We start from the raw sequence: 71,096 nt of genomic DNA, 5'->3' as shown, positions 1-71,096 counted from the left end.
CGGCAAAACAATAAGCATACATATATAGTCACATACAATAATATGAAAAGAAAACAATCAAGTAAAACAAACATTAAAGAGCATAAAACAAAACAACCCAATAAGCATAAGGGTGTAGAGATAAAAAAAACCAAAGTAATATGACTCAATCAGCTTCAGTCCAGGTCCAGATGACGATATGGGTGCAACAGTGAAGTCTGGAGGTGTTAATTGCAGGTCATCTGGAAGAAGAAACAGCCCACCAGCCGGGCGCAATTACAGTCCAACTCTTCTTTTTTTATTTTTTTTTAATTTTATTGTTTCGCATAGGCTTCAGCCCAAATGAAATGGGTGTGAGATTTAGCAGCTATCATATGGATTTCAGCCCAAAATGAAAAGGGGTGCGAATGGGATTGCACATGTGACAACAGAATAAAAGGGGCAGCCCATACTGGGCCCAAGTTCTCTTAACAGAAACCCATTAGGGGTTCAAAGGTATTCTCTCATTTTCGTCCAATACTTACATCTCCTCTTCCACTTCCAGACGGAGCTGAACTGGGATTCTAGAGAGATACCGGTCTCCTTCTCAGGCACGTCGCCGCCTCCGTCCGCCACACACGCCGACGCTTACAGCTGGACCAGAGACATCACTGGCGGCAAGCGCTAATGTCGGAAGCGCCTTCGCTGCTCATGGGTCTCCCTTTCATGCCGGGGGCGGAAACGCCGCCACCGGCGCTACTCCTAGCCACCGTCGCCGACGTGGGAAGATGATTGTCCAATTTTTTTGTGTTTGGGTTTTCTTCTTTTGATGATTTGAATCTATTTTGGTATTTGTTTCGGTATAGATATTTTTCGGTGTGTCTTTGTTGCTCCTGGCTGTCTGGGACGCTTGCTATTCTTCAATTGTTGTTGTTCGTACTCGTCAAAGGAGGGGGAGGTACCTGCAAAGATACTCCGCTCAAGTCAGATGTGAGTTATGGAGCCTCAGTTCTCAAGAGAGTGATTACTGCTCTGAAATATTATTTAGGGTCTCTAGACATAAAGAGAACGTACCTGGACTTTGGTCCTGTCACTGTATTTATAAAAATAAAAATAACCACCTTACCTAAAAATGTGGTCAGTGGCTTGATAAATATCTTAACCGTTTAAGATATTTAAGATATTTTAATGGATATCTTACTACATAACAGTATTCTTTGTTGCCAGAGCAATGAGTGAAGAAAGATTTTGATTCAGTTTTTTTTTTAATGGTGTAGTCAAAGATGGTTGATGGGTGAAGATTGAATCAGGATGTTGATTTGGCCACGGGTGTTGGAGACGAGAACGAGGGTTGGAGATCAGTGATGATTGGGGTGGGAGTCATGTGCTGACCGTGATATAAGGATGAAGATGATGATGGGCGTTGGCCGTGAAAACGAAGAAGAAATGGTGTTGGCCGTGAGGAAAGGTGAAGATGATGATGTTGGAAATAGTATATGGATGAAGATGAGGTGAGTTCACGGGTGTTAGGGCTGAAGTATTGGAGGTTTCCTTTCCTTGGTTGAATGATGGATATTGGAGGTGATTACGGGTATAAGGATGGAGATGAGTGGTGAGGTCCGGTTCAGAGATGAATGATGATGATGTTGGAGATGGTGTATGGATGAAGATGATGGTCGTGAGAGGCAAAGGCCCTGGTCAGAGGTGAATCATGGGTGGTGAAGTGGGTGATGGACTGGAGCAATGAAGCGTGGCGAGCGAAATGGTTTCTGTTAAGTCCAATGGGGTGGATTATGTTTGGTGCGGGTCAAGAAGAGATTCTCGTTCCTCCTTAGGCCGTGATCGTACTCTATGTGATGGTTGTGAGAAAACGTTGATGATGGATGAAGATAGGTAGTGGCCGTGAGGTGTTAGTGTTGGAACAATCGGTACCGTTATAGAGTCGCGCAGCGGAATAAAATATTTTGAAAGCGTGTTACGGTCACAAATCAAGTTTCGATGGTCCGTTTTAGAAAAACAATTTTCTTAGAGAAAATTCATCAAACAGTTGATGTGCATAAAACAATAAAAAGAGTAGGGAGTAGAATAATTGATACACTGGATTTTTATCCTGGTTCGATTCAAAAGAATCTACGTCCAATTGTTAATCACTATAAAAAGTGATTAACGTTTTCACTAAAATCAGTTTCACCAATTACAATAAGAGTGAATAAAAAAAAACAGAGAGATAAAACCTTCCTTCGACGAACGAACCGGAAGATGACCACCTTACCAACTCGAAGAGAACCGCTCCGACTATCGACACACGAAACGCGAGCTTCTCCTATTCACGAGACCAGGCAAAGCACTTGAACTAGCTTTTTAGAACTTCCTCAGACAAACTGTATTCTCAAAAAGCTCAGGGTTCTTCTTAGAGTTTTGGAAGAACCTTATATAGCTCACTATTCTGAATTCGCAAAGATGAATTATAACTGCCACAGATAATCGATTATCAAAAGTGATAATCGATTATTAAAGTCCGTTACAGGGTTTTCAAAATGTAATAATCGATTATATGATGTGATAATCAATTATTCCTGTATGACTCTGTGATAATCGATTATTGTCATTCCATAATAGATTATTGCAGTTAAAAATGCAAGTTTACAAAGTTTACAAGAATTTCCTACTACATTTAATTTCTACAAATTGCTTTTAACTAATTCTAATATCTTCTTCAACTAAAACTTCTTGCAGCATCATCAAAACAAATTTCTTCAAGATTTACCAATACTCCTTATTGGTAACAATCTCCCCCTTTTTGATGATGATCAAAAATTCAATTTGTTAAAAGCATTTCTAATTTCCTGCACAGATTCCATACTTACAAACATGTTAGTAATAATTGCACTACTAAAATTAGAAGTTTTCTCCCCCTTTTTGATCATAAGCAAAAAGTAAAAAAGTGGAAAAACTCCCCCTCAAATTTTTCTCCCCCTCAACAAAAGAATTGATGCATTTCAAAACAGAAATAAAATTGAAATTTCATAACATGAAAGAACAGAATTCCTCATGGAATATAAGAAAAACAGAAATTCAACTCTAATTAAGAAGTACAAACAATATTAATTAATCCATAATAGAGATAAAAACAAGATATCTAACAAACTCATATATCTTCCCTTGAATGTAATAATCCCCTTTTAAAAACAGACTCAAAAAAGTTTTTTTTTTTTTTTTTTTTTTTTTACGCTGTGACTTAAGATAATCGATTATTACTTTAAATAATCGATTATTTGCGAGCCAAATTGCCAAAATCCAAATTTTGAGGACGAGATAATCGATTATTACCTTTGGTAATCGATTATTTACGTTAATTTTCGAAAAACACAAATTTGGGCCAAATTTTCAACTTAAGACACATCTAACATTCATAAATTATTTCAAAGCTCTTTAAAAAATACCAGGATACCAAAGAGTCTTCTTTTCCTTTTGAAAAATTAACCTGCAAAACAAAACAATAGAGTTTTGGTCCCCATAATCTCATTTGGGTCCTTTGAGGTTAGAGACAATTTACTTTATAACAGGAATCCAAGCATATTTTCCATTTGGAACATCAAAATGTTTAATTCTACATTTGTTAGAAGTGTGCCCCTTTTTCATACAATAAAAGCATGTGACAACATTTGGGTTTCTATAAGACATAGTTCCTTTTTCAACCCATACCCTACGGGTTCTTTTAATTTGGTTCTTACTTTTAAAAACACTTTTGTTTTTATAAACCTTTTTAACAGTTATAGGCATTTCAACATTATTATTTCCAGTTGCAACTTCAAGAAGATTTTCAAGAATATCAATATCAAGCATATGACTCTTACATGAAAGACATTCAACAGGATGTTCAACATTTGAAGACTCTTTCATTTCCAAGTTGCAAATTTTATTTCTCAAACTTACTTCCTCATCTAATGCCTTCTCATATTTAATTCGCAATTCTTTAAATTCCTTTTTCAAATTTTTATGAGCAGCATTCAATTTTTCAGATTCATCAAGCAATTCAAGAAAAGCCTTTTGTACATCAAATTCACTAGATTCAGAATTAGAACAACTTACTTGGCTTGCAGTGTCATCAACATTAGCTGTCAAACATAAGTTTGTTTCTTCAACAGAATCACTTGAACTACTTGAGTCATTATCAACCCAAGCAATGTGAACCTTCTTCTTTTTGTGAAATTTCTTGATAATTGGACAAACGACTTTTATATGGCCTCTTTCACCACATCCATAACATTTAAAGCTTGATGAGGAGCCTTGATTGTCCTTCTTTTTCTTCAAGAGTTGGCTTTTAGATGATTCATTTCTGGCCATTAAGCATAGATTTTCTTGTTCATTTGAATTGTTTGAGCTTGAGGAGCTTGAATCAGACAACGTCAACTTAACAACATCTATGACTTTATCATGAGTGACACTTAAAAATTCCCACATTTCCTGAGCACTTTCATAAACAGAAACTTTGAAAAAATCATCAAGGGTTAGTGCAGATAAAATTATGTTCCTAGCCCTAACATCATATTGTGCCATTCTATTTTCATCCATAGTCCACTCTAAAAATGGTTTTTCTACCTGCATATCATTTACAAAAATAGTGGGAACAATTGGTCCATTCATAACAACTTCCCAAATACCCCTGTCAATAGACTCCAAAAATATTTGCATTCTTATTTTCCAAAACGCATAATTTTCCCCCGTAAACAAAGGAGGTCTATCAATAGAAGCACCCTCAGCATAAACTTGGTTATGACCGCCCATTTTCGAAAAATTTGAAAAACTATCAAAGCAAGCTCTGATACCAATTGTTGGAACAATCGGTACCGTTATAGAGTCGCGCAGCGGAATAAAATATTTTGAAAGCGTGTTACGGTCACAAATCAAGTTTCGATGGTCCGTTTTAGAAAAACAATTTTCTTAGAGAAAATTCATCAAACAGTTGATGTGCATAAAACAATAAAAAGAGTAGGGAGTAGAATAATTGATACACTGGATTTTTATCCTGGTTCGATTCAAAAGAATCTACGTCCAGTTGTTAATCACTATAAAAAGTGATTAACGTTTTCACTAAAATCAGTTTCACCAATTACAATAAGAGTGAATAAAAAAAAACAGAGAGATAAAACCTTCCTTCGACGAACGAACCGGAAGATGACCACCTTGCCAACTCGAAGAGAACCGCTCCGACTATCGACACACGAAACGCGAGCTTCTCCTATTCACGAGACCAGGCAAAGCACTTGAACTAGCTTTTTAGAACTTTCTCAGACAAACTGTATTCTCAAAAAGCTCAGTGTTCTTCTTAGAGTTTTGGAAGAACCTTATATAGCTCACTATTCTGAATTCGCAAAGATGAATTATAACTGCCACAGATAATCGATTATCAAAAGTGATAATCGATTATTAAAGTCCGTTACAGGGTTTTCAAAATGTAATAATCGATTATATGATGTGATAATCAATTATTCCTGTATGACTCTGTGATAATCGATTATTGTCATTCCATAATAGATTATTGCAGTTAAAAATGCAAGTTTACAAAGTTTACAAGAATTTCCTACTACATTTAATTTCTACAAATTGCTTTTAACTAATTCTAATATCTTCTTCAACTAAAACTTCTTGCAGCATCATCAAAACAAATTTCTTCAAGATTTACCAATACTCCTTATTGGTAACAGTTAGCAGTGGCCGTGGGTGTCAAGATGGTTGGGTGGGATGATCGTTCGGTAACAACAAACACGTACAAGTATTCACAACAGCATCTATTTAAAAGCAACACATGCAAACTTAACACATGCAAACTTAGCAACCACATAACAGAGACATGCTCAAGGGCAACGTAACAGAGACATGTTTAAGGGCAACGTAACAGAGACATGTTCAAGCGCAGGTAACCAATTCACTAAAAACATGGAGTGCAAGGCATCACTTACCTCTTGAAGATCCGTTTGCTATTGCCAACCTTGTGTCTCCAATGAGTCTCAGCTGATTCTTTTTTCCAGTAAGGTCCCCTCTCCCTTGGTTGGTGAGAATCCAGAGTCTTGTAGTGGTGTAAAAAAACTTTACAGAGTTGCAAGATGGGCAGCCGTGCAAGAGGGGTACCACCGTTTGTGGTTTACAACCCAAAAGCCAAGGTCAAGCCAAAAATAATTAAATCCCTTTAGAGAAATAGGAAAATGATACTCGAACAACCAAATTTGACAACATTTGAACACGGCACACGTGTCGGCACACGTGTCAGCGTTTGAGCGGTCCACGTTTTAAAGGGAAAAAGCTGCTGCATTCTGAGAAAACCTGCTTCAACTGTGACGTGGCGAGGGACGAGCACGGGCAGTTTAGGGTGTGCGTTTCAAATTTGAAATGATATTCGAACTTCGTAGAGAGAGAAGCGGCGCGAACATTGGGGACGGATGGTGTGACCTAGACAGAGAGACGAGAGAGTTGGAGAAAGGGTTCACGAGCGAGAGAGAGAGACCGAGTCCTTGCCGGAGTGCCGCCGTTCACTGTTGAAGGCCGTGTCGGAGAGATCGAACGCCTCCAGCCCGTTCCGTTTGAGTTAATACAGTTGAGTTAACACTGAGGATGCTATGAAGCTGATGGAGAATGGTGAATACAGTTGAGTTAATCCCTCCGGGCTTTGTAGATATTATGCATTGTGTAGACATGTAATCATTTAGATAGGATGATGAGACTCTATGTCATGCGACTTGTTTTGATTCATTGTTTCTTTAGTTGGTATGCCTACATTATGCTTAACTTTGGCTCCTTGACCTTTTTCGCAGATGTTTATCATGAAAAGCGAGAGGTTTTTGATCGTGAAGCGGGTTAGTGTTATACACTATGCTTTATTCTACTTATATTATGTTTTGTTGTTTCATTATGTTTACATTGTTAACAACATGATGTAATATGCTGTTTGATTTTATAATTTATTTGATTTAACTACTTGGTTTTACTATTATTATATTGTTCAACTTATGTTGTTATTATAGATGACGAACGCTTGATCATAGATGACGAATAGTCGTAGGCTTGAACAGTTAGAGCCAAGAATGACCGAACGGTATATCCGCGAGGCCGAACGGTCGTTAAGCGGAACGCTGGTGTGGACGAGCGGCAGGAGAGAAAGACGAGCGGTAGATGAGGGAGGACGATAGGACGAACGGTTGGAAGCTTGCCGATGACCGAACGCTTAAGGCTGCGAAATGCCGAACGTGCTGAAGGCTCACGTTTTAGGACGAACGGTCACAGGAACAGTGGGAAGAACCGAACGCGCTCAATGGAGGACGAACGCTTCATCTCTTTTTTTTTATATTTATATTTATATTTTTATTATTATTTTATTTTTATTTTATTATTTTTTTATGATGAAAATAAAATTATTAATCAACCCGGACGAAATTGAGTGTTGACAGAGTTATTGATGATTTGAATTAATGCAGTACAGACTAGGAAGGTCGTCTCTCAAGGACCAATATTGCGGTTCAGTCATAGATGACACACGAAAAAAAGGGGGGTTTTTTTTTGGATTGTTTTGCAAGGAAAATTAAATTAATTAAAAGTTGAAAGTTAAAAACAATTGACAAAATTATGAAAATTAAAAGCTGAAAGCAGAAAACCGAACGGTTCTAACCAGTGTTAAAACCGAACGGTGATATAAAAGACCGAACGGTCCAAAGCACAGAACGAAAGGTTGAAGTATAAATTGCACAGAAGTAAAAACCGAGTTGTAATAACATTGAGACCGAGCGGTCTCCGAAAATGGATTTGAGCGAACGCTAAATACCGAGCGTCCTGACCGCACGGTTCTTATAACAAGGTAAAGACCGAACGTCCATACTGTGACCGAACGGTAGATGTAAGTATAAATGAAGGAGCCATTCAATCTCTAACAGACCGAACGATATGAAAATTAAGAACGAACGATCAATAAACAACAAGCACGAACACAGAGACAAGCCGAACGTCACAGAGCAAATAAAAATCAGATGAAAGATGGACGAACGATCTCTAACAGTGACGTTAAAGACCGAACGGTTTGACAGGCAGAAACAGTAAACGTGCAGAATTCAAAACCAGCAGAAACACAATTGCAGGAACAGTAAACTCGCACAATAAAGCTATCAGTACAAACGAACGTCAAAATTAAATTGCAAACAATCAACAACAGTATAAATTAAAGGTTTAATCCTTTTCGACATCCCTATTTATGTACGAATGTCTCAGATGGGTCCTCGTTTTCTAAAGTGTATCAAAATGGTCCTTAATTTTCAAAATTAATATCAATTGAGTCCTTTCCGTTAAGTTGGCTAGACGGCGTTAAAAAAATTGATGAGTGGATGTTGAGATGACGAACGAACGCTCGTCCACAAGCGAACGAACGCTCGTCCACCAGCGAACGAACGCTCGTCTACCCACTACGTGGATAATTGTGTTTTCTCTTTTCCTGTAAGTATGTGGCCTTTTGTTGAAATTTTTGGCACACATTTGGAGCAGTAGAGAAGGCTTGCGGCCGTGCAAGAAGGCCCTGGAATGGGAAATCTAAAATGGAGATGAAAAATCAATCGAATTTAGTTGAGACAGTCACAGTTGAAATGATCGAATTAGTCTTAATTAAAATTTGATCGAGTTAGACTTTTCTTTAGTAAAATTCAATTGAGTAAGTTCTAACCAAAAATTTGTCAAATTCAATTGAGATATCACCATCCAAATTCAATCTAATTTATTTTGTTTGACAACTTTTTTGACAAATTTTTTACCATTGTTTACATGATAGTTGTGATTAGTTCGTTTCAAATATATGGACCATTAAAATAGTGACACGTAATCTATTGTGTTTCGGATGTTTTGGGCGAGGGCCCTGTTGAAACACACTTACTGGTCGAAGACGGGCGGGTGGTCACGAACGGTAAAGGCAGGCGGATGAACGGCGAAGCTGTCATGGACCGGGCGAACGCTGCTGAGTCCCACGCACGCGGAGCGAGCTGAACTGGCGAACGGTACAAGGACGGATTGACGCTGCTTCACACTCCAAAATGGGCGGTCGTCCTCCTCTCCAAATTCCAAGCCGAGCGATCCTCCTCCTCTCCTGGCGCTGCTCCGTGCTCCAAACCTGGGGGGGCCGAGTACCTGCTAAAGGCACTCCGACGCTCAAGTCAGTAATATGATAGAGCAGTTTGTGATGCATGTATGCATCATAAGGAAAGTTGGTCTAGAACTCATACCTGAGACCTTTATTTATACTGATTGTAATGGGCTTTTACCTTTAGTGGGCCTGATAACGACCCTTTTGCCTCTAGTGGGCCTAATAACGGTCCAGTAAAACCTTAGTGAGTCACTGGCGTTTAACCGTGTAGTCAACCAAGCACGGGTCGGTTGGGAAGGATGGTCAGTGATAATGCTAAATTTTACCATTATTTAAGCATCAATTTAGTAGCAAAATCAACTCTTTCTAACTTATAACTTGTTAAATCCTCTTCTTTTGTCTTGTTTTCTAAATAATTGTGTTTTTGGCTACTTTGATGTACTTTCATCAATAATCCCTTATTTTGTAGCTAAAAATGAGCTTGGAAGAGTCTATAGAGATGAAACAAAGCAAGCACATCAGAAACGCTCGTCGCCAGAGAACGGACGCTCGCTCAGGAGAAGTGGACGTTCGTTCAGTGTGCACGCAGAAGAGGATGCTCGTCATAACCAGGCAGAAGAAGACGCTCGTCCAGCCAGCAGAAGAGGACGCTCGTTCAGAGTGGACGTCCAGCCAGGCAGAAGAGGACGCTCGTCCAACCAGGCAGAAGAGGACGCTCGTTCAGAGTGGACGCTCGGCCAGGCAGAAGTGTGCGCGCAAGAGAGGACGCTCGTCCATGAGAAGTGGACGCTCGTCCAGAAGAGGACGCTCGTTCAGAGTGGACGCTCGGCTAGGCAGAAGTGTGCGCGCAAGAGAGGACGCTCGCCCAGGAGAAGTGGACGCTCGTCCAGAAGAGGCGCTTAGTGGACGCTCGTCCACGCGCAGTGGACTTTGTTTTTCCATAGAGTTTCATGCCCGGGCGTGAGAAATGGGGCGCCCAGGCGTGACTTTCCAGAGAGTCTCGCGCCCCGGCGCGAAACAGAGAGGGCGCCGGGCGCGACTTTTGCTGATGTGTCTGACAGAGCTTATTTAACCCTAAAACGCGAAGGGGTTTGGGTCTTTGGTTATTTGGAGGCGCAATTCACTGAGAGGAGAGCTTGGAGGGCTGCTAGGGCTCGTAGGAACACTCCCTTCTTCCTCTTGGGTTCTTCATCTTCTTCCATGGCCATTTTGTAAGCTTAAAGGCTCTCCATGGAAATGGAGAGCCAAACCCATCTTGTTGGGGTTAGTTGTAGCCATTGAATTCTTGTGTAATTGTTGAATGATTTGAATATATATATGCCTTTTCTATCAATTGCTTGTATTCTTGTTTCCGATCTTAAAGCTTGCATGTAATGGGGACGTTCATGACTTGATTTTGGGGTTTTATGGATTATGGGGACATAAGATGAAACCCAGAACTGAAATAGGAGTCCTTGTGGTTCATTGATTCTAGGGATGGAAGATGATTCACATGTTGTCTTAGATCCTAGCTCTTTAATGCGGGTTTGCTTGTTAGATTGTCCAAGGGATTGGAGTTTGATAAGGAAAACCTAGGCTCTTTCATCTAAGGGATTAAGGCTAGAGTGTTTTAGTGGATTGACTTTAGTAAATTGATAGAGAGGAGATGAAATTGGTCATACACAAGAGTGCATTGGTGAAAACTAACCTTAACAATGTCATTTCATACCATTTCTAGTCTTTTCCATTTCCAAGTGCCTTCAATACCAAAGTCCAATCTTGTAAGGAAAATGATACTTGAACAACTTCATTTGACAACATTTAGACACGGGACACGTGTCTAAATGTGAGCGGTCCACGTTTTTAATGAAAAAGCTGTTCAAATCTGACGTGGCAAGGGCCGGGCAAGGGTTAGAAGTTGCGTTTGAAATTTGAAATTCATTTCCAACATTGTAGAGAGAGAAGCGGCGCGAACATTCAGAGGGAGGCTGTGACCTAGAGAGAGAGGCCGAGAGTTGGAGAAAGGGGGTTCGAGCGAGAGAGAGACGGAGTGCTTGCCGGAGTGTCGGCGGACAACGTTGAAGGCCGTGTCGGAGATATTCAACCCGTCCAGCCGGTTCCGTTTCACGGCCGCCGCAGCTCCGACGTCAACCGCTCGAAGCGAACACGTCATCGTGTTCCGTCCGTTCCGGCCCAGCGACTTAGGGGCGCGTTCAAGGTGTCGCTTCGTCCCAGCTGCTCCGGCCTTGTCCCGGAGTGCCGCCGGAGCATCGTCGGAGTGTCGCCGGAGTGTGGACTGTTCGGTGGACCAAAAAGAGGGGTTTTCCGGGTTGTCAGTCCCACCCACACCTTAGGCAATCGTCTTTGTTCCAACCGCCACACGTCGTCTTCACTCAAGGTTGTTTTTTTTTTTTTTTTCAGTGGAATGAATGTTTAATACATGGATGATGTTGTTTGTGGATGGATTTGGTTATGTATGATACGTCTCCCAAGTGGATTTTGTTGTGTTACTGATTTGTATACATGTTCTTTGGTTAATCTTACATTGTTGTTGTAATTTTGTTGGATTGGTAGTCATGGATTGCACAAAAGAAGAAGGTTACAAGAATGTAAGTATATTTATTATTATCAAAACTTATAACTTTCTTTGAAAATAGGGTATGATGGTTTTATTGTTTGAAAATGAATTGTAGTTGCGGTTGCGGGCATGGAGTGACACAAAACCGATAGTGGACCTTAATTCTATACTACGCCAAAGTGATAGGACACGTATCGATGGATTCTTTCTCCTTGTGGCTGACCTTCTTTTTCTAGTAACCAGTCTCTGTTTCTCCTCCCTCCTTGGATTGATCTCTCTTGTTCCTAGGAAAAAAACCGATCCTCTCCTCCCTTTTTCGTAACCTTTAGTAAGTGCGTTCTCGCCCCCTTTCTTGGTGAGTCTCCCCTTTTCTGTAAAATCCTCTTCTCCCAGCATCGAGAGTGTTGTAGTGGTGTAGCAGGCTTTATAGATGGAATCTGTACAGAGGTGCAAGATGGGCACTCGTGTATGACAACCCAAAAGTGAAAGTGCCAGCAAAAAAAATGATTCTCTCTTTCAGAAACCCATACTCAGCCAAAAAATATTCTTTTATTGCAGAAACCCATACTGTGAGTAGACATTTTCGGAGGACGGTTAATGGCAGACATTTTTGGCAGTTGAAAGTGGGAATCCTCGCTTTAATGCTCAGACAAATTTAAAAACAAATTTAAAAACGCAGCCACTACTACTTTTGGACGCTCGGGCAATACGGGATCTGCTACCGAACGCTGTATGACAAACGACCATACACAAACCTCTGATCCATGTCGAACGCTTAAGAGTTACCGAAACGCCAAAACCGAGCGTTAAAATCACTAGCATATCAAAATGCCAAAACCGAACGCTCGCCACCTAAAAACAAATATGATCAAACATTATTATACCGGATACCACTAGGACGAACGTTTTGCACCCTGGCCGAAAGAACACAACACATGACCGATCGGTATCACATCAGCACCTAACCGAACAGTATCAAATCAAAGCCTGACCGAACGGTACCAAATTAACACCTATTATATACTGTTTGGAAGTACGCCCATCAAGATCGAACGTTCAACTGGGAGTAAGCATACCGAACGAGCGTTCACATAATGTGACTGAACGCTATTTTGCTGAGCACTGTTCGCTGATCAAACCATACTGGGCCGAACGCTCAAAACCGAACGCTGAAGAGAAACATCATGGAGACCGAGCGTTCAAATGAGAATTCACCAAGACCGAACGTTCAAATGAAGACCGAACGTTCACTAAAACACTATGACCGAACGGTTGAAGCTGAGAATTGCCGAACGTCGTAAAGGAATGAATGGACGAACGGTCGAATAAGGCAAAGGACGAACGGTGGAGGACGAACGCTCTTTTTTTATTGTTATGTTTTAATTTTAATTTTATTTTATTTTTTTATTTTTATTTTACACTCATGAATAAAATAGATTTAAAATATCCTATCTTAAATTGTTTAAAAATTGGATTTGATACAGTGCTGCTTCAACTTTCTATACCTGAAAATATAAAATTAATATTAGAGAACGTTCCAAGCTGGATGCAGTGCTGCTTCAAACTCTCATTCCAAGCTCTCTAAAGACATTCCAAGCGAAACCATTTGCAGCTGGATGTATACGTACGCGGTGGCTAGTGAACGTGCGCCTCCAAGTTGGCAGCTGGATGGAGTCCTCCTATCTCCAAAAGCAACGTTCCAAAGACCAAGAGCCAAAGGTGAGAGAGTCCGTCTGAGAAGTATATGGGAGCTGGATGTGTACTGAGGTGTGGGCTCGGTGCAGTTCTCCTCTCTCAAGGCAACGTTCTCCAAGAAACAAAATCAATATGAGAGAGTTCTCCCGTCCCCATCTGCATGCTGAATGTCGTCCCCCTTTCTTCCAGAGCCCCTGGAAAAAAGATGAGAACCTAGAGTTGTTGTTGGAGAATCTCCCTGCTCCTGGCCGTCCACCTTCTCTTGTTCTCCACCTCTCTTACAAAAATAATTTCTCCACTCCTCTTTTCAGAGAATTCCTGAACCAAAGTGGCAGCAAGCGTGCAGCTATTCTTTCTGCATTTCTGGAGGTGGCAGTTATCAGTCCCCGAGCGTGAATGAGTGCAGCCTCTTTCTTTTCTATTTTCTTCCTCCGGACCATGCTGGATGTGTTTGTTATTCTCTTGAGGCGTTAGTGTGCAGGCCATGCGTCTTCCAGTTGAACCAAAGAAAATAATATCTCCCACGCTTCTTGTATGCTCTGCTGCCTCCAACGTGTAGTGTGCTTCTTGTTCCAAAATGGAATGCACCGTGTCCAGCTCTACATCACGTGTACACCAATTCTTGCTTTCTTCTATTTTCTCTTCGGCTGGAGTGCTACATTCCCTTCTTCCGTGGGCCTCATTGCCTTGGTGCGGGATGTGTGATCTTGTGTTGGACCGTGGCTTCACTAAGCTGGACAAGCATCAGTTGTTTGGACCGAGTGCACCCTCCCAGCTCAAGTGAATTAGTAGCAGCTTTAGCCTAGTTGTGTCTAAGTGTATATGCAGGGAGATGTTCATACGGCGTCCGGTCCTGCTGTTACACAAGTCCACCCAGCCCGAGCGTAATTTTATTATGTGGAGGGGTTTTTGTAGACGGTTCTCATGAAAGGGGACGAGATCCCTGCCGTGCTTTTCCTTTTTTAGGCCCTTTCTACTTGTTTGTAAGTAGGCGGGAGAGTAATAGTCATGCCTATACAGGCTTTTCGAGGCGGAGATTTTAGGCCGAGATGTTGAGGCCCTTGGGCGTGGCCGCCCTATTGAACGTTCGGTTTATTAGTGGTCGACCTGTGAGGATCGCTTGGTCCCTGTCCAGTCGGACGTTTGCTTGGACGCTCACATTGAACGGTCAGTCCTGTTTGGTTAAATGGATGGACGTTCGGCCTTGGCACTCGACCAGGGGGGACATTCTTGTGTTTTTTGCCCGCTCGGTCTATGCCGGAAGGACCTTGGAGGCCAAATGGTCGGATGGCGGGCGCCCGCTTTTGCTGAGGCCGGATGGCCGAGTGCTTGTTGAGGCCGGACGACCAATAGAGTAGGTTGAATGTCCGAGAGTATGTTTAGGCCAGACAGTCGAATGTTGAATGCCATATTTGGCTAAGTACCTAAGGCCGAATGGCCGAGTGGTGACGTACCTTGGATGCTGAACGGCCGGATGGTTACGCGGACGTCCGAGCTGTTTGGGACGAACGATTGAGGTTGAGGTCGGACGGCCTTGGAGGCCAACATGTCGGACGCTGGAATGTAGAATGCTAGATTTGGCTAAGTACTTAAGGCCGAATGGCCGAATGGTGACGTACCTTGGAGGCCGAACGGCCGGATGGTTATTTCGGATGTCCGAGCAATTTGGGCTTCTTTGCTTAATCCTCTTGTTTTGTCTTGTTTTCTATATAATTGTGTTTTTGGCTACTTTGATTTACTTTCATCAATAATCCCTTATTTTGTAGCTAAAAATGAGCTTGGAAGAGTCTCCAACAATGTATAGAACTGGACCAAGAAATTAGCACGAAGAAACGCCATCAGCAGCGCAAGAACGCTCGTCCCTGGAGAGCGGACGCTCATCCAGAAGGCAGAAGAGCGGACGCTCGTCCAGAGTGGAAGCACAAGAGGACGCTCGTCCAGAAGAGAGAAGTGGACGTTCGTCGAGTGTGAACGATCGAGAGGACGCTCGTCCAGGAAAGAGGACGCTCGTCCAGGAAATGGGACGTGCAGAAGAGGACGCTCGTCCCAGTAGAGGACGCTCGTCCCAGGCAGAAGTGGACGCTCGTCCAGCCAGGCAGAGGACGCTCGTTCGGCCAGACAAGCAGAGGACGCTCGTCCAAGCCAGGCAGAGCTGGACCCTCGTCCAGCTAACAGTGAGAACGCTCGTCCAGGTAGCAGAGAGGACGCTGTCCAGCACGCTCGTCCAGCGGGATAAGATTACGCTCGTCCAACATTCAGGACGCTCGTCCACTTTCAATTTATCCAGATGGTCGGCGCCGGGCGCGACTTTTTGCCAGAGGCTCGCGCCCAGGCGCGAAACAAAGAGGGCGCCGGGCACGAAACAGAGAGGGCGCCGGGCGCGACTTTTCGCCAGTTTTCAATTTTTCCCGAGAGCCTCGCGTCCGGGCGCGGCTGACAGATGGCGCCGGGCGCGACTTTTACTGATGTGACAGATGCGTCTATTTAACCCTAAAACGCGAAGGGGTTATGGTCTTTGGTTATTTGGAGGCGCGATTCACTGAGAGGAGAGCTTGGAGGGCTGCTAGGGTTCGTGGGAACACTCCCTTCTTCCTCTTAGGTTCTTCATCTTCTTCCATGGCCATTTTGTAAGCTTTAGGGTTCTCCATGGAAATGGAGAACCAAACCCATCTTGTTGGGATTAGTTGTAGCCTTTGAATTCTTGTGTAATTGTTGAATGATTTGAATATATATATGCCTTTTCTATCAATTGCTAGTATTCTTGTTTCCGATCTTAAAGCTTGCATGTAATGGGAACGTTCATGACTTGATTTTGGGGTTTTATGGATTATGGGAACGTAAGATGAAACCTGGAACTGAAATAGGAGTCCTTGTGGGTCATTGATTCTAGGAATGGAAGATGATTCACATGTTGTCTTAGATCCCAGCTCTTTAATGCGGGTTTTGCTTGTTAGATTGCCAAGGAATTGGGGTTTGATAAGGAAAACCTAGGCTCTTTCACCTAAGGAATTAGGGCTAGAGTGTTTTAGTGGATTGACTTTAGTAAATTGATAGAGAGGAGACGAAATTGGTCATACACAAGAGTGCATTGGTGAAAACTAGCCTTAACAATGTCATTTCATATCATTTCTAGTCTTTTCCATTTCCAAGTGTCTTCAATACCAAAGTCCAACCTTGTAATTATGTATGAATTTATCTTTCTGCACTTGTTTGTAAATTGATGTTATGTTCTTGAGTCTATATGAGTTGTTAATCGCACAATTCTCTAGTATTACGAGTCTCTTGGGAAAACGATACCCGGTCTTACCGGTGTATTACTTGAACGATTCGGTACGCCTTCCGAAATCGAGCCCACCAAGTTAAATTGGGCCTCATCAAGTTTTTGGCGCCGCTGCCGGGGATTTGGGGATTGAACCCGAGTCCTAGCAACGGCTAACAAGTTTTGGGTCATCAAGTTTTTGGCGTCGTTGCCGGGGATTTGGGGATTGAACCCGAGTCCTAGCAACGGCTAACAAGTTTTGGGTCATCAAGTTTTTGGCGCCGCTGCCGGGGACTCGTGTCAATACTAGACTTTTGTGAGGTTTCTAACTTGTTTAGACTTGATTTTGTATATAGAACTAACTCTTTTGTTGTAAATAGATTTTCAGTTTTGTTTGGGCTAATTTGTTGCTTTAGCCTAGTTGTGTCTAAGTGTATGCAGGGAAATGGTTACATGGAGGACTGCAGCCTCAAAAGCATCATAAAGACCCTGAGTTTGAAGGAAATTATAGGACACAAGGAGACAACTAGCTTGAGCACTACAAGCTGCCCAAAATTCTCCCTTCATTGAAGATGCTCCAAGTGCTAAGTTAAAGATGAAGAAGAAAGAGAGAAGGAAAAGAGAAAGACTAGTCACCACCACCCTTTGATGAGAGACAAGGAACTCAAGCCTAGCAAGCCAAAGTTGATCAAGAGGATTGAGTGTTTAAAGATGTCAAGGTAGTGGAAGGACTAAGATGAAGAGAATTAAGCTTTGAGAGTTGATTTGGTGACTAGAAATTGGTTCAAGAAGAGTTGGTGGAAGGAGCACACCAACATCAACGTTTGCACTTCATTGAGTAATCCGTCAAGCTAATGACGTTAAACAAGCGCTTTTGGGAGGCAACCCAGTTTTCTTACCCTTTTTAATTGTGTTTGTGTGATTGTTGTGTCATTTGCATTAGTAACTTATGTTTTGATTATGTGCCTTGTTGCATTTTAGTTGATTTTTGAGTTGTAATGTGTTTTTGTGGTTTGTTTGGTGTGTTTTCAAGTGCTTAAATCTGTTATGACATGTTAGAGTGTGCTCTAGGATGTTTTGGTGTGATCTTAAGTGCTTAAATATGATTTGGATGCATAAGTGCAATTTTGAGTTGTAGAGTAAAAAGCTTTGGAAATGTGCATTCAATTCACCCATTCATCATTCAATTTCATTCCTTATAGTTTAGACAAGTTTCAATGATGAAATCATGATATTCTGGATTGATTTGAGTGTGAATAAGGGTCATATACCAAAAATCACAAGTTGGGAAGCTTAATTTCGAAAACTGCAGTTTTCTGCATAATTCATGCCCGGCGCCACCTGATCAATAAGCGCCCGACGCAAGCAGCACCTGGCTCAGTTGGCGCCCGGCTCAAGCAGACCTCTGCTCAGCAGGCGCCCGGCTCAAGTAGCACCTGGCTCGGTTCACGCCCGGTGCCTCCTGCTCGGTAGGCGCCCGGCCCCAGCAGCACTAGTTTAAGCACAAAAATTTTTTGCTTGTTTTTTTTTGTTTTTGATTGTTTTGCTGCTTTCTTTTGCAGATTTCTTTTAGTGTGTTTATGGATTCTTTCTCTTCAATTGACTATGGGATATTAAGTTTGCTTTGAGCTTTCTTGTTACAGGATAAGATCTTCCTTAGGAATTAAAGAGTTAAAATCACTAGTGGTCATCCTTTGAGGCATGCGTGAGTTGAACACCCTGTGACTTGAAGATTTTGATGCTCGTGTAGCATGGCCTGGGGGCCAGGCCCCTACTGATGGGGGAGGTGGAGCAGTTGCGGAGTATAAGCTACTGAAGGAGGAAGATGTTGTAGATGAAAGTGAAGCTAGTGTCCTACACTGCTGGAGATGCAAAGAGTCCATTTTAATCGGTTTTTCAGTTTTAAGTTCTTGTTTTATCTGCTTTCAGCTTTTGTGTTTTTGATTTCTTTTTTTTTTACTTGCCTTGTGGATAGTTCTTGTGCAATTGGTCTGGAGATTTGAGTGAATCATTTGTTATGCTTGAATTGAATACAAATATGTTGTGCTTGCTCTTTATCCATGAGAATTGTTTTGAGAATCTGATTGAGATTATGTGGTTGAGCTTGTTGAACAGAGATTGTGGTTGCTTGTATATGTTTAGATAGATGCTTGGTTTTAATTGTGATCAATATTCTTGGCATGATGTTTATCAAATTTTGGAACCTTGAGTAAACCTGTGAGATGTTGTGCCTCAGAGTTTATTGCTGAATGTTATTACTTTGGAATCACAGTTGATTTTGCCTGAGTTTCTCTATTTGAACTAGTTACTTGCATGTTACAAATGATCAAGGCCATCTTGTTCTTCCACCTCTTCTACATTTTGAACCTAAAAGCCAATGTATAACCTTTGAACCTTAAAGAAAACTTTCTCATTCCCGAAACCTTAAGCTTATTGAAAAATCCTTAACCTCCTTACCTTGAGTAGAGATGAACATATATGTTAGAATGAGGAGAATGGTCTAAGTTTGGGGGAGTTCTTGTCAAAAGGGGAGCATTGAGAAAAACAATAAGTTGATTAAAAAGAAAGAAAAAGAAGAAAGAAGAAGAAAGACAAAAACATGAATTCAATGAAAAAGAGTTGGGAAATAAGTTGAGAGTGGTTTATTCAATTTTGGAGAAAAAGAGATACTATGCTATATCATGAACTAAATTGTTTGGTCTCTTATCTCAAGGTGCTTTGTTGTCCAGAAAAACCAATTTTTCTTCTTAGCCCAGCCACAATACAAGCTTCAAAAAGTCCTTGTGATGTAACTTGCTTGTTAATGTGTTTGAAATTGTTGAAACAAAAGGCAAAGTTAAGTTGTGTAACATTGTAATAGTTGAGAGTTAGACACACATCCTTATACACCATTGTGCTTGAGTGAAACACTTTCCTTGGTGAGGATTGGTTCCATGCATTCAATGAAAACATCTTGCCATGTTTGTTGATCTATCAATTGCATCTATCATGTGATTTTGAACTGTTAGCACCATGATTGAAGTTTAGCTTGCTAAGACTATATTGTCTCTTGAATGTGATTTATAAGTTGAGCAAGCATGACTGATTTTGTTTAATTGATTGAAAGTGTGCTTAAAGTTGCTAGACCATTGTGATTGAATTATTTGCTAGGTGAAGTACTTTTGCTTGAGGACAAGCAAAGTTGTAAGTTTGGGGGTATTTGATAATGCTAAATTTTACCATATTTTAAGCATCATTTTAGTAGCAAAATCAACTCCTTTCTCACTTATAACTTGCTTAATCCTCTTGTTTTGTCTTGTTTTCTATATAATTGTGTTTTTGGCTACTTTGATTAACTTTCATCAATAATCCCTTATTTTGTAGCTAAAAATGAGCTTGGAAGAGTCTCCAACAATGTATAGAACTGGACCAAGAAATTAGCACGAAGAAACGCCATCAGCAGCGCAAGAACGCTCGTCCCTGGAGAGCGGACGCTCGTCCAGAAGGCAGAAGAGCGGACGCTCGTCCAGAGTGGAAGCACAAGCGGACGCTCGTCCAGAAGAGAGAAGTGGACGTTCGTCGAGTGTGAACGAACTAGAGGACGCTCGTCCAGGAAAGAGGACGCTCGTCCAGGAAAGAGGACGCTCGTCCATGAAAGAGGACGCTCGTCCAGGAAAGAGGACGCTCGTCCATGAAAGAGGACGCTCGTCCAGGAAAGAGGACGCTCGTCCCAGGCAGAAGTGGACGCTCGTCCAGCCAGGCAGAGGACGCTCGTTCGGCCAGACAGGCAGAGGACGCTCGTCCAGGCAGAGCAGGACGCTCGTCCAAGCCAGGCAGAGCAGGACGCTCGTCCAGCTAGCAGAGCAGGACGCTCGTCCAAGTAGCAGAGAGGACGCTCGTCCAGCACGCTCGTCCAGCGGGATAAGATGACGCTCGTCCAACATTTAGGACGCTCGTCCACTTTCAATTTATCCAGATGGTCCGCGCCGGGCGCGACGGGGCGCCGGGCGCGACTTTTTTCGAGAGGCTCGCGCCCGGGCGCGAAACAGAGAGGGCGCCGGGCGCGACTTTTCGCCAGTTTTCAATTTTTCTCGAGAGCCTCGCGTCCGGGCGCGACTGACAGATGGCGCCGGGCGCGACTTTTACTGATGTGGCAGATGCGTCTATTTAACCCTAAAACGCGAAGGGGTTATGGTCTTTGGTTATTTGGAGGCGCGATTCACTGAGAGGAGAGCTTGGAGGGCTGCTAGGGTTCGTGGGAACACTCCCTTCTTCCTCTTAGGTTCTTCATCTTCTTCCATGGCCATTTTGTAAGCTTTAGGGTTCTCCATGGAAATGGAGAACCAAACCCATCTTGTTGGGATTAGTTGTAGCCTTTGAATTCTTGTGTAATTGTTGAATGATTTTGAATATATATATATATGCCTTTTCTATCAATTGCTAGTATTCTTGTTTCCGATCTTAAAGCTTGCATGTAATGGGAACGTTCATGACTTGATTTTGGGGTTTTATGGATTATGGGAACGTAAGATGAAACCCGGAACTGAAATAGGAGTCCTTGTGGGTCATTGATTCTAGGAATGGAAGATGATTCACATGTTGTCTTAGATCCCAACTCTTTAATGCGGATTTTGCTTGTTAGATTGCCAAGGAATTGGGGTTTGATAAGGAAAACCTAGGCTCTTTCACCTAAGGAATTAGGGCTAGAGTGTTTTAGTGGATTGACTTTAGTAAATTGATAGAGAGGAGACGAAATTGGTCATACACAAGAGTGCATTGGTGAAAACTAGCCTTAACAATGTCATTTCATATCATTTCTAGTCTTTTCCATTTCCAAGTGTCTTCAATACCAAAGTCCAACCTTGTAATTATGTATGAATTTATCTTTCTGCACTTGTTTGTAAATTGATGTTATGTTCTTGAGTCTATATGAGTTGTTAATCGCACAATTCTCTAGTATTACGAGTCTCTTGGGAAAACGATACCCGGTCTTACCGGTTTATTACTTGAACGATTCGGTACGCTTGCCGAAATCGAGCCCACCAAGTTAAATTGGGCCTCATCACCGCCCGTCCAAGTTGACTGGTTCTCGGCGGAACTTTGCGTATACCGCCCGTCCAAGTTGACTGGTTCTCGGCGGAACTCAACATCAACTTGGGTTTTCTGGACGGCATTGTTTCTTGGTGGAACTCTCCGTTTACGGCCCGGCCAAGTTGAGAGTGGTTCTCGGTGGAACACTTTTTTCATCAACTTGGTCTTTATGGGGCGGACGACAATGCTTATTGGTGGAACTCTCCGTTTACGGCCCGGCCAAGTTGAGAATGGTTCTCGGTGGAACACTCTTTTCATCAACTTGGTCTTTATGGGGCGGACGACAATGCTTCTTGGTGGAACTCTCCGTTTACAGCCCGGCCAAGTTGAGAGTGGTTCTCGGTGGAACACTCTTTTCATCAACTTGGTCTTTATGGGGCGGACGACAATGCTTCTTGGTGGAACTCTCCGTTTACGGCCCGGCCAAGTTGAGAGTGGTTCTCGGTGGAACACTCTTTTCATCAACTTGGTCTTTATCTATGTTTGATGCGGGATGATCGAGGAGAGCCCCTTTTGCGAATATGCACTCGTGCAATTTATTGCGAGTTACCTGTATTACGAAGGGAATATAATCGAATTTCAAGTTTAAAGAAAGTAGGTGGTTATACCGTGTAAGGTAGACTGGTGGGTTGAACATGCTCGGATGAGAATAGTTGTTCCCAGAGAGCCCTTGTGAGAATAATGATCCGTGGCCCAGGAGAACTTCCCAATAGACGTTAATGACCATGCCTGGTTCCTGGAAAATCTTCGGACGGATGATAGAGGCCTGATGGGCGAGTGCCTGTGTGGCCGAACGGTCGAGCTATTGTAAGGCCGGTCGGCCTGAATACCTGAATGTTAAGGTCCCAGAAGGCCAAGCTGTAGATGTCGAGCGACCGAACACATATGCCGAGGTCGGACGGCCGGGGGTTGCGGCCTGATGGCCGAGCGCTTGATGAGGCCGGACGGTCAAGTGCACGTTAAGGCCGAATGGACGAGCGCTCTTTGATGCCGGGCGGACGAGCGCACTTTGATGGCCGGAGGGACGAGCGCTCTTTGAGGCCGGAGGGGCCAACGCTCCATGAGGCCGGACGGACAAGCGCTCTTTGAGGCCGGAGGGACGAGCGCTCCATGAGGCCGGACGGACGAGCGCTCTTTGAGGCCAGAGGGACGAGCGCTCCATGAGGCCGGACAGACAAGCGCTCTTTGAGGCCGGAGGGACGAGCGCTCGTTGAGGCCGGATGGTTGGGAGCTTGACGCTGGATGGCCGGATGTTTGATTTGGCCAAGTACCTAAGGCCGAATGGCCGGGTGGTAGTAGTGAAACACGTACCTTGGAGGCCAAATGGCCGAGTGGCGGATGCCAAATTTGGTTGAGGGGAGGCCGGACGACCGAGGGTGGATGCGGGACGGCCGATAGATGAAGCCGGAGGGCCGAAAACTTATTAAGGCCGGAGGGCCGAGAGTACGAGGCCGGATGGCCGAGTGCTCGGGCATATCCCACGAACGTACCATACCAAGGAGGTCTAGGGAATCTTGAGAGGCTGAATAGCTTCTGCCGAACGCCTGATGCAGCGTTTGTTGACGTTCAATTTAGAATAGGTTTTGAGGATTTACCTAAGGCCAATGCATTGGCCGAGCGGGCGTATGGCGAATGGGCAGGACTGATCCGTTGGATTATCGAGGCCGGATGTAGAATGGCCGATAGATGACATGTATAATGGTCTTACTTTAATTTCTTCTTTTATAACCTTCCAACTTTCTTTCTTAGTTGTCTTTTCAAAGTTTTTGATTCTACAAAACAATAATTATTTTTTCTACACTATTTTCTTTTAATCATTTATGTATAAATGAAAGAGAAATATATATACATAAATATATACTCGATATAAAGAGACATCAAAAGCTTTTCGTCTCTCAGCATCATCCCAATATTGAGGATCTCTTCCCATTTAGTACCGTTCGGTCAGGCTTTGATTTAATACTGTTCGGTTAAGTGCTGATGTGGTATTGGTCAGTCATGTGTTAAGTTGTGATCATTCGGCCAGGATTCAAGACGACCGTCCAGTACTTTAGGTGTTCGGCAAAGTGACCTAGGGGTTCGACCAAGACTCAAAACGTTCGTCCTAATGGTGTCCGGTTTAATAGTGTTTGATTTTGAGTGTTCGGTCTTGATATATTAGTGAGTATAAGCGTTCGTTCTTAACTTGGTATTTTTGGGTAGCAATCTTGAGCGTTCGGTTTTAAGTTGGTATTCTTAGGTTTGGATCTTGAGCGTTCGGCCTTGGTTTAATTGTGATTGTGAGCGTTCGGCCTTAAGTTGGTATTCTTAGGTTTGGATCTTGAGCGTTCGGCCTTGGTTTAGTTGTGATTGTGAGCGTTCGACCTTAAGTTGGTATTCTTAGGTTTCAATCTTAAGCGTTCGGTCTTGGTATATTAGTGATGGTTAGCGTTCGGTCTTGATGATGTTTATTCTCAGTTAGTGATCGTTCATAGGGAACGTTCGTTCTCGATGATGTTTATCCTCAGGAAGTACTCGTCAAAGGTAGTGTTCGGACTTGATGAGGCTTGATCTTTGAGCGTTCGTCCAAACAGTAGTCGATTCAATATGATGTTCGGTTTTAGCGTTCGGCCTAATAGTGTTTAATCCAAGATGGTGTTCGGTTTTAGCGTTCGGCTTAATAGTGTTAAATTCAATATGGTGTTCGGTTTTAGCATTCGGGAAATAGTGTTCGACCAAATAAGGTTCGGCCAAATAGTGATCGGCCAAATAGTGTTCGGCCAAATAGTGCTCGGTCAAATAGTGTTCGGTTCCAAGTTCACTTTGCTCTTGTCCTGGGTTGAATTGAGTGTGCACAATGTTTGGAATATATATACTGGATGTGATTTATGTGAAAAGTATATGAATGTATGAGATATGTTGGATTTATTGTGATAATATGGTGGTATCTGGTTATTCATGACTTGGGTAAAGTTTCAAAGTAACAGTATAATTTATGGACGTAATTCCATGATCCTTAAGGATTGGATACATGGTGGTGATTTGTGGGTGTATAGAATGATTGCATGGTAGCTTAGTCTTGGGGGTTTTCCTGACGCTTTAATGGTCTTTCATTCTCAAGTAGAGAGGATTGATCCATGTAGTGAGGAGTAGTAGGAGGTCCTAGTCTTGGAGGTCCTAGTCATGATTATTTTTTTTATTGATTGAGAATAAAATGTGGTATTTCATTATATTAATTAAATTAATTTTTAAATTTTAAAAAGAGGAAACATAAATAAAAATTATACATATATGGATTTTATAAGAGGTTATTATTTGAGCAAAATTTAGTAGACAGTAAATGGTAAATTATTATAAAAGGATCTTCATTAGAGATCCTTCAAGCTCTTTATGACTCATCGTAAATTTTGCATTATTAAACTACAAGAAATCAGTTTTGTTCCTTTGGGGTGAAATTGTTGGTTTCTATCCTTTTGCTTTATCCGATGTTGTTTTCAGTTCTTATAACTTCTTCCGAACTTTTCTTTCCTTAAACTTACTCTATAATTTCGTTTAATAATTCACATCTGATAGTATCATTTGATATTTCATCTGATAACAACATTTGATAAGCTTTTTAGTTATTTCGAAGTCTATTTTCAGCTAAATCTTACAGACCCTGTACATGCAATATTCCTTCTATTACTATGTTGAATCATGTGTAAATTACAGTCGCTAATAATGGTCTTGGTAAGTCTGAGCAAACCTACCCATATCGCAAGATATCAGCAAGTTTAGTTGGTATATTGGTGTCGGCTTGCTGGCTAACATCGTGCATAGATAGAACTGGTAGGAACATTAACTGGCCGTCCAAAGCTTTGATTTGACATCAGTACCCTATTACCAATTTTTTATATATCATGCGCATGAAGTGCATACAATTTGTCTAATATAAATATTGACGTGTCCACTGTGTCTAGGATTCGGACAGCCAAAAGGAAATATAGTTAAAGCTAATGAAACAAACAGGACCATATATTTATATTAAACCAAATGATACTTTTATTGATAAAGAACTCTTCATATCAACAACGCCGATTGCCACTGATAGTAGACTGCCTCATAACTTACATTTGATCACAACTTCACATCAATGGCTGCCTTGTTTGTTTCTCTTTCTCTCCGTGCCCAGATTCTTTATGTTGTACTCATGTTTTTCACTTGTATTGCAGCTCAATCACAACAGACCAATGGAACAAACTTTTCATGCCCTTCCGATTCACCTCCTTCGTGTGAAACCTATGTGACATACATAACCCAGTCTCCAAATTTTTTGAGTGTGACCAGCGTATCTAATATATTTGACACGAGTCCTTTGTCAATTGCAAGAGCCAGCAACATAGAGAATGAGGAAGACAAGTTGATTCCAGGCCAAGTCTTGCTGATACCAGTAACCTGTGGTTGCACTGGAAACCGCTCTTTCGCCAATATCTCCTATGAAATCAACCCAGGCGATAGCTTCTACTTTGTTGCAACCACTTCATACCAGAATCTCACAAATTGGCATGTAGTGATGGATTTAAACCCCACTCTAAGTCCAAATACTTTGCCAGTAGGCATCCAAGTTGTAATTCCTTTATTTTGCAAGTGTCCTTCAAAGAACCAGCTTGACAGAGGGATAAAGTACCTGATCACTCACGTGTGGCAGCCCAATGACAATGTTTCCCTCGTAAGCAACAAGTTTGGTGCATCACCAGAGGACATATTAAGTGAAAACAACTATGGTCAAAACTTCACTGCCGCAAACAACCTTCCAGTTTTGATCCCAGTTACACGCTTGCCAGATCTTATTCAATCTCCTTCAGATGGAAGAAAACACAGAATTGGTCTTCCAGTTATAATTGGTATCAGTCTGGGATGCACACTACTGGTTGTGGTTTCAGCAATATTACTGGTGTATGTATATTTTCTGAAAATGAAGAGTTTGAATAGGAGTGCCTCATCAGCTGAAACTGTACATAAACTACTTTCTGGAGTTTCATGCTACGTAAGTAAGCCTACCATGTATGAAACTGGTGCAATCTTGGAAGCTACCATGAACCTCAGTGAGCAGTGCAAGATTGGGGAATCAGTGTACAAGGTTAACATAGAGGGTAAGGTTTTAGCAATAAAAAGATTCAAGGAAGATGTCACGGAGGAGCTGAAAATTCTGCAGAAGGTGAGTCATGGAAATCTGGTGAAACTAATGGGTGTCTCATCAGACAATGATGGAAATTGTTTTGTGGTTTATGAATATGCAGAAAATAGGTCTCTTGATGACTGGCTTTTCGCCAAGTCTTGTTCAGAGACATCAAACTCAAGGACCACGCTTACATGGTGCCAGAGGATAAGCATAGCAGTGGATGTTGCAATGGGTCTGCAGTACATGCATGAACATGCTTATCCAAGAATAGTCCACAGGGACATCACCAGCAGTAATATCCTTCTTGACTCTAACTTCAAGGCCAAGATAGCAAATTTTTCCATGGCCAGAACTTTTACCAACCCCATTATGTCAAAAATAGATGTATTTGCTTTTGGGGTGGTTCTGATAGAATTACTTACTGGCAAGAAAGCCATGACAACCAAAGATAAGGGTGAGGTGGTTATGCTGTGGAAGGACATTTGGAAGATCTTTGATCAAGAAGAGAATAGAGAGGAGAGGCTCAGAAAATGGATGGATCCTAAGTTAGATAATTATTATCCTATTGATTATGCTCTCAGCTTGGCCTCCTTGGCAGTGAATTGTACTGCAGACAAGTCTTTGTCCAGACCAACCATAGCAGAAATTGTACTTAGTCTCTCCCTTCTCACTCAACCATCTTCCTCTACACTGGAGAGATCCTTGACTTCTTCTGGATTAGATATAGAAGCTACTCAAATTGTCACTTCCATCGCAGCTCGTTGATTGAGTAAAGCCAATCCAGTTTCTCAAATCCAAGATGGTATTTTTTTTTACATAATGATTTCACCTTAGTCAATAATGATGAACTTGGTTTACGGGGAGTGTTCAACATTTAGTTTTTCCGTCCCTGTTGTTCTTTAATGTTTGAGGTAGAGTTGGCAAACGAATAGCAATTGCAGCTCACCTCAGACTAAATTTTCTTGCTTCTATACTTTTTTTGGATGACAATTGAAAGTGAATCAAACAATGGAGTTGTTTATTGCATTGTCAAACAAATTCAATAAGTTTAAACTATATGTTTCTGTCTTTGCATTAAGCTCATATTTCATACTCAAATCATAATATTGCAGAGACAGAATAATCTATTCATCCATTCTTTTTGTTTTTGGTCACGAGGTTGGGCATAAGACCCAATTGAGAATGTTGAAACTTGGAGAGGATTAGCATTAGCAAGAAGACCTTAAAAGGCTTTTACATGCAATAGAGATACTGATAAATTAAAATGGTGGTTGCCTTTTTGGCTAATCTTAAAACAGTTAGCTAGACAATTGAGAATTTTTAGATAGACAGTATATATCTTAAGCATGTCATAGTTGATTTATGTAGTAAAAAAGTACTTCTTAGGAACAGATGCATTTTTACTTATGATGATGCATGAAGTGACGAAGCAAATTTGTGCAATACAATAATATGGCCCTAGGTTTACAATATCTTATAGACAGCCCCAAAGAATGCAGCTAGCTCTACCCTTAGATGCTGCTGCTGCAAGTCAACCAGTTATTCATGTAACAGGAAGGCCGTTTTAAAATGAATAATATGTTTATAAAGTATAAAATAGAAGCTTCCTTGTTGCTCCAATCATTGACGGAGCTACCTAAGGGATGAAATCCCTAGGGTCCACCATGTAACGAGGCGATATAAACGTCAACAAAGGCACTCATCATATGATTACAAATAACGCGCGTTCCTATAAACATTCAAGTATAGCGATCCTATAAACATTCAAGTATAAGAACATAAAGTTTCGACAAGTACCAAATGACGACATACACGCAGCAAACAACCCTAAGAACAGTAAGTACAAAATGTCAGAATGTCTAAGTTAAATCTATTCTATACAAGGTCTACGACGGGGGCATCCTCCACAGCAGGAACCCCTGAATTCCCCTCGGGTGTCTCGATTCGAGCAGCTTCCTCTGTTGCCATTGCCTCGGTGGGCGTCCCTGCAGGCTCGTCATCTGGAAATGACCCGGCAGGAATGACGTCTATCGGAACCAACTCTCCTTGGTAAACGTCCTTCCGAATGTCGAAGTTGACTCCTTCAGTACAGACATTCAAAATATAGGACACCTGCCTTAGCGCCTTCTTAAAGCCCCTGGTATGTTCCAGGATGATAGCATCAGTCATCTCATCCTGCAACTCCTGGTTTTCAGTAATGGTCTGGCGCAAGGCGTCCCTCTCGCAAGTCAAAGTTATCAACCTTTTCTTCAGCTCCTCATTCTCTTTCTTTGAACATTCCAGATCAGCTGCAAGCTGGTCTTTGACCTTTTTCATCTCAACACCATCCTTCTGCAGATTCTCCATTATCTCCCGGCCTTTTACTATCATCTCCTCGGATTCCTTCTGCCTTTGCTCACACTTAGCGTGTTCAGTTTTTAAACGCTCCAGCTCGGTGACCAAGTTACCTCGGTTGGAGGCATACGCTAAGTTCCAGGCAGCAGCTGCCGCCCGGCAGGCAAATTCTAAGCAGTTATCCGCCATTTTTTGCTCAGAAGTCTTTTCCATGACTTTCTGCTCAGCCAAATCAAAGTTGAACTCGATCTTATGGCCAAGGTTAAAGGCCGCATCCCACATGCCATTCGGAATGTCGCGATCGGCATGCGGGTCGACCACCCCTCCAATACTCTTCCCCTTATCGGAAGCTTTCGGATCTCCACCGGTGACAGCCTTTCGTTTCCTTGAAAGCGGCCGTTCGGGAGAAGGTGGCGGTTCATCATTGACATGGATAGGATTCTTGATAGTCGTCAAGGCCGAGGTTCCCCCTTTATTCTTCTTGGCGTCAGCAGCGGCAAACCAGTCAAGGGGAGCTCTTTTACCCATAGTAGCTATACGCAACAGAACACAACAAATACCAAGTCAATGCTGCAAAAATAAAATTCAAAGTGCTCAGTAAAAGAACATACCAAATACCCTCGAGTTCATATCGTCATACTCGAGACAGTTGATAATCTTTCTGGAAGAAAAGGGGCGAGACAACGCAGCCATAACACTCAGAGCTTCCAATTCGATATGAGTCATATCTTCTTTCGACCAAGAGGTAAGCTTCCTAGGGTTCTGGGTCCAATACAAAGGAAACTTGGGACTATTATCCTCGTTGAAAAAGAACGAGCGACCTGATTCAGTGATGGACACCCTAAAAAATTGGTTTTTGAAACCTCTAAAGGATTGGGCGTATAATTCCAAAATTGCGTTCCCAGACTCGGAAATTAGAGAAACCCAACCCCTTTTTCCAATCGGGCGGGTCCTAAAAAAATAAAGAAACAGGGCAACCGTGGGGTTAATGGCCAAGACTTGGCACATAACCGCGAACGCCTGTATATACCCCCAGCTATTTGGATGTAACTGTGTGGGGGTGACGTTAAGGGTTTTCAGAACATCCATTTGAAAAACGTTTAGAGGAAACCTAAGGTATATATCGTAAAACAGATATGAGTAAACATAGAAAAAATCGTCTCTAGAATTCTATTTACCATAGAAGACTCTCTCATTTTCCCCACAGGCAACTAATTTAACACAAGAGCCATAGCTGAGATTTCTAAGAATACAACTATCGTTTGCCCAATTCAACAGCACAGCCCTTCTATCGAAAACACTAGGAAATTCACTTACATCTCGAGAAGTCCATTCATACTCCCGCTAGAGGAGGGAAGATTTTCGGGCTCCTCCACCACAACACCACCATAAACAAAGGCATTCTCGCCATAAAGTATGGAGACAACCTCACACTGAGCCCTAATCGGAGAACCCTCTGGTGCCTCAGCCTGGTTGTCGCTCCCCCTTTTCTTAACAAATGTGGGAGAACAATCTGAATAGGAAAAAGAGTCCATGAGTTACCTGTGTGCAAATGTCAAAGGAAATGCTGAAGAAGGAGAAGTGAAGAAGTTTGTCGAGGAAATGGGGTAGAAATGACGGTTGCGCTAACCAGGGTTCCTCAAAAAATCCTTTCACATTAACGAGGGGAAAACTGATATAACCGCCAATCGTTTCTCTCCGTAGGATCAGAAAGAATCCAACGGTCCCACTTTCGAGACTCTACCACTACCCAGAGGCGGGAAAATCAAAACCCAAAACGGTGCGTAACACGAAGCCCTCATAACAACAAGGTTTAATCATTCACTAAGTCCCTATTTTCGCATGGAATCTCAATTTCGTCCCTTTCTTTCTGAAAATATCAATTGGGTCCCAATTTTATGAAAATTGCAACAAATCGATCCTTTCCGTTAATTTGGCTGGACGGCGTTAAAAAAATTGATGAGTGAATGCTGAGATGACGAACGAGCGCTCGTCCAGCAGCGAACGAGCACTCGTCCAGCAGCGAACGAACGCTCGTCGACCACCGAATGAACGGTCGTCCAGTGTGGAACGAACGGTTGTCCAGCAGTAAGAGGTCGACGAGCGTTCGTTCTCTGGTGGACGAGTGTTTGTTCGCTGCTGGACGAGCGTTCGTTCGCTGCTGGACGAGCGTTCGTTCGCTGCTGGACGAGCGTTCGTTCGCTGCTGGACGAGCGTTCGTTCGCTGCTGGACGAGCGCTCGTTCGTCATCTCAGCATTCACTCATCAATTTTTTTAACGCCGTCCAGCCAAATTAACGGAAAGGATCGATTTGTTGCAATTTTCATAAAATTGGGACCCAATTGATATTTTCAGAAAGAAAGGGACGAAATTGAGATTCCATGCGAAAATAGGGACTTAGTGAATGATTAAACCTAACAACAACCACCTTACAGTCCTATAGTTAACCCAAATACATAAGACGAACAGTTAACTCGGACTTTGGGGGCATTATGTACTGTATGATATTATTGGTCAATATCACTTGGGCCACTATTAAGCCCGCGATCGTATAACTAAGCTAATGAATTTAGCGAACCACCAATGAAAGAATCCCATTTCAACTATGTTCACTAGGAGAACCGAACGGCCAATGACCGTTCAGGAACGAACGTATACTTTTATATGAGAAATTTCATACCAGAATCATTTCTTTTCAAACTCATTTTCTAACATATATTTTCATACTTTATACCTTCATATCAAATTCAACTTTCACACTCCAACAATCCATTTCATATAAGTTTCATATAATTCATACATTATAACATAACTCATCCATATTTCATTTCCACTCACTAAACAAACGAACATTCATTCAATCCATTCATATTAACCATCATGCATCAATACCATTCAGTCAAATAACGAACGTTCATGCAGTAAGGCAACATACAAATACTCAATTAAATTAAATAAGCTTCCTTTACCTCTGAGCGTGATAGAACGTTCCCAGACGCAGAAACAAAAATTCTCTACTACGAGTTCTCCTACCGTCAACGCTCGTTAATCCCAACTACAACAAGTGAACCCCGACACCATCAAATCTACTCATTTTAAGAATGGTGATCAACGTACGAACTCAGAACTGAGTTGCATGCTTGGGTGATGAGTCAATATTTTACTCACTACACTTAGCTTTTTGTGCTAGAATTAGTCGGGAAATTATGCTTAAACGTCTGGTATTTTTATGTTTTTCATAATTGTGCTTAATTTAACCAGTAATTCTTATTTTATTTAATTTGAATTATTTGGAGTTAATTATGTGCATTATTAATTGCAGGGAAAAAATTTTGAAAAAAAAAAAAGAAAAGAAAAAAACGTTCGGCCTCTTCTGATGGTTATACGACCGTTCGTCGTCAGCATATACCGAACGGTCATGAAAGCATTGAGCGAACGGTCTACTGACGACGTGACCGAACGGTATGTTAAGAACGTGAATGATCGGTTTGCTGAAGGACTAAACGAACGGTCTGTGAAAGATTACATTAAATGACCGAATACTCCTCAACGAACGGCAGTGCATTTGTTCATTGAACCGAACGGCATAAACATTTCATAACCGAACGTCCACTGAAGACGTGACCATCGTGTGGAAGCATATACCGAACGGTCTGTGAAAGCAATTTCAACCGAACGGTGAGCTAGAGTTGGATGAGCACCATAGAACGAACGGTCTCAGCAATTGCTGTTGACCGAACGGTCTTGTAAAGACTGAACTGCACACCATCTCTTGAGCCTCTAGTGACCGAACGGTGGGATCCTTTGGTGACCGAACGGCCAAATGAGATGACCAGAGAACACAGCAGCAGGGGTTGTGTCCAAAAACGTGGAGCAACGTCCAGCAACCTTCACGGCCAGTTCACCATCTAGCGTTCCACCTTTCCAAACGTTCGTCCTCTACCGTTCGTCCTCAACCGTTCGGCCTCACATGTTTTTTTTATTCGACCTCACCGCTCGCTCACCTGGATTAAGTGTTCCAGCATACGAACGTTCGTCCTCTATGACCAACCGTTCGTTATTGACCAGTATCTTTACCGTTCGGTTAGATGTTAATTTGGTAACGTTCGTTCGGCCTCACATGTCGGGATTGAATTCTTTCCTACGGAAAGGATTCAAGTCGAGGACGAACGCCCTCTTGTATTAGAGCTACGTTTGAGCGATCGGCCGAACGTAGATATCCTGAGTATTTTGTGAGAATTGAGAAACCTATAAAAGTAACTTTGAACTCTTAGTCATTCTGCGACGAGTCTCGACCCAAAGCGTACGTCCTAAGTGGCGCTCGGTCTTATACCGAACGCTCGTCCCTAAGCGTACGTTAAAAGTAGCGCTCGGTCTGATACCGAACGTTCGTTCTTTATCCTTAAATACTAAATGGGTAGAAACAGCGTTCGTCCAAAAGTTTCAGTAATGTTCGTTCAAAACTTCGACAAATACATATTACCGCGTTCGGTCATTGACTGGCGGGTAGTCTATAGGATTAAATCGTATTCTGTATAAGTATCTAAATACCTTGCGGTGTCTTTATCCATCTGAATTTGAGCGTTCGTTCGCTGGTGGACGAGCGTTCGTTCGCTTGTGGACGAGCGTTCGTTCGTCATCTCAGCATCCACTCATCAATTTTATTAACGCCGTCTAGCCAACTTAACGGAAAGGACTCAATTGATATCAATTTTGAAAATTAAGACCATTTTGATACACTTTAGAAAACGAGGACCCATCTGAGACATTTGTACATAAATAGGGATGTCGAAAAGGATTAAACCTTTTTTTTACTATTCACTGCAAAAAATACGTTTCTGTTTTACTGTTTGAATGTACTGCTTCCTGAATTTAAGTTTTCTGCAACTGCTTTATGAATTCATTGTTTTCTGCTTTGAATTTACGATTTCTGCACTACTGTAATCAAATTTTGTTTTTACTATTTGAACTGTCTTTTACTGTTAGTTTTTACTGTTTCGGTTTTCACTGTTTTAATTTATTTTTATTGCAATTTACTTTCCCGTTCAAAAACAATCAAAAACCCCCCACTGCGTGTTAAAAATCTAAAACTGAACCACATAAATATTGGTCCTTGAAAGACGACCTAGGAGTCACTTCCTAGTAAAATATACTGCATTAATTTCGTGCAATCAATTTTTGCGAGAGGCGCGACCCTCTCGTCAAAAAATGGCGCCGCTGCCGGGGACCAGTATTGTAAGTTCGGTTTTAGATTTTTCGTTTTGAAAATATATGTTTTGTCTTCTATTTTTTTTTATGTGTGTTTTGTTTGCTTGAATATTTTGTGTGTTTTGAATTTTTTGTACTAGCATTTCAGATGTTGTTACTGAATGCATAACTAGGTGAAATTCTGGACCTAGTTGTGTGTGGATTGTCAGAGCGGCTGCAGCGGAATGAGTTAGCGTGGAATAACAAACTAAGAGGGTTTTTAATTCAAACGTGTGCCTTTTAATTTCTACTCAATTAAACTTACTTAGCAATTAATATTGACAAATAAAGAGAGTAAGGTTGAGAGAAATTTGCACAGATGATTTTATCCTGGTTCGGATCTTACCAATCCTACGTCCAGTCGCTTATCTCAAAACAAGATAAACAGTTTCACTAACACAAAACAATTACAAACTACAATCACAAAGATACAATTTGTAAGAGTTTAGAAACCACCTCTCTTGATACCACAAGAGATGAAACTACACCTCCTTTGAGTCTTCACAAAGGATGAACACCTCCTCCGAATACTTCACGAAGGATGATTCTCTTCCGAACACCTCCTTAGACACACCAAGGATGAATCGGCTATTTCCTCTGTCACCGTAGCAGCACTTCACCAGCTCCACAGACAAGAGTTTCACAAGCCGAACAAGAACACACAAGTCTCAAGAATTTCTGAGTATTTTGAGCACAAGGGAAGAGTTTCTGTGTCTCTAGTTTCGTTCCCTTGAGAGGAAATGAGAGTCTATTTATAGACTCATCCAAAGGCTCTTCCATTTACTAAAAGACAAACTTAACGGCTACTTTGTCCAACGGCCATAAACGGCTACTTTGTCCAACGGTCATAAACGGCTAGTTTGTCCAACGGTCATAAACGGCTAGTTTCTTCAATAGTCATAAACGACTAGTTTCTTCAACGACTAGTTTCTCCCACGTCCGTGTTAAGTGCAATACTCTTACCGTTAACCGTCACTATTCACGTGAATAGTGTTACTATTCATGTGAATAGTACTATAGTGTTTTGTTACAATGATTTACTATAGTAATTTTACAAAACACTTTTCTTTTCCTTATCTAAGTCCTATACACATTTCTAAGAGTATTACAAAAGCTTTCCATCACAATACAAATCTTCAAATCATTTTGATTCTTGATTGGTCTTGACTTGATTTGGACATCATCAAAACTTCATCTTCATCATTTTGCTAACAATCTCCCCCTTTTTGATGATGATCAAAAACTCCTTGATTTAAAGCTTTTGGTAATAATCTGTATTTAAAACACAACTTAAGGAAGAAAAGGTGCATTAGTGAATAAGCACAAATTGCACAAATAGGCAAATAAGCTTTAACCATTTTCTCCCCCTTTTTGATCATAATTAAAAAGTTGTGTTGATGTTCTCCCCCTAAGATAATACTCCCCCTTAATAAAAGCATGTATGCATATGAGCTAAAAATATTTCAAATTTAAAGATTCATTCAAACATGCACAATAGGATATTTAAAGCAAATAATTTTAGGATAAAGAGCTGATAAAACATTGTTTAGATCTTCATCTTGAGGATTGTCATTTTCTTTGCTTCATTTGTTGTCTTCTACAAATCTTCATCATAGCCTGTATGTAATTCAACTGACTCAAGAGGTTTTGCCTCAAGGTCTGCAATTTCATCAAAGACAACATGCACACATTCTTCTATTTCAAATGTTTTAAAGCAAAAACATTTTTTTAAAAAAATTCTTAAATATGAAACATTTGGTACCCAACTATTTTGTATGGGTCCTTTGGGTTAGATTTAGAAAAAAGAAATCATTTTATAACCCAAACATATCTACCACTTGGAACACCATAATGCTTAATTTTACATTTATTTGAAGTATGACCCTTTTTCATACAATAAAAGCATGATACAACATTTGTGTTCCTATAAGTTGTTCCTTTTTCTACCCATGTTCTACGGGTTCTATGATTATGTTTATTTTTAATTCTAGGAACATACTTATTTTTAACAACCTTATTTTCATTATTTTTACTACATTCTCTTGAGGTTGTTTGTTCTAGTAGTTTCTTAAAATTTTCACAAGAAGCACATTCATCACTACTTGTAAATTTACCCTTTTCAAAAAATAAAACTTTATTTTTCAAATCTTTATTTTCTTCAAAAATATTTTCAAAATTTAATTTTAAATTCTTATTTTCTTCAAGAATATTTTCAAAGTGTGATTTCAAATTTTTATTTTCTTCAGAAATATTTTCAAAATTTAACTTTAAATTTTTTAAATCCTTTTTCAATTTCTTATGAGCAAGATCTAGTTTTTCAGATTCTACTATTAAAGCAGCATAAATTTCATGCAATTCATTTTCACTAATTTGACTAGAATTATCAGAATCGCTAGATGTACTTACTTGGCTTCCAGCGTCGTCGTTCACCACTAAACAGATGTTTGCTTCTTCATCTGAGTAGCTTGAATCTGAAATGGTCTCATTGTCGTCTTCCCATGCAATGTATGCCTTCTTTTTCTTGAAGAATTTCTTTTCTTCACCCTTCTTTTGATTTGGGCAGTCTTCTTTTAAATGTCCCTTTTCTCCGCAACCGTAGCATCGGTAATATGAGGAAGATACTGGATTATCTTTCTTATCGTATCTTAATTTTTCTTTACCTTTAGACTTCATGAACCTGTTGAGCCTTTTTATCATGAGTCTCAATTCTTCTTCTTCGTCTAAGTCTTCATCTTCCGATTTACCTTTGCTTCTTTCATCCTCCGACTTTAACGCCAAACTCTTCTTATTGTTTTTGGCTTTTGCTTCTTCTTCATCAAGTCTTCCGAGGTCAAGTTCATGCTCTCTCAACTTTCCAAATAGTGCAGCCATGGTCATTGTGTTGAGATTTTGTGACTCAGAAATTGCAGTCACTTTTGGTTGCCAAGACCTGTCTAAAGATTTCAAAATTTTTATATTAAGCTCATCAGTATCGAAAGACTTACCTAGTCCAATAAGATGGTTTACGGTGTTGGTGAAGCGTTTCTGAACATCTACTATTGTTTCCCCTTGCTTCATCCTGAACATCTCGTATTCCTGGATTAAGGTATTCTTTCTAGCTCTCTTAACATCATCTGTACCTTCGTGGGTTACTCTAAGTACTTCCCACATTTCTTGTGCAGTTTTACAAACAGAAATCCTGTAAAACTCGTCAACAGTTAAAGCAGATGAAATAATATTACGAGCGTTTACATCATTACCAAATTTTTTCTTATCTTCAGCAGTCCATTGGTCACGGGGCTTTGGTTCCTGCATATTGTTAAGTGGAATAAAAGGACCAAATGCAACAGCATCCCAAATATCTATATCAATAGATTCCATAAAAATTTGCATTCTGACCTTCCAAAATGCGTAATTTTCACCTGTGAATAGTGGTGGTCTATTGATTGATGCACCCTCTACAAAGGTTTGATGTGATCCTGCCATTTGAATGACTATCAAAGCAAGCTCTGATACCAATTGTCAGAGCGGCTGCAGCGGAATGAGTTAGCGTGGAATAACAAACTAAGAGGGTTTTTAATTCAAACGTGTGCCTTTTAATTTCTACTCAATTAAACTTACTTAGCAATTAATATTGACAAATAAAGAGAGTAAGGTTGAGAGAAATTTGCACAGATGATTTTATCCTGGTTCGGATCTTACCAATCCTACGTCCAGTCGCTTATCTCAAAACAAGATAAACAGTTTCACTAACACAAAACAATTACAAACTACAATCACAAAGATACAATTTGTAAGAGTTTAGAAACCACCTCTCTTGATACCACAAGAGATGAAACTACACCTCCTTTGAGTCTTCACAAAGGATGAACACCTCCTCCGAATACTTCACGAAGGATGATTCTCTTCCGAACACCTCCTTAGACACACCAAGGATGAATCGGCTATTTCCTCTGTCACCGTAGCAGCACTTCACCAGCTCCACAGACAAGAGTTTCACAAGCCGAACAAGAACACACAAGTCTCAAGAATTTCTGAGTATTTTGAGCACAAGGGAAGAGTTTCTGTGTCTCTAGTTTCGTTCCCTTGAGAGGAAATGAGAGTCTATTTATAGACTCATCCAAAGGCTCTTCCATTTACTAAAAGACAAACTTAACGGCTACTTTGTCCAACGGCCATAAACGGCTACTTTGTCCAACGGTCATAAACGGCTAGTTTGTCCAACGGTCATAAACGGCTAGTTTCTTCAATAGTCATAAACGACTAGTTTCTTCAACGACTAGTTTCTCCCACGTCCGTGTTAAGTGCAATACTCTTACCGTTAACCGTCACTATTCACGTGAATAGTGTTACTATTCATGTGAATAGTACTATAGTGTTTTGTTACAATGATTTACTATAGTAATTTTACAAAACACTTTTCTTTTCCTTATCTAAGTCTTATACACATTTCTAAGAGTATTACAAAAGCTTTCCATCACAATACAAATCTTCAAATCATTTTGATTCTTGATTGGTCTTGACTTGATTTGGACATCATCAAAACTTCATCTTCATCATTTTGCTAACATGGATTTGATTTTTGTTTTGCAGCATCTACTGAAGGATGCTTCTACAATATCTGTTGATGAATCCTGGACAACATCTACTGAGGGATGCTAAAAGGATTCAGATTAACATCTACTGATGGATGTTGCTACAATAAATGATAGTCCATTTTTTATGAATTTTTCTTTTTAATTTATTTATTTGTGTGGTTTGGATTTGATTTATTCTTTCTTTGTGTGTTTTAGTTTTCAGGTTCAATACTGCTACTGATGGCAGTAACGGTAGCATCTACTGAAGGATGCTTCTACGACATCTACTAATGGATGTCGGGTGATTGGGCATCTAGTGATGGATGCTGATAAAAATGACAAACATTGGTGTCTACTGAGGGATATCAATGACAAAAAAATGATAATAAAAAAAATAAAATAAAAAAATATTAGCATCTACTGATGGGTGCTATACGACTAGACATCTGCTGATGGGTGTCACTGAAAACATCTACTGATGGATGTTACTGAAAACAATTTCTTTCCATTTCCCTACTTTAATTGCACTTGTCTATATTATTTAACTGCTTTAAATTTTTAATCGGATAACTGTAACACACTGAGGACATTGTGTAATTTAAGTGTGGTCTACTGGGGGAAATTCTGATTTTTTTTTGTTTATTTCTGTTTTGAGTGTTAAATTTTTTCTTTTTCTAGGTAGTTTATGTTTCTTTTGAGTGAAATAAATTTTGCATGTTTCTCTTAATTTATGGACATTGTTTAAAATTGTAGATATATCTTTCATTTCATTGATACTTGTGATTTGAAATTCTTGTTTTTCGTTGCATGAGAAAATGATTTTGATGTTTGAGAGATTAAATTCATTGTGACAAAAATACCCTGTGTGAGAATAGAGCCACTTTATTGTTCTTTCTTGTGTGATATGACTCATGATCGTTTGCACATATGATTTGGCTTGACTCTTAATATTTCTTGATTAATATGCATATTTGAAAATGATAAAGGCAATTTTTGTTTTTGTTTCGGTGTAATGTTGTCCGGTGTGTCTTTGTTGCTTCTAGATGTCCGGGACGCTTGCTTTTCCTCAATTGTTGTCGTTCATGCTCCAAAGGAAGGGGAGGTACCTGCGAAGATACTCCGACGCTCAAGTCAGATGTGAGTTATGGAGCCTCAGCTCTCAAGAAAATGATTATATTATCACTGCAGAATATTATTTAGAGTTCCTCTGGCCTAAGTGTAACGTAGAGGGAATGTACATGATGTTTTGCCCTGTCATTGTATTTATAGGCCAATAAAAATAACCTTACCTAAAAATCTGGTTAGTTACTCATAAATATCTTAACCGCTCAAAATATCTAAGATATTTTATCTAATAAATATCCTACGATACAGTTTTTAAGCCTCTTTAGCCAAATAAACTTACCTTGTTTTAAATCCTTTGATACCCACTTTTGAGCCTGCAATTTCTTAAAATTCTTTTCAAGCCCATACACTGTCCCTAAGTGAAAAAAAAAACGATGATTACTTAAACCTCAGGGAATTCTGGAGCTAAAGAAATATTTTTCGAACAAGTGTGGTCTCCCTGGGAATTCTAAAAATTGGCTAATTGGTTCTATAATTTATATCTTGTCTCTTACAGTCGTATATTAAAAAGAAAGAAAAGAAAAGAGATAGGATGAAAAAAATAAAAATAAAAAATAAGTGAGTCAAGAAGAGGATTGAAATAGAGTTTTTGGTGTGATTTGACTGTGTTTACACTTGTTCCCCGCTCCTCTATTTTTTTTGAACTACTTATCCATATTTATCCTCCCCTGTCCTTGGCCCCATTACAACCCTGAAAAGACCTTTTGATTTAAATATGCATGTTTCTGAGAATTAATTTTAGAGGCTTGCCAAATCTGTTTGTGTTTGCTTTCTTGAGATCATCGAGTTCACATTGCTTATCCCATACACTTGAGAGAAACACTGATAGTGCATCTGTGAGGTCTGTCACTTTTGATTCACCTTTTAAACTAATTGATCAATTTCACCATGCTTTGAATTGCTTAAATAATTTTAAGAGTATCTAAATACTTTGATTTTATCTACATATTTTTCTTTGTCTAGAATTATTGAGAATTGTGTAAACTCCATTTATTTTCTTGTACAGTGTTTGTTTGCTGTCTACTGTGTTTGTGTCAGGTCCCTTATGTCCTTTGAAAATATTCCCCGATCTGTGTTTTAATTTTGCCCAGGAGTGCAAAAGATTAAGTGTAGTCTATTTTGATGAGTCAATATTTTATTCACTACACTTAGCTTTTTGTGCTAGAATTAGTCGAGAAATTATGCTTAAACATCCGGTATTTTTCTATTTTTCATAATTGTGCTTAATTTAACCAGTAATTTTTATTTTATTTAATTTGAATTATTTGGAGTTAATTCTGTGCATTATTAATTGCAGGGAAAAATTTTTGAAAAAAAAAAAAAAGAAAGAAAAAAACGTTCGGCCTCTTCAGATGGTTATACGACCGTTCGTCGTCAGCATATACCGAACGGTCATGGAAGCATTGAGCGAACGGTCCACTGAAGACGTGACCGAACGGTATGTTGAGAACGTGAATGATCGGTTTGCTGAAGAACTAAACGAACGGTCTGTGAAAGATTATATTAAATGACCGAACACTCCTCAACGAACGGCAGTGCATTTGTTCATTGAACCGAACGGCATAAACCTTTCATAACCGAACGTCCACTGAAGACGTGACCAGCGTGTGGACGCATATACCGAACGGTCTGTGAAAGCAATTTCAACCGAACGGTGAGCTAGAGTTGGATGAGCACCATAGAACGAACGGTCTAAGCAATTGCTGTTGACCGAACGGTCTTGTAAAGACTGAACAGCACACCATCTCTTGAGCCTCTAGTGACCGAAAGGTGGGATCCTTTGATGACCGAACGGCCAAATGAGATGACCAGAGAACACAGCAGCAGGGGTTGTGTCCAAAAACGTGGAGCAACATCCAGCAACCTTCACGGCCAGTTCACCATCTAGCGTTCCACCTTTCAAAACGTTCGTCCTCTACCGTTCGTCCTCTACCGTTCGGCCTCACATGTGTTTGTTATTCGACCTCACCGCTCGCTCACATGGCTTCAGTGTTCTAGGATACGAACGTTCGTCCTCTATGACCAACCGTTCGTTATTGACCAGTATCTTTACCGTTCGGTTAGGTGTTAATTTGGTAACGTTCGTTCGAGATTTCAATTGATACCGTACGGTTAGGTGCGAGTTTAATACCGTTCGTTTTAAGCGTTAAATTAGTACCGATCGGTCAGAAGTTAATTTAGTACCGTTCGGTCATGGTTGAGACGATCGTCCAGAACGTGTTCGACCAAGATTCAAAACGTTCGTCCTAGTGGTGACAGGATTAATAGTGATCGAGCTGAGTGTCTGAATTAAATTTTTTTCATTCTGCTTTTCATAATAGTTCTAGTGACTCTTGTAATCTGTGGCACATGAAACTTGGACATCCTTCAAATAAAGTTTTTCAAACTTTAGCTTCTCAATAATATTTCCTTTCAATCTATTGATGATTGTGATGCTTGTGCTTTTGCTAAACAAAAACGTCTTCAATTTTCTGTTAGCTAAACTAAATCTCCTTGTTTCTTTCATCTCATTCATGTTGACATTTGGGGCCTTCTTTCTATTTCTTCTATTGATGGATTGATGACAAATTTATGAACACCGAAATACGACGTCACAAACTTGTTTAACAATCGGCAAGACCAAGTATCGTTCTCCCAAAGGACTCACGGCCTAGCTTAGTTATGTGATTTGTTGATTATTTGAGACTTGAGAACAATTGATTATAGGTTCAAATGCAAAAGATAGAAAATAAACATGTATGCATGAATGTGATCAATGGCTAAAACAAAATACAAACACTTCAATGGAATATATGGATGGGTATGTTGTTGGGGTTATCAGTTTCATCTTATCCACTCTCATATACTTTAGGAATTCAACATTCTTTTCATCATTGTTAATGCCACTCTCTAAATCACCTTGCAAGAAGGCCTATCCTTAATTACGAGTTCATATAATTCCTAGCATTCCTAGTAATTAGTTCTTAAGTGCGGGAGTTTAACGATAACCAATATACTATTGGGAGAAATTCCCCGAATCTAGATTTCCCCGTACGTTCCCGTATCGACAAAATCAATAATCATGCATTGAATAAATTAAACAAAGCAAGCATTGAGCAAAGAGGAAAAACCCTAACTAATGATGAAAGAAAGCATAGGTCTTAAATGTAAGATGTAAAAACAAATTCCATATATGAGAGTTTCACAAGACTACATTGATTCCCCAACAACAATACAAGGTTTAGTTCACTATATTCATGGTGAAACTAGATGAATAATAATGGAAGAATGAAAGATAAAACCCTAGAAAGGTGAAGAGGTAGCCTAAGCATCCAAGATCCTCCTTCAAAGGGGTGGAAAAGAGAGTGTTTGCTTCGTTTCTGCCAAAGATACAAACCCTAGGACATCCTAAAGCTTATATACTATTCTAAAAATACAGAAAATTTAGGCCCAAGCCCATAAGAGTGCCGCTCAGCGGTAAGTGCGTGAGTTGGTTTCTTCCCCTCAGCGGATCCACCGTGATCTCTTGAGTGCCGCTCAGCGGTAAACTGCCGCTGAGCGGCAGTTGCGACTTCTCCTTTTGCACTTTTTGATGTCTTTTCTGATTCCATCTCTCTTCTTCTTCACTTCTTTCACCATATTCACCTTAAAACCTGTACAAAAACACTAAAATCAAGCATAAACCTGTCCAGCTCTCTTATTTATGAAAATATGAACAAAAGCATGATTTCAAGCTAGTTTCTAAGTGTTAAAGGTTGCTTTTAGTATCAATTTTAAGCATGAAAATAACAGTTTTTCAACTGTTATCACAACCCCAAACTTAGAACTTTGCTTGTCCTCAAGCAAACAAGATGTAACTCAATCTTCTTCCAATTCATATAATGGTTCACTCATTCAAAAATCTTCTTTTCAAGATAAGTAAAGACTTCAATCAAACTTATGACCAAGATTTCAATCAAGATGTGCACATGCTTTAGTGTTCACAAAGTCAGTTAATATCCAACAAATGCTATTTTTCATGAATGATCAATCAATTAAGCATGGATGTTCATGTGCTCATGGAATACTTCCTCACCAGGTAAAGTGTTTCACTCACACACAAGTGTATAAGAGGTAATCACTCATTCACTCCACTATCACAATGTCACATGAATCAACTTTGCCTTTCATTTAACCACAATCAAAAACATTCACAAGCATGCATCATCACAAGGACTTTTCAATGGCTTATAACGTGGCTGGGCTAACAAGAAAATTGGTTTTTCTGGATCACAAAATCCTTGAGTTAAGAGAATCATATCAACACAATCATTCTTATTTATCCCAACTTTCCTTTGCTTTGAGCTTTGCTTTTTCTTTTCTTTTCTTTCTCTTTTTCTTTTCTTTTCACATTCTTATTAGCTCTTAGCTCAATGCTTTTCCTTTTTCTTTTTCATGATTTCCCAACAACCCCAAACTTGAACATTTAACAATACCACACAAGATTTTCTACTTAACTCAAGGTAAAGCTTTTCAACAAGGGTTTTCAATTTATGTTCAAGGCTAAGGGTTCAAAGGATAGAACACAAAGTGTTCTCTTTTAATGGGCTAACTTTATGAATTTGGCCAATAAAAAGGGTTCCAACAAACGGCCTTGATCATATGATGCAAAACAAGCAATTGATTCAATCATAGAAAACCTGGGCAAAATCATTCATGCTTTCAAAGTAATAGCATTCAATCAATAACAACTCTGGAGCTTAAAACCTCATATATAAGCTCATTCACATTTGACATACACATCCTGCTTAATCTCACAATCAACTATATAAGAGATTGACACGATTCTCTATCTAAATCCTTAAGACAATGAGTTAATAGGTCTTTTACCTTTATATTGTGTTGTACTTTCTTATTTCTATCCAATATAAATCTTGAACAGTTACTTGAATTCCCAACCCTTCATTCATCTTCAGGCACATGTACTCCTTCGTCGCATACAATCCTTGATCTATCAGTTTCAGCGATGGCAAAACTCAAAGTGTTCCTCCACCTCCCATTCATGGGTTTTTAATGGCAATTAGATGAAATCATGTACGCTGAGGTGTCTTTCCCATCTCATCTTTTCACCTTTGTATTCTCCTTCAAATTATCTCCCTCAAATAATTTCAAATTTTAAGCAAATGCCAAACAGAATCTCCATTCCATCCACCTGAACATTAAATAGATGGAAACAAACAGAGTGTTAATCAAAACTGTTTCGGTGTAGATATTTTCCGGTGTGTCTTTGTTGCTCCTGGCTGTCTGGGACGCTTTTCTTCTCCAATTGTTGTTGTTCATACTCGCCAAAGGAGGGGGAGGTACCTGCAAAGATACTCTGACGCTCAAGTCAGATGTGAGTTATGGAGCCTCAGCTCTCAAGAGAGTGATTACTGCTATGAAATATTATTTAGGATCTCTAGACATAAAGAGAACGTACCTGGACTCTGGTCCTGTCATTGTATTTATAAGCAAAATAAGAATAACCACCTTACCTAAAAATGTGGTTAGTGGCTTGATAAATATCTTAACTGTTTAAGATATTTAAGATATTTTAATGAGTACCTTACTACATAACATGCCCCCCAAGTTCGAGTTAACCGTTCCGTTTTATGGACGTGGTAACTATAAGACTTATGAGTTTGAGGGAGGCTGTCTTCGCTGTATTAGAGAGCGTGTTCCTGGTTACTGCTCATGTGTGGATTGAACGTTTTAAAACAAGGATGACCGAGTGGTTGAGTTTGATGGTCCAAAAAGAGGCGAAAACGAACGGCAAAAAAGCTGGAGCGAGTGAGGCCGAACGTGAGGATACGTATGACCGAGCGGTATGGCGCCGAGTGGCATGTGAGGCTGAGTGGTTGAAACCAAAAGGTCGAACAAATTTGAGGCTGAACGAGCAACTTCCTGAACGCTCGAAAACATGGATTGTCGAGCGGTGTCTGAGCGCTCGTTTTCGAACGCTCGTTGATGTGAATTGACGAGCGGTGGTTTAACGCTCGTTGACATGAATTGACGAGCGGTTTTGTAACGCTCGTTGAAATGAATTGTTGAGCGATGTGTGGACGCTCGTTGACATTGATGGTTGAGCGTTAAGGCCGAACGACTGACTGTGTGAACGTTCATTGTCATTGATGGTCGAGCGATGAGGCTGAATGACGAACGCTTTCGATGTCGAAAGACAGAATCTTTGAAAATTTTATGTTCTTGGGCGAACATAAGCTAGGCTAGAGGATGGTCCCCTAGGTTTGATGGTTTGGGTGTTCTAGGGCGAACATCTACCAGCGGGAGTGTGTTCCTTTGTTCAATGCACCTGGGTGTTCTAGGGCGAACATCTACCAGCGGGAGGGTATCCCTTTATTCAACGCACCTGGGTGTTCTAGGGCGAACATCTACCGGGTCTAGGAGTGCTTCAGGATAAACGGCTTTCAGGTGTCCGCTTTTATGTACAAGATATGCTTATCTGCACTGTAAGAAATAATATTAAGCATATAGGTGAGACCGTTTGGTCAAGTTGCAAACCTGCAAACCTGGTGGCCGAACGTCCATTAGGCTGAATGCTGGACGCTTGGGGCCGTACGTCAAGGAGATCGATTGACCGAACGCCAGTGAGTCCGAATGACCGAACGCTTCCTGCGTGAATTGCCGAACGTTAATGAAGCGATTGGCCGAACGGTTGAAGCCAAGATGCCGAACGTCAGGAGGTCGAACAAGAGTTAGGCCGAGTGGTGGACCGTTCGTGTTGAAGTATGGTCGACCTTGAAAGTGGCGAACGACAATGGGGAAGAATGATGGACGCTGTAGGCCACGGAAAGCCGAACCATTGAGGCGGGTGGGCCGAACGTCAGGGAGAGTGAGTGTTGGGCGCTTCGAATTCGAAGGATGAGGCCGAACGACCGACTGTTTGGCATCGATGTTGGGCGAAGCGACGAACGCTCTAAGCCGAACGTCCGTGAGATCTAATGGCCGAACGATTTGCCCCAAGAGAACGAACGTCGTTGGCGTCGAGGAGTGTATGTAGCCGTTGAATGTCGAGCGTCCTCGAAACCGAAAGGGCGAAAACCTTTGAGGCGGAACGGCCAACAGCTTGGACGCTCGTACCAAGGGATTGTCGAGCAGTGTTTGAAAGCTCGTTGACATGGGTTGACGAGCGATATTTGGACGCTCGTTGACATGGGTTGACGAGCGCTCTTGTTGAAGTATGGTCGAATATCTTCGAGGTCGAACGTCCGACAGCAAGGACGCTCGCACACAGTGATTGTCGAGCGTTCGAATTCTAAGGCGAGGCCGAACGCCCGGGTTTGACGAGCGGTATTTGAACGCTCGATGACATCGGTTTGACGAGCGCTCGTTGAAATGGATTGACGAGCGATATTTGGACGCTCGTTGACATGGGTTGACGAGCGCTCTTGTTGAAGTATGGTCGAATATCTTCGAGGTCGAACGTCCGACAGCAAGGACGCTCGCACAGAGTGATTGTCAAGCGTTCGAATTCTAAGGAGAGGACGAACGGTCCTTTGTTTGAACGCTCGTCTACATTAAGTGTCGAGCGTTCGAACCCAAAGGCGAGGACGAACGATCTGCTGTTTGAACGCTCGTCCACATTGAGTGTCGAGCGTTCGAACCCAAAGGCGAGGACGAACGATCCTTTGTTTGAACGCTCGACCACATTAAGTGTTTAGCGTTCGAATCCGAAGGGCGAGGACGAACGGTCTGCTGTTTGAACGCTCGTCCACATTGAGTGTCGAGCGTTCGAATCCAAAAGGCGAGGACGAACAATCTTTTGTTTGAACGCTCGACCACATTAAGTGTTGAGCGTTCGAATCCGAAGGGCGAGGACGAACGGTCTTTTGTTTGAACGCTCGTCCACATTGAGTGTCGAGCGTTCGAACCCAAAGGCGAGGACGAATGATCCTTTGTTTGAACGCTCGACCACATTAAGTGTTGAGCGTTCGAATCCGAAGGGCGAGGACGAACAATCTTTTGTTTGAACGCTCGACCACATTAAGTGTTGAGCGTTCGAATCCGAAGGGCGAGGACGAACGGTCTGCTGTTTTAACGCTCGTCCACATTGAGTGTCGAGCGTTCGAATCCGAAGGGCGAGGACGAACGGTCTGCTATTTGAACGCTCGTCCACATTGAGTGTCGAGCGTTCGAATCCGAAGGGCGAGGACGAACAATCTTTTGTTTGAATGCTCGACCACATTAAGTGTTGGGCGTTCGAATCCGAAGGGCGAGGACGAACAGTCTTTTGTTTGAACGCTCGTCCACATTGAGTGTCGAGCGTTCGAACCCAAAGGCGAGGACGAACGATCCTTTGTTTGAACGCTCGACCACATTAAGTGTTGAGCGTTCGAATCCAAAGGGCGAGGACGAACGGTCTTTTGTTTGAACGCTCGTCCACATTGAGTGTCGAGCGTTCGAACCCAAAGGCGAGGACGAACAATCTGTTGTTTGAACGCTCGTCCACATTGAGTGTCGAGCGTTCGAATCCGAAGGGCGAGGACGAACGGTTGATTGCTTGAACGCTTGAAGCCGCACGTCCGTTAGGTGAAATGGCCGATCATGTGGAGGCAGAACCGAACGAGGCGTGGATGGAGCGAGTCTTGCGGAAGACGTGGAGAATGGGTCTGACAATGCGCAGACCTGGAGGCGCCGAAAGGGCTTGTCATTAATTTGGGAATTTAGGGTTTTCGGTTTGTGGATTGTGCGATCCTGGTCAGAGTTTTTCTAGTTGGGGATTTTGCGTTTTGTGTGGCTTTTGTTCGTAGAAGGAGAAGGCACAAGGGTTCCCTGGAGAAGATGGTTGCATGGTTTTGGATTGCACGTGTAGGAAGATTGACGATGGTGATGTGCTGCGAAGATGCACGATGGGGAATTCACGTCTGAGGGTTCCATGGCTGCACGATTTGGGGTTCTGTCGCATTGAGAAAATGGTTGTCCCTAATCACGATTTGGGTGCAGATTGCCATGAAGAAGGCACGATTTCACGACGACGTTGTTCGAAGATTGAGCTAGGATGTGCGAATCGAGTTTTCAGAGGTTGGGTTTGAGCTTTGTGTCTTAGATTATTGCGTTTCAGTGGTTCAGGTGGAGATGGATGGTGGTTTGATAATGGTTTCCTAGTTTCTGGGTTTTTGCAGTTTTGGTTTTGTGGCTTTGATCTTTGCAGTGGCGACGATGAAGGCGGCAGCCCTTTCCGACGAGGATTTCCCGTGTTCACCGACAAAGGAGACGGTGAAACTAGATATTGTTCCGAAGCGTCACGGTCCCCGCAGCAATCCTCAATTCGATCTTGAATAATTGGATCGTGACATTGTTGTTTCCTCCAAATGGAAGGAAAGACTGGGATGATGACGTCGAGATTCAAAGAGGCAATGGAAGAAGTTTTCTCTCATTTGTCCACCATCGTTGAGGGAGGTGAATGATGAATTTAAGCATGTTTTTGCACTGGATCTGACCCACAAAGGGGTGTGATTTCAAGGGGTGCAATTTTGCTGATGTGCTCACTGGCGCGATTTCGCATAGGTGCACGTGCTGGCGTCAATGGCTCGGAGGAGACTTCTGGCGGTGATGCGGCAGCTTCGTCTTCATGGAGTAGCTTTATCCGAAAAAATGATTCATCGAGACCGAGTGCTCCTCTTGTGGTTTTTGCGAGATGACACTCGGCCCCACGGTGGGCGCCAAAATGTTTCGGTGTAGATATTTTCCGGTGTGTCTTTGTTGCTCCTGGCTGTCTGGGACGCTTGCTCTTCTCCAATTGTTCCAATTGTTGTTGTTCATACTCGCCAAAGGAGGGGGAGGTACCTGCAAAGATACTCCGACGCTCAAGTCAGATGTGAGTTATGGAGCCTCAGCTCTCAAGAGAGTGATTACTGCTCTGAAATATTATTTAGGATCTCTAGACATAAAGAGAACGTAGAGAGAACGTACCTGAACTCTGGTCCTGTCATTGTATTTATAAGCAAAATAAAAATAACCACCTTACCTAAAAATGTGGTTAGTGGCTTGATAAATATCTTAACCGTTTAAGATATTTTAATGAGTACCTTACTACGTAACAATCTCACTCTTCATTCTCTTTCTAATTTTATTTCTTTCTTCAAATTTAATTTTCAATCCAAAAATGCTCTCGCCTTTGAAAATTGATAATGTGTCCTAGTAGTTAAGTCGACATCCTATTATAAGATATTATAACTCATAAATTTAATTGGTTATAAGGCTTACATTTTTTATAATTATATTAATCAACTATTCATATACTAGGAAAAAGAAAAAAAAACCATAATTTAAAATATTTGAAATTGATTGAAGATGATATAAATATTTAGGGACAAATATATTTAGTATGCTGGAGGAAATAAAAACAAAATACCTCACTAAAACTTATAAAAATATACCTCTAATTACGATGAAAATCATTGAATTTTTAATGCTCTAACTAGACGTTTTAGATTTTTATTTCAGAACAATACTTATTCTTTAACTGTTTAAAAGCATTACATCAACATTTTTAGGATTTAAAAAATATTTTTTTATTTTATCATCAATTTTTAAAATTCTTTTTGAAAAAATATTATTGTGTACGTCTATAAAAAAACATATTTGCGTAATTCAAAATATTGTAATTAACATAATTTACTTTATCATCGATATAATAACGTATCTTCACGTTAATTCACATTTTTACAAATAAGCGAAATCTTTATTTCATTTCAAGATAAAATATTTAACAATTAATAATCTCATTTAAGTATTTAAAAAAATGTTATTAAATATCTACTTGATGTAATTTATTTATTTTAAAATAATTACTTTTATTAGGCCGCATAATATTTTTTAAAAAGTTTCTCATATTATGAAGACCTTCAAAATTACACTACCTATTTATACAACTAGCAATACCTAATCGAAACTTGACAGAATATTTTTGTTTGAGTAAAAAGCGATAGAATCACTCTCACTCAGGTAATTAAATCTCTTTTCATTTCTCAACGATCTATCTATTGACTCATCAGCTTCGAACATGAGACCCATTATTAGTTTCGTCTTCAAAGTTGTTTTTTTTTTTGTTTGTGGGCATGCGAAATTCGTTATTCGTTAGGCTCCCTATAGTTTGCTCGCTATACTGACATACTTGGAGTTTTTTGAGGGTTGGAGTTTGTGTTTTTATTGTATAGATTTGAATTTTTCCGAGTATATTAGCTTGCAATTTTAAAATGTTTGTTTGATTTGCTATGAAGGGATCTGTGGGTTGCAAGTTTTGTGTTTGGTCAAATGCCTAAATGAGCTTTGAGATTCCTTTGGCTATCTTTATTGGTTGTTTTGTTAACTGTTGATTTCTTGTGGTCTGTTCTTTGTGAATGGCTCTGTTAATAGTGCATGGCTTTGTTAATTTTGTTTGAAGGGTAATTTCTTTTATGGGTCTTGATGGTAGATTTGATACCTGGAGCTGTTGGGCCCTTTTACCAGTTTTAACGATATTGAAAGCCATAGAAGAAAACAATAATATTACTCTCCCTTTTCCCTTCTAAATCTCACTACCAAACATACCTGCAGGGATAATAGGGCTTCCTACTGTAAACATGACATTTATTGTGTGTTGTTTAGTGAGAATTTAGCCGAGGTTTGATTCTATTTGGAAGTTGTATGGAACTTATTAATTAATCCTTTCTAGAGTTATCAACTTAATCAACAGTGAATGTGTATTTTCCCTGGCATTTCTGAGTTGGATTCCTGTATACAGAAATTTCCAAAACAGACAGTTGTTGATGATTTGTCAACATGAATAAGTTGTTAGACTTTGGGAGGAAAGCCCTCTTTTATGTCAGGGTGCTTTCTGGATATGAAGAGCGAAGAATACGATCTTATAGGCTCCAGCTTGAACAACGCGTACAACAGGTCTACCATTTTCTCTTCTACAAACGTTTACATTCTTGCTGGTGTTAGTTTCTGTTATCTTTTAGATATCACGAGAAAACAGACCATTGAATGTTGTGAACCATTTCATCTGAAGCTAAGGTTCTTTTTAAACTGTAATAGCCTAGTGAGTCTATTTTAAAAGTCAAATTGGGGCCTCCATTAGGATCCAATTGCAATGTATGAAATTTTAGTCCAACATTGAACGAATTGGATTCTAATTTGGGGTTTATAAGGCCCTGGGCTCTCCAATATCACATTGGTGACATGTGAATTTTAACCTTGTAACATTCATTTTTCATTGCGTGATGATGAAGGCTATTGTGTAATTTCTTTATTTCCATTCTGATGTTTTCCCATTGAAAAGGCCCAAGCAAGGAAAGCAGCCATAAATAAAGAACCTGAGAAGATTATTTTATCTGAGGTTCGTCGAATGGTTGAAGAGATGCAAAATTTGAACAAGAAGCTGGAAGAAACTGTAAGTTGTATTCTGGGAAAAATATAAATTTTGGAAATTTAGGATGCATGTAAGTATATTTTTTCTTTTGAAATTTCTAATCCTTTTCTGTCACTTATAATATGCTGTCAGAATGTCTTCTAAACAAAAACTTATATGTTCTTTTTCCCTTGAGAAGTTATACCAACACAACATCCATTGAGAACTTCAGTGTGACATGCAGGCTATTTTTCCAACTTTTGTTGATATTAAAATCGGACGATTCAGATTCATATTCTGCCATTTTCTTTTTGAATGGAAACATTTCATATTCTGTCATATTGTATCTTAATTAAAATATTCGTCTATTCTATGAAAGTTCTTATATGATATTTGATTTATTTTCCATGTGCACAGTATAATTGTTTCATTTGTGGCACTCAAATTTGTTGCATAAGAAGATGCACATTCCTTGCAGGAGGCAGCCATTGAAGACTATTTCAAGCCTCTAGACAATGAAGCTGAGATTATAATGAAAATGCAACTACAAGGGGAGGAGAGAACATCAGAGATGATGATGAAGGCATTGGAGAAACAAGCTTCACCTCAGCAAGTTGAAGCAGAAAAAAATGCAATTATGCATAAAGTTGACAACTCTGAAGCCAACCTGGATGATTCTAAGCTGATGGAAGATGAGAAAGGTTTGAAGGAGATGTTGAAAGAATTGCAACGAGAAGTTTTGCTTGAGAAAGCTGATGCAGGAAGTTCTGATAATATGCATCAATCAGACAAGTCTCATATCAATTTGGACCCTGCATCTTCAACCACCTCTGAAAGAAGCTGAGGTTATGTAATTTTGAAGCATTGGTGATTCCTGATTTTTGGCTTTGAAATACATTTCAGCTGTGCTGCTGAAATGTTAATCATCTTGGTGAATTCAAACTAACAAAGGCAGGACTAGGGCATATTTGTAGCTTGTTTGTATTACTAATTTTGTTCAATAAAATTTTCATCTTTTGAGGCGTGATAAAATTATGTCACTGTTTTTCATGAAACATAGTTGATTAATAAACCTTAACACGAAAACACCTTCGGAAAAATGTTTATGCTAGTCTGAACATCTTGATTCATCCTAGCGGGAGGGTGGTGCATTACGTCAACTAAGATGATTCTATTTTGTGACTAGGCAATTTCTTCCATAAATTTATCAACAGGGCAATTTGTAATGTAAATTTTGTATTTTTGAAATACATAATTTACCATATATTTTTTATTTTGTATTTTAAAATGTATTATTCGGCTGAACTATAATTTTTGTATTTTAGAATACATAATTTGAAATATACGTTTTATTTTTTATTTTTAAATGGATAATTTAAAATATAATTTTGTGTATTTTGAAATTTATAATTTAGAATAATAAAATTTTATTTAAAATTATATATTTGTATTTTAGATTATGTAATTCAAAATGAATTAATTTTTATTTTATATTTTATATTTTGGAATGTATTATTTAAAATATTATATATTGTATTCCATATATATGTCCACTTATATGTCTCGGTCCATTCTCTTCTCTCTGTCATTTATCTTCTTCTCCCTTTTTCACTGGTTCTAGGTTGGTATTGCAATAACAAGAAAAACGAAAATAGAACATGATTTCATTCATTTTTGCTAGTTCAATACATTGTTCTCCCGTTTTCATCACCTACTGCATCCTATGACAAAGAAAATGCAGAATACATTATGGATTTGTCATCCATATTGAAATTACAATAATATTAACCACACAACAACAACAAACAGCCCCTATCAACAACTTCATCCATTTTTTCACAACCTTCACATAATTTTTCAAATCAATCACCATATTTGCTACCCCACCCATTTCTTCTGTCTTTGACAAACACTCATGCTTTCCTTCCCACTTCAGATTCGTATAACATCTTTCATTACCATCATCACAGCATCATTTGAAGAAATTACAACCACCATTTTCATGCCCGTTCTGTAAAAAAAAATTAAAACCCAATGAATAGGACTTTGAAGTAAAACAAACAACTCATCCACGTTTCGGTTACCTTATACTTAGGACACCCCCAAAATTGTTTCCCTCTGTTCTTAGCCGTTCCAGTTGTTCTCACCACTGTTTTCTCTCCACACAGACAAAGGGGTGACGCACCACGAAAAACGACCTTCGCCTCTCCATTCCGCCAGCCATTGGAAGTCGAAGAACATGTTGAACATGAATTATGCATTTGATTCTCCCTCAGGCATCCACTCCAACAACATCCACTCTTTCCCAACTCTGAGACGACACGAGCCCTAGAATAGAAAAATCCCCAACTTGATTTTGATTTCTCCCTTCCAGAGATGTTTCAGCAAACAAAACATTAAGTTTTTCCAAATTTGCCCTCTGTTTCATTAATTTCAACACGGATTATACTATAATTACTTCATTAAAAATATCTTAGTATTAAAAAATTCATTCACACACGCCACGTCACGCACTCCTTAACGCCGTTTTCTGAAATTGACGGAAATGATTTATTTACATCAAATTAACAAAAATAAGGATCTAATTAAGACTTCAAATAAAACAGGGACCTGTTTCAAATTTGAAACGAAAATAAGGACCTATTGAGACATTAAACCTAAAAATAAAGACAATTTTCCCAATTCGTATTCAAGCAACAATAAACTATCATATTTCTATTCATCATACATAGAAATAAGGATTTCTCCCGAAAATTTTCTTCTTCAATTACCTTCAAATTCATTAAAACAAACACGGTTATCACCTATAAATTCATCAACTTAAAATGTAAATATGTAGAAACAAACATTAAAAAAAACATTTTAAAAGCTTATTCTAAATTACAAAAAGTACCCTTTTAAAATATAATTGACTTTCTTAACATCCAATTAAAATAGATGGTTTAATATCTCGGTAGGTCCCTATTTTCGGCGTGAATCTCAAATAGGTCCCTTTTCTTTTCGGCATCTCAATTGGGTTCTTTTATGTGTAAAATTGTAGCAAGTAGGGGTCTGCCGTTAAATTGAACAAACGGTCGTTTAAGTTTGGGTTTGGTGGCATGATGACTGTATTGATTAATCACACGTGACATTAAAAAAACGAGTATGAATTGATTTTTTTATTAAAAAATGGATTGCATAGATGTTAAATCATGTAACTTAAGGACAAACTGGGAAAAAAAATTATGTGCAGCCCTGCAATGAGAAAGCGAAATCAGATTGGGGAAAAAAATTGGACTCCAAATTAGGGTTCATGGGAGAGAAAAAGAAACCCCATTAATTCCCCAATTCAAGCCCTTCAAAGAAATTTCCAAATCCAATTTCATAACCTAACCCCAAAATTGCAACAGTTGAATTCCAAATCATTTTACAATCTGTAGAAAGGGAATCAAAAACCACCACCCCCAATTCGCGGGCCACACTCGAGAACAGAGAACTCAAAAACCCCAAATGAAAACCCTTGCCACGAAACGCAGAAACCCTCGTAACCGTAGAGGCATCGCCGTCGCGAGTGATGAACGTTGCATGTGATCTGCCGGTTTCGCATCCTCCTCCCTACAACCAGAACTAAACCAGAAAAAGAAAACGGAAGAAACTCCCTCCCTTACGACGCGAATCAGCGCAAGAAAAGAGGAGAAGGGAAAAAGAAGAAGAATGTCCAACGTGCTGTCGCAAACCACCACAAAAGCCGCTTGGTTGCGCCATCTCCACACCGTCGCCACGCCATCACTGCCGGAGTCATCTCTCATTCTTGCGATACCCAGCCATACCCCGGAGTAAGAGAAAGGAAGAAATCTCTCTACGTTGCGGTTAAAGCAAAGGAATAGAAAAAGAAAGCGCTTCCAACGCTGAAATTCTTGATTCAAGCAAAAGAAACAAACGTCCAGAACCTGAAACTCACCTTCCCCAATTTGATTTCGATTTTGCAATTGCACAGGAGAATAGGGCTTTCGGCACTTTGATTTTCCAACTTTTCCCTTGCTTAAATTATATTTCCACTATGTACATTTAATTTTTTAATTCAAAAATTAAAAAAATATAATTGACACACGTTTTTAATGCCACGTAAATTAAAACTACACCGTCATCATGCCACGTAATACTCTCCTTAACTGCGTTTGTTCAATTTAACGGCAGACCCCTAATTGCTACAATTTTACACAAAAAAGAACTCAATTGAGACACTGAAAAGAAAAGGGACCTATTTGAGATTCACGCCGAAAATAAGAACCTACCGAGACATTAAACCAAAATAGATTGTCAAATTTCACAATTTAAAAGCTACTCTCTTTTCTTTTCTTTTTATAAAAAAACTTCTTAATTTTACAATTTGAAAAATTCCCGGATCATGTCCGAAGTAGAGAACAACTAAGACAAAGAAAGTAAAAGTCTAAGTTTAATTTTGTATTTTACACACACCCCATGAATATATAGAATAAAACCATAGAAATGAACAAAAAAAAACCCTCTTCCCAAAAACCATTCTCAAACCAATTTACCTAAAGAAGCTCACTTCATTTGTCTATATCCATATGAAGAAAGAAAAATGGGAAACGAAAACCTTAACATTATCAATTAATCCCTCTGGACTCAAATATAAATAAAAATTAGTTAATTTTTTGTATTAGTGAATATATTTTAATTAATATCATTTAAAAAGAAAGTTTTGTTCATAACTTTTTCTTCATTGAAATGAAACTTGATACCAAGATTTAAGAAAGTCATTAAAAATAGAAAGATATTTTTATGCTGCTACAATTAATCAGAGCGAAACTAGTTAATTTTTTTTTATTTCAGTCCATCATTTTATATTTTGGTTTTCATTATTCTGATTTTAAAGCAAAAATCAAATATGTAAGATTTTAAAATTTGAATGGTAAAACATATATATATATATATATATATATATATATATATATATATATATATATATATATATCCAAAAGAAAGGTACATGATATCTTGATATGCACAAAAAACATTAAATAATTCGTTGGGCCAAAACCCCGCAGTTTTGTTGTGAATCCAGGCTACAAACTTGATGAGATCAAGGAACCAAAAATACTTATTTAATTAATATAATAATTTATTTGGTTCATAGTTTAAACATCTTATGAGTAATTAAATTATTTGTTTAAAATGATAAGTACGAAAATTAAGTTATCTACATCAACTCGTACGAACGAATCTTAAAAATGGAAAACGATTTCTATTTTCTCCGCTAATGTTTTCTTTTTCTGACCCTCTTGTTGCTCCAAGAGCCACCTTTTTACGTTCAAACATTCTAGCTAGCTTCAAATTGCATCCAATGTTTCATGTCTCTATCACGTGCATGAAATCTTTCACATGCTTCAATCTTCTCTCTCACCTTTTCTTGTCCATTAAAGGTCAAAAACCTAATAAACTATATAACCAAAAACATATATAACCAATATTCTATCATGCAACATTTTCCAACAGCTATACCCTATGATGCATATACCATGGGAGCTACGTGGCTAGTTTGATAGCTATATATACACACATATATATATGTCTATATATATATATATATATGATGTCACCATCATGCATGCATGCATGAAACTATTCTCACAGATAACACATATAACATTAAAGAAAATCATTTGAACTATCAATAACCTAGCTTAATTATTCTTTATATAATTCATTCACCTCACAACCAATTAACCTATAATCTTCACAACGATTAAAGGCCAAGGATTAATCTAAGGTTACCCATTCTAAACGAACTCTTTGTATTTCTGTGGATCGACAGTATCCATATAAACATTACTTATACTTTTTGTTAACTTATATTATGGTGTTTTTCTTGTATTTTACAATAGTTTGTCATTTTTTTATCTTTATTAGTAATGAAATTTAAATTATACGTAAATGATAAAGTTATATACATATATATACTAAAATTATTATTCATCATGAATTAGGTATAATCCTCTCATACTTTATATTTATTCTTTTTAATATATTTTTACATGATGATAAATAATTAATAGATTTTAAAATATCAATATGACTAAGATATCAAAATTAATGATAATAATATAATTTAAAATAAAAGTTATTATGATTGATGGTTCGGTCTAAAGGAAACAAATATATATAATGCATTAAAATGATTTAAACTATGTATTATTAATATGATATGTACATATATATGTATGATAAAGAAAAGGTCTATACTATATTATTACATAATTATATTCTTAATTGCTGCATAGAAAATGTTTCCACAATAAATAGCAAAAAAAGGATGGGTAAATCGAGTATAAAGCTATACATTTTCCCCTCTTTATTTTGAACATGATCCATTGTGATAGTACCACATAAATAACAGCTCAAAGCTTAGTATTCTCATCAGAAAAATGTGTAGATGATCATTAAAAAACGAAGCTTTACTGAAACATTGCATACCGAGTTATTAATACATGAATTGTGTACACAGTAGCTAATTTAAATCATCAGAAAAATTGAGTTGAATGAAATAACCAACTAGCCTACAAAACGAGGCTCGATCAGCTAATTGCATTGCACCATCATTGAAGTTTAATTTTCAGTGAGTTTTGTCCTTTTCTGTTTCTTGGTATGTACACAAAAGAGCTATAGACTGAAAACAGCACCAAGTGCATGGCAAGTGCTTCATGTTGCATAAAAGAAAACAAAAACACTACAGAAACAACAACAAAAAAGGTACAAGAAGAACACAGGAGTTGTTTCTCTACTTGAAAAAGAAAGAAATTGACAGAAAAAAATATCTGTAAACACAGGAACTGAAAGAAAGTGTATGTGATGTGAGAAGATATGATTATCAGCAATTTAGCTCTCCACAATCTTTGGACCATTGTACATTTTTCCATTTACTTCCAAGTCTTCAAGTTCCTCCCTCTCTTGTAGCCATTCATAAGCACTCTTTTCTTCCTCTGGTATGGATAATCCATCCACTGAAAATTTTAAAAAAAATGTGAATCTATCAATCACTAAACTACAATAAAAGTCACTAATCTCATGATATTTTGTAATAGTGCATGCATTCATGCATTAGTGGCAAGATACCTGAAAAGTTGGAAAAAGGAAAATTGTGGTAGTATGTGCAGTGTCTGCCTTCAGTGTCAGAATATGGAGGACCAAGCACATCTAGAACTGCACATGCTGTCACTGCTGTGAAACAGTGCATGTTGCCACCATCTTCTGGATAAAGGATGGAGGGGTTGCAAGGAGCAGTGAAATCAGCATCAACCTTAACTTTGGCTAGCCTCATCTCACGAGTTTGGCCTGCACAATTAGAGTATAAAGATTAGTTGTTTTCTCTTAGAGATGGTGTGCTTACAAGAACAATTTTAAAAAACGAAATACTATGAAGGAGCAACTGGTTCTGATTCACCAATTCCCCTTTTATGTGGGGCCCTGTGACTCATGTGGATCCCACTCTATTTTCAGTGAGACACATGAAATTCAACAATAATAAAGATGTGTTGAAAAAGGCAGGTCAAAAAGCATGTCATTGCCATTTCTCTTTCAGCATGAAAGGAAAGAAACTTGGGAGATATATTGACTAAATACAACAATCATCTGAGAAGATGTTTCACCAAGCATCTTGAACTCAGACACAATAATAAAAGTCGACAAAGATATGACCATCAATCATATCCATAAACCACAGCAATATCAATCTTTGATCAGGAAATTATTTACATCATTCTGAGATAAAAAGAAGTATAAGAGGGTTTTGACGTTTGGAGAAGTTTGTGTAGTATTTGAGAGTTCTGTTGGGGTTACTATAGGAAGCTCCATGCACACACACACCATAGGTTTGTCTAGAGATAACTCTAGTTGGCAACAAAACTCCTTCTAGGTACATTTTTCCATTACGAAATCAAATTCTTAAACCAAACAGCACCTTCAACACAGAAGGGCATGTATAGAAAGTTAAACACCACCTTCTATATATTTGTCACTATTCATGGGGCTTGAATGTGCAGTTAGATACTGAAAGCTTTGCATCTTTTGTTCTAAAAGCATTTTTTGAGAGACATGTAACAGTTATCGAAACATGTCTTAAAAGTACACTTGACAATAGAAAAAGATACTCACTTTCTGAAGGATTAATGATGTTAGGAGATTCAGGAGGCATGTCAACGACCCAATCATATGACTTGATGTGCATAGTACCAAAAAGTAGTTTACTGAAAACCGTCATCCCAGGATGATTGTGAAGAGGGATAACACCGGAAGGTGGTAAACAAAATATTCCCATCTGAAAAAACCACACAACAAAACAAAGTCATCATCTACACAAAAACAACACTCACTCTCATACCATGAAATCAGTTTCAGGTTTAGCATGTGCAAATACCGAGAACTTTTCACACTCATAAATGTGCAGGTACTGGATTCTTGGCACTCTCTGAGCGGCACTAGTCCTGAAATACAGCATATCAGGTCTCAAACCAACGTCTTCTGGCCTTATTCCATCTGCACAAAGAGAGACCACAAGAGTTGCATTGCATGCTTTGCATGGCACACATATAATAAAACTCACGAAAAAAAAAAACAAGAACAGTTTACAACAATTGGTTCATAATTCTTGGCAACACTGTAGAGCTACGTGTGGTCCAGGCAACTGATTAAGCAAGTTAGCGGTTCCAAAGGAACATATATACAACAAAAGTTAACTATATGCATTAATTATGGTTCAGACATATAAAACCAACTAAGAGTAACATTCCTATGTTTAACAACTCCCACTGAACAATGAGAGTTTTGTGCTAGGCCTCCAAAACAGAATAATTTTTATTTTCCCTCTTTGGCAATCATCATCATACAAAAAACTTGCTACAAGCATTCAACTAGTTATCAAATCCAATGATTGGTTAATTTGTCTCCCACCTAATAATAGGATTGCAAACCTTCATTAACCATTAATCTAGCTAATTTTATCACCTAAATAGCCCAAAATTATGATATAGAGAATCAAAATTATCCAAATGGACACATGAGAAAAAGAAGGAGGAGAGAGAAGCAAAGAGTTTCACTATGCTTGATGTCATTCATATTAGAATCAAACACGTAGTTCACATGACACTGAAATTAGTTCAATGTCAATATATATCTAGCCCGGGGACACAACAAGCACATGATAACAAGCATTTTTTTATTTGATAGCCAATGCAGAAACCTCTGTGCATATTTGCAAGACACATGCATGCACGTTAAGACACAAAATCAGAATATAAAAGAAGCATAAACCCCACACAAGTCTGGTGCAATTTGTGATATTGAAGCAATTGCCAAAAGCATACACTGATTATTCACATTATTTTATTGAATTGGGAGCATAAAATAGACAACTAAATAAATAAAATACACCCACCGTTTTATTGATCCCTCCAACAATAGACCAAACTAAATTATTATAATTCTAATAATTAGAGAAAAATTCAACCCATTTCACCATGCCACATTAGAATTGAGATTACATTTTACATGAAGATGAAAACCTTACAAATTTAAACATTTTCATTCCAGATCAAAATTTTGATACCCAAATGGGGGGAAAGCAACCAATAACAAGCAACAACACATGGCACAATCATAAACTAAAAAGAAGAAAGAAGAAGGGAAAAACAGCAACATGGTATAGTACCTAGAACTGACCGCAACTTGTCAATGTCCTGAGGGGGAGGGACAAAGCCTGTACCCGCAGAGGCAAAGACAACCTTACAAGTCTCGAAGAGCATCTGAACCGGCGGCTTCTTCCTCTGCCGCCGCCGGTTCCGCCGTGAGTTGCTGCTGGCAATGGTTTCCCTTGAAATTCCACAAAATTCTCTTCCTTTTCTCTCAGCTAAGGCCTTCTCAATCCCCATCCAAAACCACCCCCACCAAAAAAGGTCTCAACTTTCCACACCAACTCAATAATGCAACGTCAAAAGACCTCCAAAGACTCAAATTCACAAAATGGGCACCCCAAAGGCCTCTCCAAAATGCAAAACAAAGACCCTTGAAGAAGAAACAGAGCAAAAACAGAGGAAAAGGGTATAATATGACAAGTTAAAAAAATTTAATAATATGAACTAAAGGGTAGAGTTTGTGTAACTGTGTATATATGTATTGGTTTCTCTTTGTACTTTTTTCTTCTTTTTTTTACACAGTTGATGTTGTTGGTGGTGTTGTGTTGTGTTGGTGTAAGGGGTAAAAGGTTTAGATGATGCTTGTACTAACCATAATAACAATAATTGATGTGAAAATTTTACAAATTGGCTTGGAAAATTGTGTGGGTGAAGCAGTGGTGGGTAAGGAATGTGGATTGATATTGATATAAAAGAGGTAGAAGAAGTGGTGGCAGGGTTAGTTGAGAGAGAAAAACAGTTGGTTTTTGGAAGCCAAATCAGAAAACCAGGGGCCATGCTTGCCATTCCAGTGGGCTGTTTCAACAGCGGGTTTTTTTATATATATAATTTATTATATACCATCATTTAATATCTTATATTAATGTTGCTAGTATCATCTCAATATCTGCATAGTCTATAGTATATACTCCTCTTTCATTTTCTGCTTTAATCTATTCTCTTTCATCTTCTTTTTCCTTTATCGCACACTCAATGAACCCTACAAATTATTTAATGTTTCAGGAACCTTCTCCACGTATGCTTTCATTATTTTTTTTATTGGTTAAAAATAACCAATATATTACTTTTAATAATGCCTTATCTTTATTCTGACAGAAAATTAATTAATATATAGATATTTTAAAATAAAAAGGTAATGTTTCAACCAAAACTAAAAACATCAATTGACTTAAAATTTTATAAAACCCTAAAGTTACTGTTATTTTAGATAGAAGAATCCGTTGCATAAAACAAGGATTAGGATAATATTTTAATTATTTAATAACTATTTGATAATATTTAACACAATTTCATATAAAAAGAAACTCAAACTCTACACTACTATTTTAATTCCTCATTATCTCTTGTTAATGCAAAATTATGAGCCAATAATATATATAATGTATATATTGATTTTGAAATGTTCTGTTCAACACAAGTGGGAAACCTCATAGATTGGTTGTGTTTAATTAATGTTGGATACCTAGTTCTGCATTTTTGTTTTTGTTATATTAATTAATCTACCCACATCTGAGACTCCATTGATCATACTATGAGTTCCATGAGTTCAGATATTTTCTCAGGGGAGTTTACATAATTTATAGCAGTAATAATTTAATTCAAAAGCCAATGAATAAACAAATATGTGAATGCTCTTATATTATATTTTACTGATAGACAAGTTACTCTTGCCAGTCGTGCTAAATTTATTATAAAGGAGAATTTGAGCCTAAATTTTTTAAATAAATAAATAAAATATATTTAAAAAATTATTTCAGACAAAAAATATAAATAAAGTTTTTCTAAAGTCAAGAATGAAATGTATTCAATTCGGATATTGGGACACAATTCATATAGCGAAAAGTTCCTCTTATAGTTAAAAAACTCCTGTTAATAAAACTGGTTTACAATTTAATAAAAGTTTTTGTTAACTGTTTTCTCATTTGGTTGATACTAAAAATAGCACTAAAAATTAATATGTTGTTAACTTAATTAAAATTAAGAAAAGAAAGAAGTTCTTCAATTTTACAGACATATTACATTATTTTAAATTTAGTCTATTGGTGACCGGTTAGGGTAATATAATATTTACGAAAAAAAAAAGTCTCTTTCGAGCATATTTTCTTTGAAATTATCAAATCATGCATATCAAATGTCTAATAGGATTTTGTTCATCAAAGAAGGAGTAAGTATATATTGTTTAATTAGTTGGAAGAGACGTTTTAGGAACTTTCAGAAAATATATAAAAGTTTATATCATAAAATATTAATAATGGAAATAACTCTCAATACAAATTGGATGATAATGTAATGATTAAAAAAATTACGTTTGTAAAAATTATTTATTTATAAAATTATTTTCATGTTTATCCTTTATATATATATATATATATATATATATATATATATATATATATATATATATATATATATATATATATAAAAGCTTTTGAAGTCAGCAATATTTATTATATGCAATAAAAAAAATTAGTACTATTTATCTTAATAAATTGAAAAATATTTGTAACAAAATAAATAGAATTCACAAATAATATATTAATTAATACACAAACTATTTTGACTTAATCAACTTTCTTTAAGTTTTTCTATCAGTAAGTAATTGAATTAAATACTTTTAAAACGTAATAATCTTTAGTTCTTCAAGGAGTTAGTGAATTAAATCAAGAAAATTAGAAACAATTCTATCTTTTATGAAAGCTAAGCAGTTTCAAATATTCTTTTGAACAAAGAAGAGATTAAATCAATTATGTCCTTTTTTGTATATATATGGCTCAAACAATATGCAAATTTCTCAAACAGTTAGATATTGTTCAAATAAAGAATCAAAATACTTTAATGACAACAGATCAATGTTAATTAATGTCACTCACTAAACAAAAAACTAATTCAAGCTATAATTCTTTATTCCCAAACTCATAATTTGTGTGTAAATAAGTTCTCCTCTATATTTAAATTTTGTATAATATATTTATATTATAAATATTATAAATCATTAATGATTGAAGTAATTAATATAAATAATATGGTTTAACTTAATTTAAGATGCATATTAAATGAATTGATGGAGAAAAAATAAGATAATTATATAATAATTTCATCTAATTTTTAGATTATAATATTGAATAATGAAACGGATTATGGAAGAAAAATATCATAATTTCATTAGAAAATATTGTCTGAGGCTTTGGTAAATAAATGCAATAAAATACTCTAACTCCATTTAGGTATTGTTTGATATTTTTTTATAATTTTAAAAAAAGGTTAGTAATTAGTCTTGTAACATCCCATATTCTCTTGATAATTCATAATTTATATAATGTAACATTACATTTAAGGTAACATAATCTCACATTTGAAAATTTATAGTTGATATATATATATATATATATATATATATATATATATATATATATATATATATATATATATATATATATATATATATATATATATATGTTTTAAACTCAGATTTCAACTATAAAATCATAAATATAACTTGAATTCTTCTACTTTATTCTTCTATCTCTCTCTTTATTGGCACTGAATCAGACGACATTCTTTCATCTGCTCGCGTATAACGAATTATACTATCATCGCACATACACAAACACAAACAAGTAGGGTGAGCTAACATGCAACCAATCATTTATAAAACATGCATAATTACTTTGATACACTCAACAAACCTCATATAATTATGTCAGACACCCTCATACCATCATACAACAATCGCATCATAGATACTCATCCCACAATACCACAGTAGACACTCATCCCGATGATACATGATGAGCGGTCACGGGAGGTTATGCACTTGTGATGACTTCTACTTCTTCTTACAAATACACTTCCAAAATACTACATATCATCCACAAGGTTAGTCCTCAACACTATGTCCAAAACCGGCACATAGACCAGGACCTCCTGCTCCTCTCACCACATAATTCATCCTTCTCTACTTGAGACTGGATGATTATTAGAGTATTAGGATAACCTCAAACTACAGGACCTTCAACATCAACATATACATAAATACCATATAATTACTGAATCTCTCCACGAGACTCATACCATGCTCATATTCCTTAACTCACATTATACCATTACAAAATCTCCCAATAATACTCATATCATGTTCAGATGCATAAATTCAAATCCAATATAATAAAATACAATCATCACAGAAATCATACAAAATGAATATATAAATAAATTAACAATACTAAAATATCACTATAAATGGTCACCGGAGAAGAATCAAATGTTTGACGAATCAAACTCACCATAAACGCCAGTACATATGACTAGTCACAACTTACTGGATTTAACCAGGGTTGCTCTATGATCAGGGATGTACCAACTCCGGTTTTTAAGATTCCTCTATCCTACCATCACACTTATAATTCATAATTCCATATCTACCACAATAACATGAATTCATCAGACATTTTCATTCCAACAAGATATATTGCACAATAGTTTAACAATACATAATCTGTTCAACAAGATTTAAGTTAAAAACTTGTCGAGTAGACTTCCAGGAAAGAGAGGTGCGTCACAATGGACAACTTAAGTACCAAGTCTTTCCTTAGCCAAAGTGTTCCTCAACTAGTTTTAACAAATTTCTTATTTACAGATTCAAAAAACATATAATATTAACACAAAAATTCAATATAGATAGATATATAGTAAGCATTAACAATATTCACACAGAATTTCAAAACATAAATAGTAATAAAACAACACTAAATCATAATATAAAAGCTTAGAAAGGTTAGCTCCCCTACCTCTATTCCAGACTTCTCTTGCTCCGAATTTGTTTCCCCGAAAATCCTTCAGAACATCTACTCTTCTTGCAACTAAAAATTTCTTCCTAACTCTTTCTTCTCTATTTCTCAAGCTCTCACTTGATTCTTCCTCTCTTTGTGCAGAATAACCTCCCCACTCATGGCTATTTATAGTCCAAAAATTTTACTATTTAACAATTTTTTAATATTATTTATTATTTTAATATTATCTTATTATATTAATATTCTAATCACAACTTGGTCTATTTGATCCCTCAATAATGCCTTAAAATCTGAATGCTTTATCCACTATCAATATTTTAAATTTTATTTTATTTTTGTTTTTTCTTAAACAAAAAGGTAGAAAACAATTTGAACCCATCACCACAATTTTCTACCAATTAAGCTACCAAAATTTCTTATTTAACTTTCCACATTTTATTTTTTTACATAAACTTATTATATTTTTCATTCGCAAAGAAATTTATTTCCACTAATAATAAAATTGTAAATATTTTTCATGGGTCTTACAAGTCTCTTGAAATATTTAATACAAATATTAAAAAAAATATTAATTAAAGATAAAAAAATATGTAATATGACGTAATTTTGAGATTAAATAATATATATATATATATATATATATATATATATATATATATATATATATATATATAGTATTCAATGCTTAAATTTATTAATTATTTTAACTTAACTTTATCTTTTTATGTTTTGAATCATAATTACGAGAATAACCATACTTTAAGATGATATATAAACAAAAGTAGATAAGTTGTAAATTCCTATGATCCTTTTGTATTTTCCTTTTTTGTTAAAGGGTTATATATTAGTATTATCATATTTTATAATCCAAATTATATAATTAGATAATATATACATATACATAGTGTATGTGACTTGGATAAAATGGGGTTTATTTGAGTTTAATCTATGTGTACATATTATTAATTATAACATTTGTACACAGATACGTATATTTGAACTTGAATTTATCTTCGTATCATTATATTAATGAAAAGGGTAACATGCGTCTATTATATAGGTTTATACAAAGAATTACACTGACCAATACTTTATGAAACAAATATTTATTTATTGAAAAAGACATACTTGTAATATTATCAATTGATAATATAAAATATTTGCCCCAATTACGTATCGAAATTTAATTGGTGACAATATAATATAAACTTTGGTAGAAAGCAAAAGCTCGCACGATGGTATTTTATTATTTGATTAAAGGAAAAAGTGAGACACAAGAACGAAATACGTTCTCCTTTTTTTCGTAAAGATCAAGTAATATTTATTTCAAAATAAAATTTTATTTAAATCATCAATGTTGTGAAATATGGATACAACTACGTGAACTCGAATTCTACAAATAAAAATTATATAAAATAATCCATATTATCAATGGATTCTACACTTTTATTCTATTTATTCCGTCGATAATAAACTCTTTATTTAAAATGTATTTAAAGAAGTTTTATAAATGAACTTAGGCACCATTCCATTTTACCATATTTTTTATAATACTCACTATTAAATATTATGACCTTAATTTTATTGTCTACTACATCTATTAAAATATTATGACTTTAATTATTGTCTATTAGTCTTTCAAATTCATTAATATAAGTCTAAAACCATCAACTAGAGATTTTTTTTAAGTAAACACATCTATAACATGGAAATTTAATCAATAAGGATGATGTCATATTTTTCTCCAGCAAGTGATGGAATGTTAAAGGTTCACATACATAACAATGTATTTTTTTTGAGACATTTCTTCTTATATTTGGTTTGTTTTTCTTTAATACAAATCAAAACACAATTCATTATTAATATAATTTAAATGGTGTAAAATCTCTCTCTCTTTACAACATGTTGTGATTAATTTCAATACTTTTATGTGATTTGAAACACCCAAATTGGATGTTATGTGTGAAATAGAATAACATTTTTCTTATATAGTTTAATATAAAATCGTTCTCTTCGGATAAAATAAAACTTATTCCAAAAGTATCGCGGAAACAAAATCACAAAACATAAACGTTGTTCTTACCAAACTCGAAATAACTAAAAAACATAACTTTTACCAAAGCATATAAAAAAATATAAATAACAAAATCAATAAAATCCCAAAAGAACTAAATTTTCATCTCTCGTCAAACTACTGCACTCTAGCATCATTTGCAACACCATCTACTCTCATACAAATACAATCATTATAGGTGAACAAACATAAAGGGTGAACAATCAAAAATAACAACATAACATATAGTAAAACAGCATGAAACACAAACCATAACTAGTCATGACAACATACTCTACTCATAAATAATACCATAACAAATCCATCATAATTAATTTCACTACCTTTATGCTCAATAAATAAAAACTCAAAATAATGTGGTTTCAATCTATAAAAACCGTCAATAATAAAACCAAAGCCATTGAATTTATTTGTATTACATAAATTGAAACAACCATGTCCATCACTAAACTCAAAATCACATTTACCTATTTTTAAAACAAAAACATCAAAGATTCTTAAGAAGATTAAAATAATAACCAATATAAACGATCAAATATAATAAGTGTTTTTGTCTTCAATAGATTTGACATGGAATATTTTAGTTTCACTTATGTTTTAGATCATAAGGAATCTTTGCATATTTAGACAAACAAGTATAGTAGTACAAAATCATACCACCAAGAAGGATGAAGGAACTAAGTTAAATTTGATTCAAAATTTACATTTGAGAAAATCTTTCTGAAAGTGTCCCTCTTCATAAAAAATAAAATAAAATTACATTTAATTTATTTCTTAACATGTCCCTTTTTTCTTTAAAGTTCTTAGGCCTATAGCTTTAGCATTTTGTCACCTACATAAACTAGGTTAATAGAATTACCTTTAAAATTTTTTAACATGTCTTCTGAATAAGTGTTCCAATTATTCTTTAACATCCACTTGTCTTTCACATGTTATATAGTTAATTTGAAAACCTCCATATATACTCAAAAGGTAATGAGTTTACAATAAATTTAACCATAAATTCTTTAATTAATTATACTCTATAACATTTTTTTCTTGCTGCAATATTAGTCATGTCAATGACTGTTATTGTGTCTTACTATCCATCAAACTTCGTGTCTATCACTCAGTATCTTGGTATAGTAAAGTGAAAATGTTCTTTGAAACATTAAATATGTATTTGCTATTAGGATTTGCAAAATAATAGTTTTAATGTTTGTAATAGTTGTTTACACAAATATAAATCTCAATTTATTATATCATTTTCATTCCTTAAGTTTAGACTTCTCATCAGTGTTATAATCAGATTTTACAAGTTAATTATATATATATATATATAAGTTAATTTAAATTTATGCAATAAGTAATTTCAATATTTTATATATTTTTGCAAAATTCGTATAAATAAATTCTATAGTTTCCTGAGTTGATCACGCTACTTTTGCTTCTTTTCACCAACTTTTGGTGACAAGATGACAAAGATAAATTATACACCAACCAAATAAATATTTGAAATGTAAATCATATCATCATAATTATTTAGTCTTTTTCTATCAGATGGTAATTATTTAGTGCTGGAGAAAGAAAGAAAAATGTGAGGATTTTTTTTTTAACTTTGATTTACTTAAAATGAAATAAAAACATCTTTTCTTTTTTCATATTTTCTAATGTACGAAGTTAGTAAAGAAATAAACACGATCTGGCACAGCAACCCCAAAATCTTTTTCTGCGAAAAAAGATGAAACTAATTAAAGTAAAATCTTTTAAAATATTAGACAGAATTGATAAATCTTGATAAAAACATTTTCTAATACTATCAGATAAAATTTAATAACCATATTCATGCATTTAAAATTTAAAATTTAAAAAAACCAATCAAAGATCAATTTCAATAATACAGTAGGTATAACCAGATATCTCGATAACACATTTATACCAAACAAAGTTTCAATATAGTAAAAATAAAAAATATTTACCACTAAATACCCACAAAAATAACCTTTAAAACATCAACAAACACCCATGCAATAATACTATTAAGAAGGGAAGGAGAGAGAAACTGGAACAAAAAAAAAGTGAGTTTGAATGGATACAAACATAAATATATTTATTATTTCACAATAAACAAGGATGAAACAAAATTTTATACGTATTTC

General features: G+C 37.8%; 4 protein-coding genes across 7 annotated transcripts; 2 read left to right on the top strand and 2 right to left on the bottom strand.

Annotated features, from left to right (window-relative positions):
* Nucleotides 1–25,652: 25,652 nt before the first annotated feature.
* Nucleotides 25,653–27,833, top strand: LOC128193300 (serine/threonine receptor-like kinase NFP). The gene has a single exon (XM_017556148.2). It carries the CDS (start codon nucleotides 25,766–25,768, stop codon nucleotides 27,557–27,559), a length of 1,794 nt encoding a protein of 597 aa, XP_017411637.2. The 5' UTR covers nucleotides 25,653–25,765; the 3' UTR covers nucleotides 27,560–27,833.
* A 647-nt stretch (nucleotides 27,834–28,480) lies between these two features.
* On the bottom strand, nucleotides 28,481–30,820 carry LOC128193655 (uncharacterized). 3 transcript variants are annotated; one of them, XM_052867678.1, is made up of 2 exons: nucleotides 30,671–30,820; nucleotides 28,481–29,661 (listed from the first exon to the last, which is right to left on the bottom strand). In XM_052867678.1, the coding sequence occupies exon 2, from the start codon at nucleotides 29,654–29,656 to the stop codon at nucleotides 28,670–28,672; it is 987 nt and encodes a 328-aa protein (XP_052723638.1). In that variant the 5' UTR covers nucleotides 29,657–29,661; nucleotides 30,671–30,820; the 3' UTR covers nucleotides 28,481–28,669. The 3 variants fall into 3 exon arrangements, with proteins under 3 accessions (XP_052723638.1, XP_052723639.1, XP_052723637.1); XM_052867679.1 differs by having other exon boundaries at nucleotides 28,481–29,698; nucleotides 30,671–30,778; XM_052867677.1 differs by lacking the exon at nucleotides 30,671–30,820 and adding an exon at nucleotides 29,740–30,664.
* A 20,122-nt stretch (nucleotides 30,821–50,942) lies between these two features.
* On the top strand, nucleotides 50,943–53,437 carry LOC108344993 (uncharacterized). 2 transcript variants are annotated; one of them, XM_052867539.1, is made up of 4 exons: nucleotides 50,943–51,018; nucleotides 51,797–51,951; nucleotides 52,337–52,447; nucleotides 52,884–53,437. In XM_052867539.1, exons 2-4 carry the CDS (start codon nucleotides 51,835–51,837, stop codon nucleotides 53,247–53,249), a joined length of 594 nt encoding a protein of 197 aa, XP_052723499.1. In that variant the 5' UTR covers nucleotides 50,943–51,018; nucleotides 51,797–51,834; the 3' UTR covers nucleotides 53,250–53,437. The 2 variants fall into 2 exon arrangements, with proteins under 2 accessions (XP_052723499.1, XP_052723498.1); XM_052867538.1 differs by lacking the exon at nucleotides 50,943–51,018 and having other exon boundaries at nucleotides 51,035–51,951.
* Nucleotides 53,438–58,943: 5,506 nt separating this feature from the next.
* Nucleotides 58,944–62,786, bottom strand: LOC108343706 (plant cysteine oxidase 2). Its single transcript, XM_017582044.2, has 5 exons — nucleotides 62,112–62,786; nucleotides 60,822–60,940; nucleotides 60,560–60,722; nucleotides 59,522–59,740; nucleotides 58,944–59,409 (listed from the first exon to the last, which is right to left on the bottom strand). Exons 1-5 carry the CDS (start codon nucleotides 62,329–62,331, stop codon nucleotides 59,285–59,287), a joined length of 846 nt encoding a protein of 281 aa, XP_017437533.1. The 5' UTR covers nucleotides 62,332–62,786; the 3' UTR covers nucleotides 58,944–59,284.
* Nucleotides 62,787–71,096: the final 8,310 nt, after the last annotated feature.

Source organism: Vigna angularis, chromosome 8 (genome assembly GCF_016808095.1).
Source record: "Vigna angularis cultivar LongXiaoDou No.4 chromosome 8, ASM1680809v1, whole genome shotgun sequence".
Taxonomy (NCBI): domain Eukaryota; kingdom Viridiplantae; phylum Streptophyta; class Magnoliopsida; order Fabales; family Fabaceae; genus Vigna; species Vigna angularis.
The sequence above is the reverse complement of the archived record's forward strand: the minus strand, read 5'-3'. Positions and strand labels throughout refer to the sequence as shown.

What these genes read in the sequence shown, in the direction of transcription:
- LOC108344993 (XM_052867539.1), top strand. Translation starts at nt 51,835, where the DNA reads ATGAATAAGTTGTTAGACTTTGGGAGGAAAGCCCTCTTTTATGTCAGG. An exon ending in TTGAACAACGCGTACAACAG is followed by an intron (nt 51,952 to 52,336) that starts GTCTACCATTTT and finishes CCCATTGAAAAG; the next exon opens with GCCCAAGCAAGGAAAGCAGC. An exon ending in ACAAGAAGCTGGAAGAAACT is followed by an intron (nt 52,448 to 52,883) that starts GTAAGTTGTATT and finishes CATTCCTTGCAG; the next exon opens with GAGGCAGCCATTGAAGACTA.
- LOC128193300 (XM_017556148.2), top strand. Translation starts at nt 25,766, where the DNA reads ATGGCTGCCTTGTTTGTTTCTCTTTCTCTCCGTGCCCAGATTCTTTAT.
- LOC128193655 (XM_052867677.1), bottom strand. Translation starts at nt 30,217, where the DNA reads ATGGATGTTCTGAAAACCCTTAACGTCACCCCCACACAGTTACATCCA. An exon ending in TATGAACTCGAGGGTATTTG is followed by an intron (nt 29,662 to 29,739) that starts GTATGTTCTTTT and finishes TGTTGCGTATAG; the next exon opens with CTACTATGGGTAAAAGAGCT.
- LOC108343706 (XM_017582044.2), bottom strand. Translation starts at nt 62,331, where the DNA reads ATGGGGATTGAGAAGGCCTTAGCTGAGAGAAAAGGAAGAGAATTTTGT. An exon ending in CAAGTTGCGGTCAGTTCTAG is followed by an intron (nt 60,941 to 62,111) that starts GTACTATACCAT and finishes CTCTTTGTGCAG; the next exon opens with ATGGAATAAGGCCAGAAGAC. An exon ending in TCCTTTTTCCAACTTTTCAG is followed by an intron (nt 59,410 to 59,521) that starts GTATCTTGCCAC and finishes TAAAATTTTCAG; the next exon opens with TGGATGGATTATCCATACCA.